General features: G+C 40.0%; 2 protein-coding genes across 2 annotated transcripts; one reads left to right on the top strand and one right to left on the bottom strand.

Moving 5' to 3' along the window:
• Positions 1-15,280: 15,280 nt before the first annotated feature.
• CYB5A (cytochrome b5 type A) lies at positions 15,281-29,534 on the bottom strand. Its single transcript, XM_082499361.1, has 5 exons — positions 29,253-29,534; positions 21,233-21,361; positions 19,612-19,641; positions 17,228-17,262; positions 15,281-16,427 (listed from the first exon to the last, which is right to left on the bottom strand). The coding sequence occupies exons 1-5, from the start codon at positions 29,394-29,396 to the stop codon at positions 16,349-16,351; spliced, it is 417 nt and encodes a 138-aa protein (XP_082355487.1). The 5' UTR covers positions 29,397-29,534; the 3' UTR covers positions 15,281-16,348.
• A 3,907-nt stretch (positions 29,535-33,441) lies between these two features.
• LOC309668687 (uncharacterized protein C18orf63) lies at positions 33,442-49,077 on the top strand (the record flags this gene model as incomplete). Its single annotated transcript, XM_082479162.1, has 13 exons — positions 33,442-33,575; positions 34,253-34,331; positions 36,167-36,223; positions 37,651-37,762; positions 38,961-39,002; positions 39,973-40,049; positions 41,398-41,507; positions 42,160-42,256; positions 42,350-42,435; positions 42,997-43,180; positions 44,305-45,381; positions 46,401-46,517; positions 49,021-49,077. The coding sequence occupies 13 exons, from the start codon at positions 33,442-33,444 to the stop codon at positions 49,075-49,077; spliced, it is 2,229 nt and encodes a 742-aa protein (XP_082335288.1).
• Between the last annotated feature and the right edge of the window lie 23,012 nt (positions 49,078-72,089).

Below are 72,089 nucleotides of genomic sequence, written 5' to 3'. Positions count from 1 at the left end.
AGCCCCGTACTCACATGGGTTTGTTGTCCTATAGCTGATTTTCTATACTGACATGCTTTAGAATAGCAAGATAAAAGACAATAATTTTCTTTACTCGCTGATTTAGCCAGAATGCCTTATGAGAAATTTCATATTGATGTTTTCAGAGAAAATTATGTCCTTAGGTTGGAGCCACGGAGTAAACTTCTTTCAGTACATGCTTGCGTACCCATATATACACACACCCAAAGAAACTTACAGAAAAACCCTGGGCAGAAGGATCCTCTTGATCTCATCAAGTCTGATCCCTGCTCAAAGTAGGCACCAACCTTGGAGTTAGATACAACGTTAAAATTAGATCGGATTGCTCAGGGTCACGTCTAGTCAAGTTCTGATCATCTCCAAGGATGGAGATATGTCCTCTTTCCATAATAAACAAGTGGCTTAGATCTAGAGCACAGGCAGCTCAAGGACTTAACCTTTTGGAGTTTATCTCCAAAATAAATTAACACTAACAGAAGGGATCATGTGAAAGCAAAGACACTTCATCCCCCTCACTAGGCTCAGATCTGGGTTTGGATTATAATCTACTGTTCTGTGATTAATTTTGCTTTTCCAATTTCAGTGTTTTACTCTCACCCTAATATCACAGAAATTGTGGGTATTTTTTCCCCTAGTGGAAAAAATTAATTACATTATATACAGGTCTGCAAATTGAGGGCTAAAGTTAAAATTGCATCAAGACGTTTCCTTTTAGGTTCTCTCTCACACACAGGCTCTGAAAAACTTCCTTTACTGATTAATAGACTTCTGGCAATCAAACAGTCCAAAGTTTTACTGGCAGGACTGAACTCTCTTGCTCTTTATCGATGATGAACCTTTTCAAAGAGCTGTAAAAGTAATTAGTTAGGCTTTTTAATAAATTACCTGGGTAAAAGAAATTCCTTTTCACCAGCTCAGAGTTGTCAGTAAGCAAAATAATAAATCAATTGGCAAAAACATAGGTTCATTTCAAGATAAGTTTCAAAATATTGTGGCATTTGATGTGTTTCACATTACTTTGAAAGGCTATGCAAAACGGTGATATTTTGCATTATAAGATATAATTACTTAAAAATATGAATTGTTTTGGAAAAAGCTAGCATAATGTTTTAAATACACAAAATATTGAATAGCTATATGAAATTTTTCAGCTAGGTAAGACCCAGGTGAAATACAGGACCAGACTAGAAATTGAGGGCTGCTGTAGCTTAAGCCGAAGTCATTTCAGATGTTCTTGACCTTGCTGAAGGTCTCTCTTCACCACTGACAGTTGCTGAGTCTGTCCCTGTCTCCATTCTTCATCAGTCACAGTCACGGCCACTGCAAACTTCTCACTTATGAAGATGGGCTTGTACTAATATGCTGATTTGTGGACTGGGTTATACACCAGCTGCCACTGGCACAGAGCTGACACCTCCAGCAGAACGGGGCTATATCCACCAGTACGTGTTTGTCAGAGCTATTAGGCTCAGCAGCACAAAACATCGGAGCATTTGCCCTCAAATGAGGAAGAAACTCCAGATTCCTTCTCCCTTTACCTGCCCCTTATCTCTTAGAAGAAAAGTTTAGCCCAACCTGTATAACATGCTAAGTCTCAGCCTGTCCATGTTCTCAGAGGATATCAAAGCCATTCCTCCCAGACCAAGCCCTTAGGGACTTTAAGCAGAAGGACATCTATTTTATGGTTCACATGATCGAGCTATCAATTTGCTTAGCTTGGTTAATACTGGGACATCTCTGAATACATATAGAGATGCTACTGTAGTCACCGAGGAAACTTAAAAGTCAGACAGAAAGATCTACCTTTTGATACTAAGAGACTCCATGGTTTAAGCAACACCCAGGCATGGTTTTCAGGACCTTTAGTTTTGGACATTGGGTGATACATTCATCTGGCTACTGACGCCATCAGCAAGAGTACATCAGCAGTAGGAAAAACAACAGGATCACCGCACAGGCCCCCACTGCACAGACCTAGCCCAGGCAGCCCTAGACAGCTGAGGGGTTGTGGATGACACAACATGCACAGCAGCAGGCAGACTATCTGCAGAGGGTGAGCATGTCCAAGGAGGTTGATTGCTGCTTGCTGACGTAGCACCACTGCTCCATGGAGCAGTAGGCAAGTGAACTTGCATCATGCAGAGATGACCACAAACCAGGAAAGTCACCTGTTGTAAGCCTTGTTGACTTCTCTCCGCTAGCCTGGGCCTTTTGTAAATTGGTATTGCCATCGGCTCCTCTTGTTTTTACTTCCAGCCAGAGTATCCAGCACATCAACCTATCATAGGTTGAGACGCACGATCCTAAATCTATCCTTTAACAAGGCCTTATTTGTCATTGCCTGAGAAAAGGCAGCCCTTATTGTGAGCTTAACCCAAGCCTTTGCATAGCCTGTGCCATACTATCCCCAAGTTGTTTGCATGCCATTTCTCTGTTTGGACATCAGAAGGCTGCCACGACCATTGGCTGTAGGACAGAACATGGCAAGAAGCCGTAAAATTGATCCCTTAGGGCTTCTTCTAACTGAAGTTTTATTCTTGTTCAGCGAAATCAAGTATACGCCTCACACTCTGCCCCCCTTTCAAATTGACTTATGCTGATTTCCAAATCAGTGCCCTGTCTGTACCAGCCCTTATTCCCATCAAATGTCCCATCATTGCAGCCCAAAAGCAAAATGCTACAGTGCCCTCCAAAACGAAACACTACCTGTTCATATCAATGTCCAACCAACCAAATGCATCTAAACCATAGCCCTAATCCTTTACACATGCTTAAAAAGGCAAACCTGATCTAGCTGTCTTCCTCAACACATTTCATTCAAGATATTCTGAGACTCCAGACTTACAACTTGAAAATAAATAACCAATAGCTCAATACAGAAATTAGAAAAATATGTCTTAAATATTTATTTCCCTAACCCCTCATTTCTTTAACTGAAACCTGTAAATAACTCTAACTGCTAGTTATCCAAGGGAACTCCTATCAGCTCAAGAAGAAAGTCAAGCTAAGACATGTTCAACAAAACTGGGCATTTTTTCTGAATGCAAGACTTACCTCTATATGTAGACCACTGAAAAAACATACTCCTGCAAAGCCCAATCAGTCTGTACCTGTTACTAGGAACAAAGGTGCTTTGCAAGCCCAAAATGCACAAATGTTAACCTGAGACTTGGGCGAAGGGACTTTTGAAGGCAGAGACTTAAAAAAATGCCCTCAGACGGTGCCAGTGTAAACCCACAGCTTAATATATATCTTCCCTTTACACCAACGGGCTCCACTAGAGAGAAGGGCAATCCTTCTAGAAGAGACTCAGAGGAGCAGCTCCGCGAGTTAGCTTCAACTCACAGTAGCCCAAGATAGCCATTTTTTGAAAAGCAACCAACATGTGTAAGAAGCAATCTATCAAACCTAATTTCGGAAAACCTGGAGTCCGAAACATACAGCAATAAATTCAAAACTTCCTCAGACCTCAACCCAGAGCCCTAACAGAAAAACTATTTCTACCTGCATCACCCCTCCCCCCCCCCCCCGCAAATTGTCAAATCACAAACCAAACCCCCAGATAAGTCTTATTTATTCTAAATGGTTCCAAAACATAAACACCCTCCAAAGTATCCCAAGCTTAGAAATCAGGCTGATCAAGGAATGAGCCCGGGGATAAGCTTATGAATACAAGTTACCAAAACAGTAGCTAAGGTTGTTATATATGTTCATTACAAAACAAATGAATCTTCCCCTGCTGTCCAGCAGGATTAAAAATTAGCATCTGCAAAAGCTGGGCCACCAAACCCATAAAAGATCCCACGCTTCTTTGTAAAGTTGACACGGCAAGGGGATCCCAGCACATGGCCCATATTGAACTTAGGTCAAAACAGAGAGAAAAGAGCCTCCCCTGGCATTGCCAAACCAAAAGTCACCTTGCTACCTCTGGTAGAGACCAGCATTTTTCCAAACATTTCCAACCCTCTCTGCCTCTCTTTGAGGCCACCGTGAGTTGGTGGCTCCTGGCGCAGGAGAGCCAAAGGCACTGGGACTTCAGACATGGACCTCAAGCAAAAGTGAAGGTCTGGCTTCAGGCAGGGTCCCCAACACCATGGGAGGCCACTGCCCCAGAGACAAGGACAGGGCAAGGGATGAGGGTATGGTGTCATAACCCAAGGGGGTTGAGAAGGAACCAGGGGTTGAGCAGCAGGCTGATGCCTACACAGGTCTCTCGACAAGCCAGAACTTGCTTTGTTGCGAGGACTCCCGCACCAGCACCCTGTCCCATGGGGGACAGTCATGCTGGGTCACAGGCTCATCCTGAGAATAAGGTGGAGGCCTGGGACAAATTTCAAGGCCACATGCATGTGGGGTCATGGGCTCAAGGTGGGGTTTCAGATCCTGAGAAGCCCAATGCAGGAAGGTGCCTGAGCTGGCAAGGGCTCACTGGGCTGAACTGAGGGCTATTCTCCATGTTCAGCACCACGATGTTTCGGCACTTGAGGCTACACAGAATGCGTACACCAGGATTAGGTTTGGGATAAGTTTTCAGGACAGCATGAGTACCCAGGTTTAAAAAATGCGTTGTCGAGGTCACACTGTGGGCTGCAGCCTCGTAAAGCCAGCACAGCTGTTGCAGGTAGCAGGGCACAGGCTTTGCTTTGGCTTTGCAGATCCTCAGGATGGGGATTTATCAGGTTAGCTTTGCCTGACTTCGTCTAGACCTGCCCAGAGCGTTCCTTTTATTTGGTTTGATTTGTTGCTGTAACAGCCATTTTTCTAATGATCAGAGTTGCCTAACTTGCTTTGCTTATCTTCATGCAGCATAACCATAGCTTTTATACAGGTGGTAGTAACGTGCAGCTGTTCTGTGTAGCATGAAATATTTATGACCTTAGCAGAATGATGCAATGCAGGCCTGGTATGCGAGAGGAGGCCCTGAAGATGGGCTTGCAAGAGGTGGTGTAGAGGAGTACATGCACAGGGTGACAGAGATGGAGCATGGGATAATGCTGAGGGCTACAGGGCTATAACCCACACACCCGTGGTCAGCTAGAGAAGTACAAACCTGGGAGCCGAACAAAACCCATCTTAGGAGTAAGAAAAGGTAACAAAAAAAGAACAAGGTCCTAACACAGGTAAAATGCACCATATATAGTAAATTCACATGTAATGTAGAATTGCAGACTGAGGAAGAAAGAACAAAGCACAAAAGGTGTTGGGAAACATCAATATCAACTTAAGTGGATCTAAGAGGAGGAGGAAGAAACCACCACCACACTCCTCCCAGAAAAAGACTCGAGATGCTGTTGCTTTGCCATATGCACTCTACCCGGGCTGAAGCCATTGACCCAGAGAAGCAGTGGAAGGGTGAGCAGGACACCAGGGGAAAGGCTGCCTAGCAGTTTTGACTGTATTATTATCATTATTATTACTGCAGCTTTCCATAAATAATAATATTGCTAATTAAAAAAAATCTACCTGCATAATAATTTTTTTATTAGACTGTTAAGACTAACATTAAATTCTTGGCCTCCCCTCTCCGCATAAGAAGATTTTGAATGTCACAAGGCTTGTACAAGCACCAATGTATTTAGGCGAATCATGGCAAGGGTGGCCAGACTCTGGCTAAGGCTGGATTCAGAGTTGGGTTTAAGGTTGGGTTCATAGCTCAGGTTTGAAAGGCTCTTCCAGAAAGCACAGAGCTTGGGCTCCAAAAGGTCTGTCAAGTGTGGCTGAGCTAAACCAGGGTCATTCACTGTGATCCCTTCACATCTGCAGCTACATTTTTGCAGGCGTCCCTAACTCTAACAAAAGCGTCAATCCTTGATGAGTGACCCCGAGCAGAGGCAGAGCTCAGTGACCCATGCAGGCATCAGCTGGCAGCTTAACCTGCTGCCAACTTTTTTAACCTATCAGTTGCCTTTTTATATCCCAAACCTCAGCTGTGGCCAGGTTTGCAGGCAAGGATGGTGGCTCGGGCTTGCAAACATCCATGAGCAGCAGCAGGCTGGAGGTGAGCCCGGCTGGTACCGCCAGCACTCCTGCAGCCTCCTGCCTCCTCTGGTGCTGCCCAAATTCAAGAGGCCTGAAGCTCGGCAAAGGGTCATGCTGTACCAACAGGACAGGGAAAGGAGAGAGGCTGCCTTGGGAGATCCCAAATCAGTTCACTGTCCCCAAGACAGTCTCACCTTTCCCTTGGGCTTACTGCTGTCTGGTGTCTCTGGACTTGGCTTAGGTCTTGGGGAATGCATTACTCTGAATGTTTTTCCTCACAGTTTGGATACTGGACCATGACAATGGCTCTTAGGCAACAGAAATAGTTAATTAAGCAGAGAACCTCTGAATGGAGTTGTCATGCAACAGGGTCAATTTAACTCTTTTGCCTTGGACTCTGGCCCGGGACTGTTGCCTCCACAGAGTCCAGAAGGACACAGTCAAAGTTCAAGTAAACAAAAGATTATTGGTCTAGAGGAAAGATAAATTAAACTGCCTGGATAATCATAAAAAGATCGATTGTTGTTACTAGTGTGGGGCAACGATAGAGAGAGGATGAGGTTTATCCAAGTTTTGCAGTGCCACAAGACAGAAAAAAATATCAAGTACAAAGCCTCTCCCACACATATTTATCTGAAAATTATTCTACACATAGAAACTGAGTTAAAAAATTTACTGAATGAGTAGGAAGGAAAAGCTTTTTTTCATTTCTCCTCTTTTTTAAAAGGAATCAAACCAAATGTTAAAACCTTGCTTACTTTAAAAAGAAATTAATCACCTTATATTCTTTTCTGTTGATACACTTCATATTTACAAATAATTTACTAAGACTAAAAAATATTTTGACCTATCATTACACTGAAAAAAAAAAAGATTTTAGTTTTTTTTTTTCCATCTTCTTTCATCCTTTGAATGTTTTAGTAAATGGTAATTTTTACAGAAGAAAAGACAACACTATTCTCACTCAAGACGTGAGCTTCAATACGTGTCTCCAGTTAAGCCCACAGCCTGACATAACCATATTCCTCATCACCACAGAAAACCTGTTTGACAGTTAATCAACTTAACGAGATCCCTGCAAGGAGCCCAGCATATGCTGTTCCCTTAGTGCAACTTTATGATGCCTCGCTTCTAAGGTCACTGAATTTCTTTTCATTAGCATGCACTTGCGTGACACAGCTGATCCTGGCACACCTTCAAAAGAAACTCAACAGCCTCCCACAGCCACCCCGAGAAATGTTTGCTCTGAGAGCTTAGCAGTCCTCAGAGGTGCCTGTGAAAGGAGCCTCGCAAATAAAGCCATACTAAGAGAAAAAGAAGGAATTATGGAAGCACAATAAGCAGCCCTAAAACATCACCTTTATGACCCAATTCTCCACAGCCGGACATTTGTTTAGAAACCCTCAGCTGTAGCTAATTAAACCCTTGGCCACGGAGGGAGTCAGCAAGCGCCTTCAGCCAACGAGCCAGCACTGGCAAGCATTGAGAAAACACACATGAATACAAAATCTCCTCTTCTGTGGTGGGCGTGCAGCAGTTCTTCCTCCTCTGAACCCTGAGGACTTAAAAAAACATAATCCACTAAGAGTGAGGAAATCATCCAAAAACTCCCCTGGGCACAGACCAAGCCCCATCACAACTCACAGCCCTGTTATTTCAGCACGGTCAGCGGGAGTTAGCCTGCATTTACGGTCAAGCAGCATTTGGCCCAACATTTTTTTAAAGGCACTGAGTTTTCTTCTGCCTCTGCCTAACTTTCAATTAAAGGCATAGTAAAACCGGGAGAGTGGGACTGAGCGGGGTATTTATGTGGCACACTCTGCATCGCTCGTGCTGGGGAGGGAAAAGCTTTGAAGGAAGAAAACACGGCCACAGCGCTTACAAAAGCCAGATAACCCCATATGGTACATATTTCTGTAATTTTATCTTGACAAGGAAAAAAAAAATAATAGATCACCTCAACCTCGTAGAAAACCTTTTCTTCCTCACTGGTCACGTTGTCTGGCAACAGAGCAGCTCTGTGTTTGGGTTGAGACTTGTGTCTCAGCTGTATTTTGGCACAGTTACAAAATCCAGACACAGGTTTTGCCCCATAGAAGAGGGCATTAAGGACTCCAGGGAGAAGGTGAAAGAGAGGTATTCATTCTTTGATAAAAATTTGAACAGCGGTTTTCAAAAAGAAAAGGAATTTTCAGTGCCCAGTTCTCATGGATGAGCAGATAAGCCTGGGAATTGACTTTTTTTTTTGAGAGCTTTCCCTTTTTCAGTTGTTAACATATGTCTACATGTATGCAGCTAGATAAACAATTAGGAAGGTATCTAGGTCCTTTCAGCAGCACAGAACAACAATCCAACTAGTTCTTGGCATTAAGCAACCTTAAGATTTACCTTAGCTCAGTAAATCTGTTTGCTTTGCTCGAGTTTTTCTAATAAATTCTGTCACAGTTGCGCCCCTGAGAAGAGCAGCTACCTTGGCACTAGGTTGCAAGAGGCTCCGAGTACAGACGGAACAAGTGGGTGAAGGTGGCCTTGTTTTACCAGCACAAGGCGACCTGTGAATGCAGCTTCACTGGTCCAAAACATCTTTAAACTGAGGTAACGGTGCCCATCTTAGCTGGATCAGCCTGGTCAATGCAACAAAGCACCACCGAAATGCCCTGAAGCAAGGATACCCTCTGACACCTCAGGAAGCTTCGGCAGCCGAGGTGCAGTGGAGTACAGGAGCTGCAACGAGTGAGAATTGGGGCTGGAAGACTGTCACTACCCAAAGATAACTCTAGAAATCCTTTGGTTTTGAAATATAGCACCAGTAAAGTGTTGCAGGACACTCAGAAGGTGGCATAAGAAAGCAACTCTTACATATTGAGAAGAGTTTCTTGGAGTTTTCAAATCCATGTGCTCTTTGATGCTCACTGCCTGGAGCAAACCATACTTTTACTTTACCAATTCAAACTTGTTAAACTTGCACTTACCTTCCTTACTCTTTTCTATTGCCAACAATTTAAAGACCTCTGAGGAGCCCCGTACACTATTTCTGTTTTACTATCATACTTCTAATCTCTGAACTGCTTGGTAACTCACAATATAATCAGAAACTGGAGGACCTTTTGGATGCAAACTTCAGTATTTGGAGTACTACAGTTTAAAAAAAAAGTAATGTAATATGTTGGTGAACATCTCATTTGTCTTTTGGAGTGGAAATCAAATCAAGTTCTGACCTCGTGAAGTCATTGAATGTACCCTATGAAATGTTTATTACTAGGGCAGAGATAGGAAGTGCCTGCACTCTGGCCTGCGCACATTAAATTGTAATAATAAGACTCACACTATTTCATGCAATGGAGAAGTTGGGAGGAGGATGATAACTGGGGTATACAGCACATTTTTTGCTAATATCTTAGCCACTTAAACAAAAGCGATGAAAACTTTTGATACTACTTTCTATTTATATCGTTTATAATGCAACACATTGATAAAGTTAATGCCTATTTTGTTATACTCGCAGGAGACAAAATTTGTCTTATGCTGAGCAGCTGCTTGAATGGATTTGTGGTCTGCACATAGCTGATTTATGCAACAAGATGCTGCAAAATAGATAACGCCTAAGCGAACATGTTTCTGGAAGAAGGCTATCCTTATCCCAGAGCATTCTGACAGCATTTTGTTGCATAGACTGGGTTGATCCCTCTAAAATGGACACTGTTGCCTCAGTTTAAATTTTACTTAAAGTTTTAACTCAAAAAAGAGAGAGGATTTTTTATGGTATAGCAATCTAATTTCTTTGGAAATCTTGTTTTCTTCCTGACATTTCTGGTCACTGATTTCCAAAGGTAACATCACAGCCAGGATATGATCAATGAATCCTAGAACTCATAACACTTATATGAGGCTTTAAAAACCTAGAAGTCCTTTTTTTATTGTGTCAATAAAACAAGTATTAATGTAAGTCTACTCTTCTTCTGGCAGCATTGTATGAGTGGATTCAAAATGAGATTATTAAGGGGATGTTTACCCAGAAGACAGAATGACAGGAGTGCAGTACACCAGGAGAATAGCATGCTGAGTGACATGTGTACTCACTTTGCCTACTTTTAAATCACACTCCATAGCACGGCACCCAACTGCAGTTCACCACAACGTTCACACGCAGTGTCTCATTTTGTGCTCAGTTTCAAGACAAAGTTTGTCATCTTAATCATTCCTTACTTCCTATTTTTAATTGTTCTGGCAGTTTACATAGTAAACAAAAAAATGCAACACTGACGTACAATTTGTATTTATAAGGGAATTTTGACTCATCCGCTTGGCTGCAACCCCCGTTACTGATACCCTTTTCAACAGTGTTGTGAGAACTACTGAGCACTCCAAACAAGATTAGAGTCTATTTGTACTGTGTATTTTAGATACAAGAGTGAAGTCCCTGCACTGATGGGTTTAAAATATGTGGATTTTTAAAGTACAAAAAGAATGTAGCTTGATGATTTGTGATTAATGTTAACCTTATGCTTTAAAAAAAAAAATAATTCAAATTAGCAGTTGGAAATAAGAAGGCCATCTATTTTTAAGGGATTCATAATGAGCTCATGCCAACTTCAAGAACAAACCGAACGGTTCCCACGTGGAAGTTTGCGACAAGTCTGGAGCTGTATTCTTTTGCTTCCTACAAACCAGAAGTGAGGCCCAGCAGAAACCGGTAAAGTCACGCCTATGGGAATGACGCAGATGCATCCAAACTTGCTCTAAACTAGGCCAGAGTTCGCCCAGGCTGTAAAAGTTTGTCCAAGAACCAGGGTAAACATTCAAGCAGTCCATCTGTTCCAGTAGAAAAAACAATGCCAGATTCACAGTGGAGAGAAGAGTGGGACTCTCCGTAGTTTAGCAGTGAGGGCACAGAGCTCAGAAAGAAAATCCCAGATGACAGTCCTCGCTTCACAGGCTATTTCTCTTTTCTCCAGCGACTCTTCTTGCTCTTTCTCACCTGCTGACACTTATTTGTGAACACCAACTTACTGTATAAAAAAGGATAATGTGTTATGAAGAGTCTGATCCTGTTGATGGGTGTTGTATGTGATCTGAGACTCCATCCCGTATCAAGACCCTCATGGGATCTTGAGGGAGGAAGGTCTTGATATGTGCAATTCTGACCAAACAAGCATGTGGTCATATATCCTTCAGCAAAAGTGCAATAAATTATCTTGCATGCAACTAAGACTAAGAGCAGCCCACCACCAGGAGCTGCCTGGGGATCACTAGTTAGCTTTACATCTACACACCCTAGCTTGTTCACCCATATCCTTAGGTTTGAAGATGTCCACATTGTGACAACAAAGTATGTAATAACCTGTATTACTCCAATAGGGTCAAAAAGTAGTTCTACAGAATCACCTAAAAAGGTTTTCTCATTCTACTGTCAGAAGCTGTGACTGGTCAAATACCAGCTTCCCTTTATTATTCATAAATTGCTTATCTGCCTCAGACTGATGCAGAGAATGTTATCTACTGCAACACCACTCTGAAAATGGATCCAAATAAATACAAGTTGGGAATCCATCCAGTTTACAAATGAAAGGACAGATTTGCTTGTTTCCAGTTACCAGCCCACCATCCTGTGGGCTTCTAAGCAGCAGGCTAAGCTTTTCTTTCACCTCGACACCAATGTAGACAACATACCTATCACGCTTATGGACATGCTTGCAAGCCATTTGAAGACCAGATGAGTGACACTAAAAGCATCAACTGGCTTCAGAAATCTGTGACAACTGAACGTGACAGGAGAATGATCTCTCCTTATTCCTAAGAAGTCATTTAGGAAAGCACTTCCCTTGCTTGGCTTACCTTTTTCTCTCTAACCAGCCCCTCCTAGACCTTAAGGCTGTTTCCAGAAGACATTCTATTTAAAGAGACATTTTCCCACAGCTGACAGGTAAAAACCTTGTCATTTCAAACCATACAAGGCCACATTTATCCAGGATCTAAGTAGGTGGAACTCGAGAAACACCGTGGAGTCTTCTCACCCTGCAACAGGATCAATCAGCTTTATTCATAGACGAGGGTCTATGGAAAAAAGCCAAGATTTATATGGTAATTGTGTTCCTGGGCTCTGCATGAGTTCTGCGGTGTTCTGTCCAGAGATACCAAAACCCCTTCCTTAAGGTTTTCCTGTGTGTAACTCCTTGCCTGACAGCGCTGCTTTTCTCTTGGTGAACAGAGCTGACAGCTCTTGGCAGTACGCTGTCTACCTAAGTGCAGTAAACCGTAAGACACAGACACAGAAATTATACTACACAGGTAGTAAAAATCTATTCCTTAAACATGAGACTCTGCAATGCAATTGAGTCCATTCTGAGCTCTCTTTTAGCAGCTATCAAGACAGACCAATAGTTGCTTTGTATGTCCCCGGTTTTAGAAAAGCTGGCAAAGAAAATGTCAAGGATTGTTTTATGCACATTCTTACATGTAAGAAGATTAAGAACAAGTCTAACTAGTTTTCAGAAGGAACAGAAAATCCAGCATTAATCATCTACTGAGATCCAATGTTCCAACACTTCTCATGAATTCATGTGCTTGTCTGCCCACCTACTTATAAGCCAGGTCCCTCAAAACTCAAAATATTTCAACACATAATGAATTAATCATGAGAAGGAATGTGATGTAGTATGAAAGGAAAAGCAAAATGAGGAAAGTAAAATTCAAAAATGTAATCCATCAGTTAGTAGCTTCACCTCAGATCTGGACAAGCATTAGAGCTAAGCATACAGGAGTACGAGCTTCCTTCCCCTCCTTGTTCCTTCTATACTGTTTCTGAAATCCTTTTCTATATTCAGGAGAAAACACTGTAATACTATTAATGTTCTACATGTTTTATATCGTACTTCAATACAGTTCATTCATTATCCCTGTGTTTTGGTTAATAATCTTCACTGCCAGCCTTGCAGAAACACAGCAAGTTTTGCTCAAAATGGCCAAGAATTTAGAAGCATTCATTTACCCTCAGTAGTCAAACATTCAGAAAATAAAACCAACAGTGCCTTCCCATTTTTTTTGCCTCTGAAGAAAGAGATGACTTAAAATTTGAGATCAGCTTCCATTTGCCTAGCTCGTACCCCCTTGCCACTTCCTCTCTAGCATTTTGCTAAATCCTGACTGCAGCACCAGCATTCAGCACTACAGAAAGGCATTGGACCACTGTGCCGAAGCAAGCCAGCCAGAGAAAGGGACAGCGTACTATTTTTTTCTCTTGTCATAGCAGAGGGAGCAAGTGAACAAGTTGTGCTGGCTTTACTCCACAGGCACCAAGAGGAAGCCAAGGCTGTCTCCATTTAAAGGGAGCTCTCTGCCACTATGCATTCTTGTGAAAAACAGAGGGGAGGCAAATGAAGGCCAAAAATGCAATGCCCAAATAATTTATTTCAGGATACAAGGGCAGCATCAGCATTGTGAAGTTGTACAAGTAAACAACTTGAGACAACATCTGATTTAAAGCACAGACCACCAAAACCAGCCTCTCCAAACATAGTGAGTATTAAAGCTAATTGCCAGACAACTAGACCAAGTACCTTCAGATCAGACCCAGGGACACAGAATTTTGTTCCAAGAAGAAAGCAGACTCTGCCCATTATTTTCTTCTTGCTGTCAGACCATAAAAGCATTGACTATCCTTAATTCATTTGTTTAGCTTTTCAATAGCATAGTCATTCATACCTCACCACACCTACCTATCTTTTCTCTTCCTCTCATTCATAATCAAAAGCTATAGTCACATAAAAACTCCTGTACGATACCCTATGGAAAACAGCTCTATCCTTAGGATATTAAAGAAGAAAATAAGCCTGAATATTTTTTGAGTTTACAAATATTTCAGTTTACATTCAAAAACCTGAAAGTCAAGTCCACCTCTGAGGAAAAACTTACACCAGCACTGGTGGAAGGAAACATTGAACAGAGACTACAACGAACAAGCTGTGTGCATCTATGTTAACACTTTAACTTGAATCAGTTTTTGAAGCACTCGTCTCCACTCACTGTGCTTTTTTCCCCCACATTGTAGAAATTCCCTATGCATACCAGCTGGATTGCTTTTAGATGGAACTGAGCTTGTATAGGTACTCCAGGGGATTGCATAAATAAGCATCCAGTATCTGAGACCCAAACAGAGCTGTATTATACTAGAACTCCCAAAACATACACAGCATGGAAAAAGGGCCTTTTGCAAGAAATGTTTGGCCTTACGGACCCACTTTGATTGCACTACCCTGTCTGCTGATGTGGACATATTATCCCAGTCTGAAATTCTTCCAAAAAAAAAAAAAAATGATATGAAAGGTTACACTTTCTAAAGTTGTGTTAGTGTTGGGCTTTTTTGCCCCACCTAGACAAGCAAACTTAAGTGTTATTTTAAAAACAAACAGAAAACTCAATACTTCAATCTTGATTTAAGAGTCAAAATACCAACTTGGAGACAATATACTCTTTTTAAAGGTTATCTGTAAAAAGTCAAGAAAGCCTGAGTTTTTAAACTTGGCTTCACCACATTCAGAGGAAAAGCTAGGGCAAGAACTGGAAAAAAGTTAGTGTTAGACACAATCCCACACAATGCCATTCATACTGCACATTAAAATTTCCAATGTAAAGTTCACAGGATCTACTGTGAGTGCATGTGTCTATCTGTAAACCAAGTCTGAGAGAAGACATGAGTACAAATGTAAGATCATAAACACTTTCACAGTTGAAGCTGTACAAGATATCCTTATTTGCTACAAATAAGGAAGTAAAGGCATTATCCCAACAGGAATCCACAATAAAGAATTCTTTTAAGATTCCTGTATGTCATATTCCTATATATGCACAAGACAGTCTCCTGAAGGCACAGCACCTCCCCTCCCCATTTTATTTTTTTAAAAGCTGGTGTTTACAGTGCATTATGTTCCAATTTGACTTGACACAGGGCCTAAACAGCACGCATCTTCCCTGGTGCTGCCACGAGGCAACCCTTGGAACAGTGTTTCAAGTCCTGATGAGTGTCAAGTGTGGCAGAGCTTGCAGGGCCAAACCATTAAGTCATTAGTTGGTGCTGAGGTTATGCTGATGAAAACATTTATACCTGGTAACTGCTCCATAGCACACTCTTCTCACTTTTTATATGTGGCTTTCCTGCATAAGGGAAGTATCTTGACTTAAGATGCACCAAACATATTTCTCAGAAGTGCCCCAATATGCAACAGCATACCTTCCAAAGCTTTCAAAAACATCTGAAATTAACAGATTTGAGCCAGCAAGAGTAAGCAATTGAACTTTTATTCATGATCATTTACATGTGACTAAAAACATTCACCACAAGATGCAAACTTTCAGTTGTCTTGTATTTAGCAGTGAAAATAGTCATCTCTTCATAGTAAAGCACCAAGGAGCACATCACAGAGCAGTCAGAAACAGATTTCATGTGTGGGAGGGGAACTGATACACAACATACATGACAGAGTCAAAGGTTTTATAAAAATCTAAAAGTTCCGGAACAAATTTGAGAGTCACCTGAGTGCTTGGCAGGAACAGTATTATTTAGGAGCAGTTACATTACCTGTAGTGGTATTTACATAACACCTTTTTTCTGCCTTTTTTGAAAAAAAAAAAAAAAAGAAAAAAGCTACTTTTCACAAAACCCGCTAATTGGGCCAAACATTGGGTTTTTCCATTTCACCTGGTTTTTTCAATGGGAGCCAAACAGAACAGTTTGCTAGTAGGAATATCTACAACAACTATAAGAGCAGATATCAAGAGGAAAGGAAAAAAAAAAATCAGCTCATTATAGCCTGATTGGTAGGGGCCCAACTGCTGACAGGCACCCATACATATACTCCAGTCAGCTTTTTCCTTTACATTTAATTAGCATTTCATTCAAACATACTACATTTAAGAAGACAACGTGATTTTTTTTTTAAGTTAAGTTGTGTACATGGACAAATACATGTACACAGTTTTGGTAGTCATTTAAAGCTGTAAAATTTATAAGTAGAGATCCCTATGGACCCCATTACAGACTAAAGAGAAATAACCAGAATCAGTGTTACATACAAAACAATATTCTAACACAGAAACCAATACAGTTATCAAGTAATTCATTAGAGAATAAAATTGTTATACAAAAAGAGAAATCCTGCCTTTTTATCACTTCAGAACAGCAGATAAGAAGGCAACATTAGGAAAAGTGCACAGCAGAGAAGAACTGTTCAGTTTTCTGAAAAAGTTGAATTTTTCTCCACACACCAGGCTTTTGTCCAGAAACATGTAGGGTTAGGATTGTTTATATTCTCTCCAGATCAGTCTCTTCTTGCATTAGTTCTGAGTAAGGCGCTTACTCTGACATGTAGGAACGATACATCAGGGCCACGATAATTGCTGCTATTGCTGGGATCACCCAGTTGGACCATGAACTAGAAGGAAGTTTTTGAAACAGCAGTTTAGATAGTGACAATCAGCAAGTTTTTTTAAAAAAGTCATTGCTTAAAGAAGTCCTTTCTCTCCACTCCAACAAATACTTCAAAGTTAGGGCAACAGAACACCTGGGCTAGCCAGTAATACTGTAGCCAATAAAAAAAAAAGCTTCGACTTTTAAGGCTTTGTAACTAGAGCTTACAAGAAGTTTGCTTACTAGAGATGAGTAAGACTCTAGACACATTTAAAGTCATGGCATATTGCCCAGAATATCATACATTCAAAAGCCATGTAAGTAGCAGAAACACATGACACTTCCAAGCACCCAGACTCCCCACTCAGGAACAGTCCTTTGAGGTTTCAGCAGTAACCAACTGTCAGCAGGCTCTAACTTTAGCAAGTTTGATTCAGTGGTGTTCCAAAGTGGTCCCCCCCCCCCCCCCCCCCCTTCCAATCCTGACAGATTTTCCTCTTTAGAGACATAATCCTCTCTATTTCCATAATCCTCTCTATTTCCCTTAGACAAAACAGTTGTAGGAAATTTTACAAAGTGAGGCATCCACATCAGTAAAAAAAGTCAGCAATGGCAACAAGTGTTTTCTATTCAACTGATAGAGACAGTAAGCTAACATGCTTGTGAAGTGGTAAATAGATACCAACTTGGACTTTACATAGAACAGAAATTTTCATGCACCATCCTGACATCTAAGCTTCCAGCTGATAGAAGCTATTCAACTTTCTAAGCTTCAGAAACATAATCATAAGGAATTTAAAGTTGCCATTAGGTGTCATACTATACCTGGAATTAGACTGAACAGTGGTAATAAGAGTTTCCTGGAAAGCAAAACAAACAGATATTTACCTCAGGCAGACACCCCTCTCCACCTTAACCAGCCCCTCAATTTCTCAAAACTCATTAAGTGGGACTAATTTAAAAACAACTCAGTGCATTGCATTTGGAAAGCATTTTCTCTGAATTCCTATAACCGACTTGTGTTAGAAGCTAGCAGCAGTTATTAAAAAAATATCAAAGAATTTTGCTACAAGTTTTCCATGAAGCTACTTCAACCTTAGGTTACATTTGAAGAGTTTTAGTCACCTAAAAGACAAAGATCCATTATTTGCCTAAAATCTAATTGAAAATACTCTGAATTAATACACAAGTATTTCTTATATGGAACCTACATGAAGAAGGCTACTAATTTACATCCACAAGGCTTATTAAACTTAGGGTTTTAGAATGGTGTTTCAGATTACAAAAGAATCAGTCAAATTATAGTTGTTTCCAACATTGATTTGGATTTCTTGTTCAGTTTCCTTAGAAAACACACAAGATCAAATCCCAGTTGGGTACATGTGCTTAATTTATATGAAGACTTATTAATTTGAATACTACTAATTGCACATGCCCCTAAGTGCATTTGAAAGATCCAAGCATTAAAACTGTACTTAAATTTTGTGGTACAAAATCCATCACTGAAAAATGAATTGCTTCAGTATCAGAATATTTGCAATTCATTTTAAGAGCAAAAGATTCCCAACATCCTCTCACGGGTTCAAACAGGCTACTTTTTCAAGCATCCAAATCATCACAGTTTATCAAAAGACAAATACCATATTTGAAAGAATAAGGCACTGATTACATCTATATTGGTTTTGTGAACGCCTCCATGAAAAACTAATCCCAAAGACACACTGCATGGGACAGCTTGTGTTTGCGCTACCAAGGCTAACACCTTCTACAACAGACTTGCTGCTTCCAGGGCTGGGGTATAGTTCTCACATCAAGACAGTAAGAGGAACATGGCCCAGCTCATCAAAAACCTGTTTTTAAACAGTATGACACTGGACATGTACACTGAGGGTACTTTAAATACAGTCCAAGGATGAGAAGGACATTTGAAAGCACAAGGCCTTCTGACGGCTTCTAGAGAGCCAGGGCACACAAGGCCTATCACACACTCAGAGCACAGTGCAAAGTGAAACCGTCTTATCAGCTACACCCACACGTCCTGCTGGAGGAAAGTGCTCCAGCTTCCTTCTGGAATGTCAGAAAACACACACGTAGCATAGTTATCTATGACCAGCACTAAACCAAGTGAATAAGCCAAATAGGAATGTAGTAAAAAGTAATTTGGATACATCTTAACTCCCAACTGGCCATGCTTTGACAAAACTAATATTCTAAGTACTTCAGTTTAGCAAGTTCCTGTAAGTTTAATCAAAGGATTGTAGAACTTGCTCTAGGCAGTCTGTTTCTCAGTTGCATTCATGATTGCTACTCCTACAGCTGAAGTGTATATTGCCCTGAATTTCAAAAGAAACCTGAATAGCAGATGTTATTCTTGGTGGGAAGAAGCTCTGAATTCCAGTCGCTGCTCCAATTTCTTGTTTTTATTAGTATACTAGTTCCGGTCCTTAATTAATAAGAAAATTAATAATTGCTATAGCAAGTATTTCAGTGTAAACATTTTTTAACTTCCTTTAGCTTATTCATATTATTGGAAGATCTTACAAAAGTCATTGTTTCTTAAAAGTAATCTCAAAAAGCAAGAGTAACATCCTATTCCTACTACATTTCATTAAAAAATATTCTTCTATTTCCTAAGTGCATTGCTGTACTGTTAAGCCAGCCCTACGCAAACATCCTCTACACACATAGCAGCACCAACTGTACAAGTAATCCCTGATGCACTTGCTCCTTTAAGGGACATCTGAATTTTATGAGTTACATAGAATAAAGTTGTCTTGGCACTTAACTGTTAAAGATAGAAAAAAAAAACCTAGAAAATAAGTGCAATAGTACATTGACAGGACACTCAGCAAAATCTACTGGAACAGTTAGGAAGCAAGCAGTATTTTCACCTTGAAAAGGATTCACAATTGCAAATTTTCCCCTCAAACCGAATACTAGAAAATCATTGACTGATTCTAGATTCACCTTTTTGCTATAGCATAAGGCCATCACACTTAGTAACCTTTTGGTTCAAAACCACACAAGTTAAAAGAATAGCTAACAGGAAGAATAAGTTAAAGCCAGATCAACATAAGAAATTTATGACCTGAAACACTACGCTTAAATTAAGCCAAATTATTTTTGCCTCTGGGGGTATACCATTTACAGAGAGATACTGATTGTCATGGCCAAAAGAAACAATGTGGCATTTCAAGAAACACACTTACTGTTGGCTTCTGAAGCTTTCCTCTATCATCCTGCAAGAAAATAAGAAAAAAAAAAAAAAAAACACATTTAGACAAAAACCCCAAAGCATTCAAATAACATTTAATGACTACATTCAGTTTGCAAATCTATTTTTTCTGGTTTTACCTAGGAAACAGACTTGCAAAAGAACAGATGTCAGTGTATGCTTTTGAGGTACCATAAAGAAGAACGCTTCCTTAAATAACACTTCCCAGTATACAATAAAGTGAAACATGAGTCTCCAACAGAATTTCATTATTTCTTGTGCCCATGTTTTTGCATTTCATTTGTCTTAAAGAGTACACATAACCTTAGCTTATACAATCTTGTTAGTTTACCTAGTCTACTCATGTTACCAGGCAAAGTCATCTAACTAGTTTTGATCCAACATCCTGTACAAAGGTCCAGAACTATGGATCTTTCATAAACTTGTGAAGTTTTACTTGAAAAAAGTCACATTTGTTACAAAAAAGCCCAACAGTATAACCTTGAAAGAGCTGTATTTGTACATTAAACTGTCAAGCTGTTCCTTGTTTGACAAGTGCCTGTTTTGATTTGACAAGAAAGAACTGAACTGGTAGCCAGGTTAAGAACAACTTCACTGATATCAACTCTACCTGAAATAGGTGACAAGCCTGCGAGGTTACAAATGTGCATCAGAGCTCAATTAGTTTGTATTAGGAGAAGCTACACTATTAATATTGTCAAGAGAGGATTTAAGACAGATACAAGATCAAGAATCTTACTGTGAAATCCACTACTCAAGACAGTGATATTTACCCCTAATGCACGACACAAGAGGCAGGGATGGGCAGCAGAGCAGACCTTATAGGCACATGAGCAGCCTAGGTCTCTAACAAGTGGTTTTCAACTGTTAAGATGCAGGAGAGCTTAAAAAAAGGCCTATTGGAAGGAAGCCAGGGCAGCAGCTCTGTAGCTAGAAATAAGGCCTTCAAAGCTTGAGGCAGTAGCAAGTTGCTTGTTAAAAGTACAGAAAATAGTAAGGACAGTATTGAAAAGAAGTGACTGCTAATCCAGTGGGAACTGATCATAAACAACCCTGACAACTGCAAGTAGGGAACACACAGCACAAGACAGGAGAAGATAGAGCATCAAACCAGAAGTAAGATGCTTACAGTAGCCATTTTTCTAAACACATATGAAGAGCCATAATCATACTTTTAGATCCAGATGGAAGCCTGGCATATATATTTACAATGATTAAAAATGAAAGCAGCTTTTGAATAACAACTCCGCATATTGACATAAGAAAAGGCCTAGACGTTCTGATATACCACCTTCAGGGGTTATAGAGTGTCATTATAGAGCTCTCAGGATACACCAGAAATGGCATGATCCCATATTCAGTTTATTCAAGAATTAGGTCGTAAAATATTTCAAAGCAGCAAAATTTTAGATGTGACCATCTTTACGCTACACTAATCAAATGCCTTCACACTGGAGAAACCTACCTCCAGTCCAGGTCCATCCAAAAACAGCTGCAGGACTGGCATCCAACCAAACTAGCAGCTCTCCTTTATTTTGAACTAAATTACCAGAGAAGTAACTGAACAGCAAGTACTGGTATTCTCACATACTCACCGGATGAAGTTCCCCAATAATAAAGGTTTCTGACAGTGTCCTTGCATCTGTGGAATGGCCAACATCTTCAAAGTTCTCAGTAGCATCTCCTCCAGCTTGTTCCCTGAGGACCTCTTCACCACCTGGGTGCTGCAATTTTTAATGAATTTGAATTTGTTACCGAAAACCATTCCACATTCTAAAAAAGGAAATTCTTCATTTTTAAAAATAAAAGAAAATTGTCCTTGCAAAATCAGCTGCTAGACTTTAGAGCAAACAAACCTCTCTGAATAACTAGAGCTTTACATGCTCTCTGAAGCCAAAACCAAGGAAGCCAAGTTTCTACTCCATCAGCAATAGAGCAGTAAGAGGCACCACCCCTAGCAACTAAAGTATTTAGAACATTATAGGAATCGTTCAGTCTTTTAATAGCCCAACTATTACTTAAAGTTACATTTCATGTTCTCAATTCTGCAGGAAATGTATATTTTTATCCAAACAATGATTTATACAGCAAAAGGATAAAAGCCAAAATGCATAGGTTGCAGCAAGAATGTTCCAAGTAGTTATAATGAAAAGACTATTCAGAAGAGCAATCAAATACTGAAACAAGTTGGCAAGGGAGCACACAGAATCTACATCCTTTGAGGTTGCCTAGGCAAGGCACTAAGGTACCAGACCTTCAAGTTAATCCTAGTTTCAACTAGGGTTTGAACCAGATAACTTATTTTGGAAAAGACCCTTGAAGGTTATTGTATGATTATCTATTAAGCCAGCTACTTTGGAACTGATTAACCACAACAGAAAGCTCATACAACACTAAAATACCAATTCCGTTTTAGCAGACTACGGAATCCCAAAACCACATTGCTGATAAAACCCTTGAGACATTAGAGAAGTCATCTTCCAGCATCTCCTAATACCTCAACCCATCACCATTCCCTTAACCTAAATCCCTGATCTCCATTGACTTTCATTCCTCCCCAGCACACACTTTTGGGATTGCATGCAGTTCTACATTTCCATCCATCAATAACTCCGTCTGTACATACTGCAAGATATGACATCTAGTTCAGTGAAATTTCCCAGTGAAGTTACTCATTCATATAGCAGATAAGTAACACGCCATAAAAATTCACCCCTCAACTTTAAAGTAGAAAACTACTACAAAAACACCAGGAGTGATTAGGTAAGCAAGTTGAAAACACTTTATTACTAATGCCTTGGATTAAGGCAACCATAAAATAAATTCTAACGCTTTACCAGTGACAGAGGAAATAAGGATTTGGAGACTCAACACCATTTTAAATGCCTCTGACTACAGAATTTAAAGTTATGAAAATAGGCAAAATTTCCACTATTTAGGGTCATCTTGCCTGGAGTATAGCTGAAGAGAAAGGCTATGCTTAGACAGTAGATTACAGAAATGGCATCAACATTTCTGCTAGTCTAGGCAATCTGGTTTGGCATTTACTTTAAATCTACCATATTAACCTCTTATCAATCATCCTCTTCCAACAAAAACAGACTTGGTCATACAGATCAGGAAGGCACTATTACTACCAGTTTCCAGCAGTACCAGATCTTGAATCTTTGCATTAAAGGCAGACACTTGTTTTAATAGATTAAGTTCCTTTTTTTGTTTGGTTGGTTTTTAGGAAAAAACCTCAATCCAACACTTTTTTTAAAGAGCCAAGATACAACAGCTAGAAGGGTAAGGGATCCCTACCATGACTAAGCAAAGCAAGATTAAGCAATTGATAGAGAGATCAGGCACAGCAGCCGAGCCAAAAAAGGTTAAAAGAGTGCATGCAGAGTAAAGATTACACAAGCAGACATGCAAATATGGCACGTTCACTAAAATCCTGACCTTGAATCCATTCTGATTCAGGGAAAGGACTGGACAAAAGTTGATGGATCACTCAAGTTCAGTGCTTTGAAACTTATAGTACATTGAAGAAGCTGAACTTGAGTCTACAAGGCTCTCCCAGACATTGCCACAAACAAGTCTTCAAATAATTCCTTCAGCAACATGGCATTTGGGGTTTTGGGGGTCTAGAACAGTATTAAAAGAACAGATCAAAAAACTGCACTCCAAAATTGAAAAAAAAAAAAAAAACAACAAACAATGTAGCATCTTCAGCAGAAAACAAGGCAAAACTCCTTGGAAAAAACATGCTTGGAAAACATGCTTAACAAACAAGACATCAACAAATAGCAAAAGGCACCAGAGTTAAACTACCCATAAAGCACCAGTAGCATGAGTAGCATGTACACTCACTCCATGCATTGCAATGAGCCCAAATCCTACTTGTGCACATAGATAAAAATATAGTTACTCCAGAACATTGTCAAGATCACATGATTTACACTAGTTCTCCCAAAAAATTCACCACCCAGTCAAACAAGTGAAGACCTACCAGTATAACCGCATCTACATTAAAACTATTTTGCAGACTACTTTAACACCTGCAGGTTGCTGATTACAGAATGATCATATACTAATTTGTTCCCAAATCCCTCCCTTGCACCACTACAAAGCAGTCACGTAGCTATATTGGCAACTTCACTGAGGCACTCCAGCTTTTCTCTGTAGGATGAGTTTTTGGTCTAATTAGTAACTGACCCCTTTGTCTACAAAACCACAACATTAGTGTCACCAGTGACCATGACCAACCCTCTCAGTGGCTATCACACATCAGCTGAAGGGGACAAACTCACCCTGACCTCTGCTACCATAGCTGAACAACTGACAGTACTTTCTCCCCTCACATCGGCAAGACTGAAGTAGAGAGAATCACATACAGAATTTCAAACTTAAGCCATCCAGCAGATGTTACTAGTAACCTACTATACATACATAAAATTACTTCAAAGCTAAACACTTTTTTTTATATGGCACATCTGTTTAAAGACAAACATGCAAGCCCTCAGCAAATAACTACCACATAATACAGGCAATTAATGAAAACACTTTGCTCTAATGAAAGGGAGCAACTATAATGTCTCAAACAGCAAGAAGTGACTTTTCTATCAAAATATGAGCATTTTGCATGGTTTGATGAGTTTCTCAAAGTTTGTTTATACAGGGCCTTCATTCACACTTCAGCATGGTAAACAAACTTTGCTACCAGAATTTCTACTTTAATGAAGAGCCTCTGGATAGGCCCTGGAACTGGAAGCCCACAAGACTACACAGATAACTCCTAAACTGAAATCCTCCTGATGCAAATCAGTAAATGGTTTTTGCAGATAAAACTGTGGTTCAAGGGAAATTAAAAAGCTTTTGCTGGTAAGTTTAGCAAGCCTAGCTCATTCCTAGGACATCCCCAATATAATAACATAAATATTTAAGTAACAGGCATAACAGAAGTCTGTACAAAGCCATCACTAGCACACAGCATAGACTAATTCCTAACAGCAGCATGTTAGAAAGTTTTAGATAAAGCAAATGAGCAGTTAAACTCACTGCTCTCATCTGGGTCAGAAGTCTGTGATTACTTCATCCTGAACACCTATCACCTTTTCTCCCCCTCACTACAGTCATGCAACTTTCTCAGTATCATAGTTCAAAACTCTATTAAAGTATAACTATCCTAATTCACGATTCCTGCCTCCTGCCCCTTCCCATACTGGGAGAATCAAATCCAGGGTCCAATTTAACATTTGGAGAGATTCACAAAGGTTTCCATGAGCAGCAGTCTTATAAATTCAAGTTTTGCTTTCTGCATTACAGAGAATGAGAAGCAGAAAAGGGCAGCAACAGAGCCAGAAAGACCTGGAAAACCTTAGCTTTATCATGCAAGAGAGACAGACTAACACCTGCTTGGTTTAAGGGTACTTTCATGTAGTCTGAAGAGTCCTCCAAATAATTTCCACCACCTATTTAAGTCACAGGACAGAAATTCTGTACTTATGTAAAATTTTAGAAGCCTGAGAGAGTAGATCTCTTCATGAGAGTGTATTTTTGAAAACAATCATTAGGGTTTTGGATGAACTGCAAAAGAAATGCCTGGTATCTGGGTACCCATTTCCCCACTTACAAAACTACAGCTTGCAGCGTCTTGCACAAAAGAGTATTAAGAAGTGCTATTTCTCAAAGCATTTTCAAATCTTCCTGCAAGCTTCATCAGAGCTTAAGGAAATAACACTGGTTTTAATCCTTAGACTGCAAGGTTCTGCAATAAAAATTCACATTCAAAACAAGCTAGCACCAGCACCTTTGATGTAAACTATTCATTACCTTAAACGTGGAAGGTATTATGCTACTCCTCCACAATATCATAATACTGGATGAATATAACTTATCACCATACAGCGGAGAGAACATTTTTCATTCTGACAGAGTAAAACAATATGTGCTTTTCTGCACTTTATTTGACCAGCAATCCAAAACATATTTTGTGGGAGCTGTCCATTCTGTTTAGAAATAGTGCTATAAAAGCACAAGTTTACACCTTATAAAAAAACATTTTCATTGGCCATTAATATTGTCGCTAAATTTTGATACCACTACCAATTGAAACAACCTAAACAGAGTCTGTATTAGATTGATATTAAATACTTATCATAGATAGCTTCTGGAACAAGGAATTTCTCTCAGGTGGAGAGGTTTCTGTTAGCTTCTCTGCCTAGCTTAAGGAATCCAACCAAGTTCCCACAAAAGCCATAGGGAGGATTCTCACCATGGTGGGAAGTAGATCAGGACACTGAATTTCATTCCTATTTTATAGGCCCAGGTACTCGTTTAGCTCAGATTGATGTCAAAGCTGATTAGTGGGATTGTTTTATTAAACTATGGAGAAATACTATCAAGCATTACCAACATACTTAATCCACTAATTGACAGTTAATAGTATTCATATATGTAATTATCTGTAAAGATAGCCATAAGATCCTGCTGTGACTACACATGCATTTCAAGTAGCTGTTTTCCCCTTAAATGATGTAGGACCTGAAACTATGAAAAGGTTTCCTAAGTTCTCTGTAATACAGGTCCAAAAGCCTATGAATGTAAAAGATGATACCCAAGTTTCTGGTCACAAGAATAGTCTTTCCTGTCAAAAGCTTTCAGATACTGTACTCCAAGAGCTGTTGTCTCTCGGTTTCATCTCCTAGAGGATATACTTTGATAATCAAAGAAAATTCAGAGATATATATTCAAGTTAAAGTTTTCCTGAGAACTGCCATTTAAAAAAATTAAAAATCAGTTGCTGGAATTTTCATCTTCAGTAACCCCTAGGATAAGGTGTCAAACTGCACAATCCTTCTCTCCTCCAGCACTTCATCTGTATTTCAAAGCATCTTTTTAAGCCTTGTCCTTAGGAAACCAATCTAATATGGTCACACTATGTGTGATCTCCACTCCTATTGAGCCTCACCACTCCCAACGCATATATATCACCACCTCCAGTCCACTTACTATCTAACCTCAGTCAAGTGTTCAGAGGCTGATGGTTCCAAAAACCAAACAAGTTTCACTAGACTTTTACAAGCTTTATGAAGAGACAACAACTGGACAGAGGAAATAAACTCTAAGTACTGTAATGGAGTGAAAGCCAGCAGCATGCTTTCACTTACTAGGCGTGAGAGCATCCAGGGTATCTTTAATACAGAAGCTATAAAGTTTTCAACTTTATAACCAATAAAAAAATATTCCCATATGTTAATGAGTGGTTGGAGTGACAGCTTGTTGTACTAAGAAATTGGACTGGTGAGGTCAGCTTCTGTTCCCAGTTCTTTGCTCCTTAGTAAATTGATACTCTTACCTATTTACTACTTGGGAAGACCAGGAGTGAGATGATGCTATAGCAGTGGTCTCTCTGAAGTACTACTAAACTTAATTAAGTAGCCTATATTTAATTCTCAAAATATTTCAAGCTTTTCTACTCCTGCAGAGAACTGCAAAAAGTAAAACAGAGTTTGACCAATAATACTATGGAAACAGCTAACATAACCCCCACTTCGCTGAGAAGCGTTTACCATAGTCTGGAATGCAGCAGCAATAGACCAGCTCCAATTTCTCCTCATTTGTCACATGTAAATGCCTCAGGGTGTCTGACAGTGTCAAAAGAATTAGTACATCACTTGATAAATTAACCAGATATCAAAAGCATTCAAAAAGGTAAAAAATGTGTCATAAGAAATATTTTAATCCAAGGGTTCCACCCCAAAAATCAACACCACAATGAACACGACAATATCCAAGAGCTTTCCTCAGGAGTATAGTTTCATTTAGATACTCTGTTGGAAATAGTTATCCAGTCTCATTCATTTATTATCTCAGATTATGAGCCAGAAATTTCAGCTTCAGAACCAGCCATAATACATTGAAAGCATAATACAGTGCAAGGTTAAATTCTGTGGGTGCAGAGAACCCACAAATCTAGAATTAGAACCCACAAGAAAGAACTATTTAACTGCCTATAGACAAACTGAGTTCTTTTGATATGCTGCTGAATTATCAACGTTCTTCTGAAGGCTGAAATGAAGACTCTCTTGGAGAAATTTGCACACGGTCATGCCTCCTAATATTTAGAATTTTTATCACATATACCAAAGGAAGAGACTGTCAGCTTATTTGTACAACTCTTTAAATCCAAAAGCTCATTACATCCTGTGTTAGGTTTGTGGGGTTTTGGTTTTGTTTTGGGGTTTGTTTTTTGGTTGGGTTTTTTTTTTTTGCGGAGGGGTGGGGTGGGAGGGATGGATGGTGATGGGGGGTGGTTGGTGTGGGGTTCCTCCCCCATCCCCAGTCTGGAAGCACTTACACAATTATGCATCAACCCAAACTGATCAAGTTTCCAAGAACAGCTACTTCAATTTTTCAGGCTATATGAAAAACTATTCTCCTCCAGGGCTTCTATAATTAAATTGGCCTTGCCTGCATAACCAAAAAAAACATTTCCATAACTGAAGGATGAACCAGAGCAGGGACAGAGCTAGATGAAAAGTAATTAAAAGAGTCAGTAGATCAGTTTCACAATCTGCCTTGCTGAAAAGCCAAACAATTTGTGCTGGCACACAGCTTAAGAACCAAATATTACTTGTGTGAAAGCTGTCTTTGAAAAATTGGTTGTTGACCTCTTATTTGCAAAATGCTCAATTTATACCCTGAATTTCAAACGTTTACAACCACAAAAATCGAGATGGGCCACAGAACTAGCGAGGCTTGAATTCTGCCATGTCAGTACTGATCTGAACTGCATCCTCAAAGAAATTAATTTACAACTGTAATAACACTTTTTAATTGGATGCTAGGTTTTTGCAGATTGGGAATAGCAGGAGTGAGGGAGAAGACTCAAAACATCATTAATAAATCCTAGCAAACTATTTCAGCATTAAATGTAGCTTACTATTTGCATTTCTACGCCTCCACAAAAGAATATTTTCGTTGGTTCGGTCTGTTAACTAAACCACTTCTTTCTTAACCATGTTTATCAATGATTACATCAATTGCTCACCATCAACAAATGATCAAGAACATCAATCGTTAACTGAGGCGGGGGGAGCGGGTACGACGGTGACGGGACACGAAGCCAAAGTTGTTCAATTTGACCGCTGGACTCTTACTAGAGTTTGAACTTTTGCAGCTTCGTTGCATGCCCACGCCGAGCGCACCAGGACAGCAGCAAGGGCGCAGAGCCTGCGGGGAACCGGCGCTTCCACAACGGCGGAGAGAGAGTTTAGAGGCGGGAGAACGGGGAGGAAAGCAGCTCCTAGCACAGGATCACACCCGCCGTGCCCGACACGCTTGTGTTTTTCCCGGCCCGAGGAGCGGCCGCTGCCCCACCCGGGGCTTCCCGCGGTCCGCTCCCCCTCCCACCCGGCCGTTAGAGCAGCCCTCGCGCGCCCCCACCCCAACGGCCGCCAGCCCCACCGCCCTCCACCCCATGGGCGCCACAAGCAAAGCCCCGGGGCCGCCACACGGCTGTTTCCTCCAGAACGCTACGGCAGCAGGCTGAGGACGGCACCCGTCACCGCTCCGGGGGAAGCCGAAGAAAGCCTAACCTTTCCCCCTTCACCTCCCCCGGGCACCCACCTCGTCCAGAAACTTGGTGACATCGTAGATACGGTTGTGCAGGATGATCCAGGTGCTCTGGCTGTTGTTGTGCTGCTGCACCTCCTCCAGCCGGTAGTACCGGCCCCGCCACGACTCACCCCCGGCCTCGCTGGAGCCCACCATCGCCCCTCACAGCACAGCGAACAACCACTACCGCGTCGCTGCCTCCCCAACCGACTATAGCCGCGCGCACGCCGACCGGAGCCCAGCCGCCAGCCTATCACCACCCGCCACCGCCCCCTCCCCGCCGCCCGCCCCCTCTCTACCGGCTTCTCATTGGCGGGGCCAAATGCCTTTCAAAGAAGGTGTCAGGCCGGCGACGGAGGTAGCTGCGGAGGTGGGGCTTACGGGGGTGGGGTCGGCGACCTCGTGTCCCGCCCTCTCCCCCCCTCCACCGCCGCGGGCGTGAGCGGCGTCCTCCACGTGACCGGGGCCGCTGGTCACGTGCGGCGCGTGGTCCCGGACTGGCGGCGCGGTCCCCCTTCCCTTCTCTTCCCTTCCTTCCTCACCCTGCGCGCGGAGGTTGCTCGCGACGGCGGCGGGAAGCGCGCGGCTGCCTGGGCGCCCCGCGTAGGCCGTGAGGGAGCCCGGCAGAGGCGGCCTGAGGAGCGTCCCTGCCTAGAGGTGCTTCCCGACAGCTCCCCGAAACCCCTGGCGGCCGTGGCAGGAGCCCCTCGCCCCGTGCCGTGGGAGAACTCTGCCGGCGGCCGTAAGCCCGGGCTGCCCTGTGAGACATTCTGCCCTCCCCCCCCCGTCTTGCTGCCGGGTGGGCTGAGGGCACAGGCAGCAGCGCCATCCCCTTCTCTTGGCGACGCCCTTTCACCCACCCGCCGCCCTGTTTTCCTTCAGTTTTAAGACAAAAGCCGGTTCCTTCGCTCTGGCCTCTGATGTGCTTGATGGCTTCTTGTTTGCTTGGGCCAGAACGGGTCCCCTCAGTCCCCCTCAGGGCAGCACCCTGTGCTGTGCCACCGGCACTTGGTCACACACCTGTACTACTTGGGTGCTTCAATAGCAACAGCCCCATGTACACAGGCATGATTACAGGCCGTTTTTTGTTTGTTTTGTTTGTTTGTTTGTTTTTGTGGGGTTTATTTACAGCATAACTTCAGTGACATAAAATTCACCCAGCGTGACCTGTCAAGACACCTTTCCTCAAAGCTCGTGTCCTCAAACCGGGACACTTCGGTAGGTGTTTTGTACACTGTATGTGTGCTGTTGGTTATCTGTATGCAGGACAGCTTCATACTTCCTCGCTGAATGCCACCACAATCTCCAGATCCTGTCTGTAGTTCATTACAGTCAGCCTAATGGGAAAAGTAGCTACTGTCCCTCATGGCTTGGTGTTGTTCTCAGCTTTAGTTGGGAGGCTCTTCATTCCATTTTCCTGATCATTACTGAAAATAACAAATATCAACACCAAGCTCTGTGATTTATCTGACTGATCTCACAGAAAACCAGTGATAGCCATTATCCCACTCATGTCCTGTTTAGCTTACAAGGAGCTCTATGGTGGTTTCAAGTTCACATATTGTGATTATTGACACGTAAAGATGCAATTTCTCCCACACACGTTAAGTTCTACTTGTACAGAAGGCAGTTGGCTTTATTTCCTGTGATTTATAACTAGTAGTTCTATGTTAACTAGTAATTCTGTCTTTATCCTCTCCCCTGAAGGGAGAAGCCATTTGCAAGCACTCTGTCCCATTAGCTTTTAAGATGACTGGGAAGGCTTAACCTACCCTGAATACAGCAAGTAGTTCCCACAGGCGAGTTGGCCTCAAACAGCAAGTGGATGACTGGAACGTCGCAGCATGGGTTTTACAACATCTTTGCCACAAAAATCCCCAGTTGGCCATTTAGGATTCTTTTAAACGTTATGAAAACTGAGGACTCCGCCCTTCTTTTCTGTGTTTGCAAATGGACAAGATTTTTTTCTCATTTGTTTAAAATGGTCTTTTCCCTTAAGCTGTAGCTTTTGGAATTCTCTGATGAACTGATAGTCTTGGCTGGCATTTTAAAAAAATCTGCTTTTCATGATTGCTAGAAGAAACTTGAAATGTGTTTTCCTTTAAGGCTAAGAAACAAGGAAACATAATTTTCTTTAAAATTACAGTTATAAAGCATTTCTTTTGTGATTTTTGTAGGATATGACTGAGGTTAATCTTTTTAATGTGTTACACTGTAGGTAAGGCAAAGCAAAACCAGAACAGCAAAGTTATCTTTGACATTGTTCTTCAAAAAATGTTTCCAGTTCATAATTTTTTTGATCATCATTTACAAAATTGCTTTTCAGGTGAATTCCTGGTGACTTCATAAAATTTGGAAACAAAATATTTATTGCCATCTTCACTGTGCTGGTAAGACCATTTTTCCCAAGAGGGTTTTAAGGAACTATTAAACCAGCTTTTTCTGTTGTGTAGTGTTTGTTCCTGGCTTTTCATAACAAGCAGACTTTCTGCCTGCCTGTTTTTCTTTGAAACACTTTGATTGAGAAAGGTGATATAGTTAAAAGGTGTATTTTCTTTAAATAATGAAATGTTAGATGTTTGTTTTTGTCATAAGTACTCTAGTTCCTTTACACTGAGCCTGGCCTGTGCTGCAATACATAGGAGCATACAACAGACATCCAACAGGCAAAGTAACAGCAGTAACTTCATATTTCTCCCACTCACATGAAATTTCTTAGTACTGCATCAAAAAGTCACATTCTCAGTCTGAAATTCTGGTTCTTTCAGTTCTGCTTTCCGTGCTTTTTAGAAGTTGCAAAAATGATGCAGTTGCAGCACATCAGCTCAGTTGTAGGGCATTAAACATACATGTACTCTGTATTCTAACTTCATGTGAAATATCGAGATAACGATTGTGGCCTGAGCCCAAAACTGCCTCATACTGTAGAAAACAGAGTCAGTAATTTCTATTATAAGGCAAAGCTTAGGATGCGAGAGACAACTTTGGTAGAACCACTATATGTCTAATCATATTCCACTCCAAATACCAGCTGTTTTTTTCATCTTTTGATAAATATGTAGGAGTGTACCTATTAAAAATTCCCACCAAGACAAAATGCTGTTCCTCATACATTTCTCCTTTGAGAGCAAAAATGGGAGAACAAATTGTCTATGTTTATTATTGTCGTGGTTTGGCCTCAGCCAGCAACAGAGAACCACACAGCCGCTTGCTCGACTCCCACAGCCGTGGGAAAAATCGGCAGAAAAAGGCAAAACTCGTGGGTTATAGCGTAATTTAACACAAAAGACAAAGGGAAGAAGAAAGAAAAAGAATAACACCGATAAAGGAGTACAAGAACGCGATTCCAGTACCGCCGCACAGCGCGCCGACCGGACCAGCAGCCCGCCCCCGAGTGACAACTGCCCCCTTCTCCCCGGCTAGCGCCTCATATAGCTGGGCATGGGTCACGTGGGATGAAATACCTGCCTCCCCTGCCGGCTCCTTGGGGAAATTAACTCCATCCTTGCTGGAACCAGGACAATTATTAATCATATCGCTGAATGCGATCCTTGATTAGTACAGCTTTCAGTCCAGTGTGAGGCTGTACTCAGTTCTGCATAGGATAGAATACGGTATTCACGTGCCACTTGAGAAGAGAGATGGATTTAAGCAGGGAGCACAAAAGTTCCCTTTACCACTAGGAAGGGAGCCTGATGTGGGGAAAAAGGAAGAGGTTTCCAGTGTGCCTCCCTGCGCCTGCAGTTTTCTCCAACAGTCTGGCCATGGTCCTTGTACGACTTAGTGAGAAGATCTCTGTTGAGCTCCTTGGGAATTAAGCTTTCTTGCTAGACAGGAGGGGACCAACATCTCAGAGGAATTCCTCAGCTCTTGGGTTCCAGATTGATTCCAGCCCCAACACAGACTGAGAAGGTGGAAAGGATGCTTTTGTCATTGTCTTCACTCTGAATATTTTGACTCTTGTAAATAATTATTTTCTCAAGTATTGCACTATTTATAGCAAAAGTATATTGAGCTGTCTGCTTTAATTGACCGAATTATGTTATATTGCCCACCTAATCTTAATCAGAAGATAATTGATTATTCATTTACCTGATACCATATACTTATAAAGTTCTGTAAACAAATATCTGCCTTATAAAAATAAATTAATTTTTTTCTTTTAAGACCCGGGTGCTGCTTTGGGCCAATCAACAATAACATGAATGACACCAGGCACCAGTCTCTGTTCTTTGTCAGTCTGCCAGAGCTACAAAAACTCTGTGCCACTACAGTAACACTGAGTTCTCAGATACCAGAAACTGACATAAGAAATACACAGATAAAGACTTGCAGGTAAAGAATTCTGAGAGTTATTATTTTAAGAAGCTGTTGGTTGTTGTTATTCAAGGATTTTATTAGCAGTGCTAGAATTACCTGTAATAAAATCAGCAACATTCTTATCAGCAGCAAACAGTACAAAATTGTTCAAAATAGTTGTGGGGTTTTTTTGATAGGGGACTTGCTGGGTATCAGGGATAAAAATGCACTTCTGTTATGTTTTAAATGTCATCAGCTAAAACTCACAAGGCCACCTACTTGGAATTAATTGTTAAAATTAATCTATATTCACATGCAAAGTTGGAATGCTTTAGGTACATATTTTGAATTATTGTATTGCTTTATGTAGGTTGAGACTGAGTGAACAGAACACTCGGAAAGCGTATGTATGCTCCTTTGTGTTCACCAAGAATTATGTCATACCCTTTAATAGGAAAGGGAAGAAATGAGAAATTCTGCCAAAAGGAACACTTTTGGAGAGTTCTGTTCATGTGCCAAAGGCCTGTAGTCTTTGTCTTAGACCACTGTGCGTGGGTTGAGAGCAAGTACTCTTGGACTAGTCTAATATATTATACTGAACCACTGGAAACCAATTAAAAGTGGAATGTATTATGTTTGCAGAAGTTGGGGAAAATAAATATAAGCTGAGAAAATCAAGTACTGAATTTATTTTTTAAAACTTTTTCTTATAGACAGTTATTATTCCTGCATCAAGACGTCCTTTCTGCACCTGTTATTGGAACACTAAATCAAATTTCAGTTGTAATGGCGGTCAGTATCACTGTGTAAATAAGTATATGTAGTTACATACTGTTGCAGATGAGCGGAATGCACCTCACTCAGAGAGAATCAGCAAAATGTTTTGTTGAGGTAAAATCACAGAATCACAGAATTTTCAGAGTTGGAAGGGACCTCTAGAGATCATCTAGTCCAACTCCCCTGCTAAAGCAGGATTGCCCAGAGCACATTACTCAGGACTGCATCCAGGCGGGTCTTGAAAATCTCCAGGGAAGGGGACTCCACAACCTCCCTGGGCAGCCTGTGCCAGTGCTCTGTCACCCTCACCGTAAAGAAGTGTTTCCGTGTATTTGAACGGAACTTCCTGTGTTCCAACTTGTGCCCATTGCCCCTCGTCCTGTCACTGGGAACCATTGAAAAGAGCCTGGCTCCATCCTCCTTCAACCCACCCTTTAGATACTTGTGCACCATAATAAGGTCTCCCCTCAGCCTTCTCTTCTCCAGGCTAAAGAGTCCCAGCTCTCTCAGCCTTTCCTCATATGGGAGATGCTCCAAGCCCTTAATCATCTTAATCATCTTAGTTGCCCTAAGAAAATCATTTGATGGAGTTCAGTAAGTTTGATGAAATTTAACAAAATTTTAACAGTGGTGTGACGAGGTTCAAGAAGTTTGATAGCAAGGTTCACCTTATTAATTACTGCATGGGGGAAACATACAAAGGAGCCATGAAGAGTAAAGAGGAGCCTCCTGCTGAGTCACGAGGTTCAGAGTGAACTCCCTTGCTTTCTAAACTCTTTTTTGGAGCCTAGGTGTGGCTGGATCCAATCTCAGTCTCAGATTTGGTCAACAGTTCATCTTTAATGGAATTATCCATACTATGTGTATAATATCTGATTAGCGCTACACGGATTAGTAATGTTTGATAGCATTAATTCAGTGTGCTGTCAGTCACTTACTGAGGATCTGTCGCGGGTAAGGGATCTCTCCACCTTGGGCAAGGAAGGATCTCTTAGTCCCAGGTAAGGAATCTCTCACCTTGAGAGGCGTCCCTGCTCAAGGGGAGAGTCACTTGGCATGCAGGTCAGCTGCCATTCAGGGAGAGCTCCAGCTGGACCCATCCCGATTTTAATATTTATAGGGTGAAGTAGTTGGTTGCTAGTCAATAGTATAGACAAGTTTAGCTCTGATATCTTGTTCTGTACTTTGGTTATCTTGTATTTTGGGGTTTCAAAACCACCTTTTGAAATATTTTTCAAGACCCCTTCATGCCCTTGTACATGAACCAATGGCTTTCCAGCTCGCAACTTCACCCCAAGGATGTGAGGCCTATTGCTCTTGGTCAGCCTGAACCAAAGTATGGCTAGTAATCAAGTGTATGTGTCACACATACGTGCATGTTTCTCTATGAATTGTTTTGTTTGAGGATCAAGGATAAGTAAAATTATAACATTCAAAGCAAACTTTTATTTTTGTGCATTAGTAATGTATATGACAACCTATGTCTTCTGCTCTTTTGATGAAATGGCCTTTTAAAATGGTGAACCTTTTGTGGAATGGAACCGACTCAATGGGTAAGATGCCACCCAATTCACAATGAGAGCAGCAGGGGCAGAGTTCTGCGATTTTCTTTTGGGCAGTCTTTTGCTTGCTTGTTAATGTATCTTTAGATGGAAATGAGCTTACACTATGACAAATGCCTGAACTAATTTTAGTTATCATTCTCCTTCAAAATATGAGATATGGTGTTTGCTATAACTATTCCTTAGCATGTTTTTCTTTGGCAAAGTCACCAATGGACCAGAATTTAATTTATGATTTGCTAAAACACCCCTTAATTTCAGACACTTGATTTTTTTTTTTATTTTTAGATATCATTTTACAAATCAGGAATATGTCAAGCTTACATAGAGAAACAAGGAGCTACTGTAAGTGCTGAAAGATGTGACAGTTCTTAAGATTGTTACGTTTGTCTGCAATTGCTGTTGCCAGAGATGAGTATTTTTCGTAGGACACGCAATTTGCACTACAGAAGCCAAGTTTCAGGGTAAAAAAGTCTGTCCCATTGACAAAATCTCTTATGAATCTGGGTATAGTAAGTATACTTTGTCAGGGTCAAAAGTTTTAAGAAGTTCCTAAGCAATTTCACTAGATTTCTCTGCTGCAGTTGGATCCCGCTCAGGGGTGTTGAGGTTTGACCTCGAGGCAATAACAGACCTGCCCTTCAGGCCGAAGACCTGCAGCTCCCCTACTGGTGTCACCCCCTCTGCATATGCCCTTGTAGGTTCCACAGGCAGGGGTGTTCAGACAGCTGAACTGTCTCCCCGTTCACATTTTGGGTTTATCCAGACTGTATAGGACAGTCTCAGAGAAATAAAAGAAAAACATAGAGAAGAAATGGAACCCAAGAGCTTAACAGCTGATATATTTTTAGACCATTATGCATATGCTTTACTATTTTCTAGTATGTGACGTTTGTGGGCTTTATGAATACGTGTGGATACACTAAAATTGCTGAGTCAAAAGACTGATTGTAATCAAAGCCAGTAGCTCTTGTGATTCATTTAGACAGCCAGTTGGGTGTATTTGTCTTTGTTCCAAGAAGTGTAAATGTATATCTGGATTAGTAGGACATGTACTGTTCAAATCAGCTTACCTTACAAAACTGCTTTATGTTGATATGTGTAACCGACCTGTCATCATTAGATTTTCCAACACCAGCAGGTTATTAGTGTGAAGCACATTTAATAATCATGAGCTGCAAACAGATCCTTGCAGGATCTCATTAGAAACATCCTCTTGGAGGTGTATTAGTTAACTCTTTTTAACCCATTGTAATCACTTTATTTTTCTTGACTAATGCTGTCAATAGGAAGCTATGCAGGACAGGCAAGCGGTCAGGCAGGTAGTACTGCTGGGTGAACAAAGCTGCATTTGTCTGTTGTTCTTGTGATTGCAAGAAACTGTCTCTGGTCTTGAGTTTGACAGCAGAGTTGTTATATGTAAATTTTGGATGTTGTGCCTATTGTGTAGAAAGAGATGCCTGTCTAGTAAAGTACTCCATATAGTTCAATTAATCTTTTCCCCAAGTCTGTTACCAGCTTCATGAAAACATTAAATGAATTATAGTGCAACTTACTTTGATGACACATGAAATCTAAATGTCTACATCAAATATTGTTAACTTCCTCATGTAGCTAAGTAGATGAAATGTAAAGATGTGTAACACATACTAAGATTTGGTTCCAAGGTGCAGTAGCAGTATCTTTGATAAAATTTTGACAGAAGCATTTTAAAAAAAATATGTTAAATTATTAATAATATATTTCTTTTCTTTTCTCACTGATGTTATTAGCTGGAAGCACCACAAACAGTTAGTCCAGACATTCTCCAAACCTGTCTCTCCTACACACTTACAGCCAGACTTGCACCCAGATGGAACAAAGCTGGTCATCTCTTGGTGCAAGGTATTTGACTTACCTGGGTCAGAGATCAAACATTTAGTTTTCAGTTCTTTATTGTTGCATTTATTTTCCATAATTTAATTTCTATGATTATTTTATTTCCATCATTATTTCATTCATTATACTCAATTATTTCATTAATTTATCGTTTTTTTTTTTTATTTGATTGCATTTTTATTGTTCCTTTATCCAAGTTACCAATCTGAATGGACATATCATTCACTTTTTCATCTTCCTCCACAGCTTTGTAATAGATCAAATAATTATTTCACCTGAATGCAACATGCCAGATTAATAATTTCCAAACCAGATATTGTTGGTCAGCAAATGTCTTCTAAAAATTTGGCTTGTTTTTCAGATTCGTACTTTCATTAGTGGCACTTCTGCACATGGGTTGCATGCTTTTCTAATACAGAAGTGTTTTTCTGTCAAGCTTCCTTCTACCAAGCTCTGTCTTTTTAGATGGTAGTTCCTTTGCCTGACATCTCTCTACTAACTCCTGTGTAGGATAAATGTGAATTACCAAACTATAGAAAACCAGATGTGTTTCAGATACTGTGGTGTGCTCTTATTAAGTATAGATCACTCCAAATATACATTGAGAAAAGTGTATATGTTATTGTCTTATTTCCAGCCACAATATTAACAGTATCTTGTTTTCAATATCTTCAAAATATATAGCTCTCTGAATGAAATCAGCTTATTCAGGAATAACAGCTAGAAGTAGAGGGCTAGATGGTAGCTAATATAAAACTGATTTCAATGGAAGCCATTGACTAACAGCAATGTGACCCTGGTACCTGCAGATTGTCTAATCATATATGTTGCTTAAGCTGGGCAAAACTGATGATATATGGTAAAATATGTAGTAATACTATGCAGATTTGCTTTTTAACTTGAGAAATATATTAATTCTTAGTCAACTAAAAATAACTCTGTATAATTTCCTTACTGGGAGGAAAAAATAATGTATAAATTGCTGCCCACTAGTATACTTTCATATATCTTTCTTTTTTTATACAATGTTAATGACTCAGTAAAAGTTAATTTATAGAGGGTTTTTTTCTCTCCTTAAAATGAGCAAACCTTTCCACATTCATGATGCACACAAATGAAGCTGTGTGATTTCTTCTCTTTTTTTTTTGCATAGACATTAGGCATATGATTTAGATAATAATGTATATCTATTTTGTTTATTAAGGAAAAGATTTTTTGTCTTGTTCAGGAAGGCAAAATGCTGTTGGTAAGTACAATATTCTGTTAAGGGTAAACGTGAAAGCAAGGAATAGCTATGTGCTTTCATACTGCCATGATCTTGGTATTGCCAACACAAAGTCTTTTTTTTTTTTCATGCTGAAATAACCTCTGTCAAAATACACTTGATGGCACATGATGCTCTGTATGTAACAGTTGTCAGCTCAACTGCACCTTTGAAAAATTACCCACAAAAAAGGCATTTTTTCTACAGCCATAGATTGAGATTTACCATTTTAAAGTTATGATTATTACAATTAAATGTACTTGCCTCAATTTATGAGTCTTGCAAGTGATGTGAAAGTTCCATAGTAATAGACAGAAAAATAAGCTAAAGTGACTGTCCTGTATGTACTATGTTTGCTGTTCACAAAAGTTAAGTCACAAAGCATGCTGCTTAGCTGTTGCGGAAATTACAAAGTAAAGTTTTTATCCCAGTATAAAAGTTAAAGATTAAATTTGGGGATATTGAAGCCTAAATTTGTAACAGGGATATATGTCGAGGAACATAATACATTTAGTCCCTAGGCTAGAGTTTGCTCAGACCTGGGTGGATGTTCTGGAGATGTGTCAGCAAATGCTTGCCTTGCTCATAGAGTCTTTCTGGTTGACCACTTCTGGATGTAGAACTGGGCTAGATGACTCAGAACAGCCAATGGTTACAAAAACTACTTTTGCTTTGAAAATGTGTGCTTGTGTATCAAGGATATCAAGCATCTATTTGCATGACAGCCATGAGTTCCTAGGGAGGTGTACTGTATGGATAGTAATTCATTATTACTTCTGTTTTTCACAGTTAAAATGCAATTAACTTTAATTTTCATGCTGAGGAAGTCTAGCCTTTTGATTTTCAAATGCAGTCTTTTGACTAACAATTACTTTAAATAAACACTTGGTTTAGCTTTCTAACAGATGAACTGTAGTTCAAAACAGAGCTTTGTGCTTTGCTTTTATTTTAGTTATAGACCTCAATGTATCAGAGAGACAGCTTTGCATCAGTGTGGAGGCTTGCTCAATTCGGTTGCCACTGCCTGAGGTATAAAATAGTGATATTTTCTATGCTTGTATTTGTCTTAATAATCTTTATCTTCTTTTCTGTTAGGTGACTTGCAATTATTATGATGGGGATAAAACTCCTTATTTCTGATTGCCTTTAGACAGTAATCATATTAATTGATTATCTGCATCTGTTGTAAGTGCATAACGTCCATATTATATCTATATTGCTGCATTCTAGCAAGCATTGTAAAATTGAGGTTCTAGACTAATTAAAAGACCTTTCAAAAACTGCTCACAGAATATAGTAGTGAAGTGTCTTTATGATTCTAGATTTCCTACTATCAGTGTTTTCTAGAAGGCATTCACTGTCTCACTGTAATACATAGGCAGTTTTGAGTAACATCTTAAAAGTAAAGCTACAGGTAGGTTGTCAGCACTATGTTTAAAATCCCTGTATATAATTATTCTGGAATCTGCTTCATTTTCTGTGCAGCTTAATACATTGTTTAAGAAATTATGGTTGAGGTTGAAAAGCTGCCATCCTTTCTGACAGCCGTGTCACCTTTGTTGAATACGTCCATACATACAGGGACTTATTTGCCAGGCTTGCTGGTTTCTTCCAAAATAAGTAATTCTAATCCAAACTTGTTTTCCTTAGAAGAGAACAGGATTTCTTCTGTGACCTAGTTGGATAGCCTAAACATTAAAGCTATCTAAAGGAATCCAATTCCAAAATGATGCAGAGCAATGATGGAAGCAATCATGATGTGGCTTCATCATCAGTTTGATCATATTAATACTTTTCTAAACCAGAAATGGCCAGATTTTCTTGTCAGTGAATAAATGTGAACCCTGGTAGACCAGAGAGAGAGAAAATGTTTCTCAATTCTCAGTGTTTGATTGGCCCCTACGGTCAAATAGTTTCACATTGTGAAAATGCGTGCTCTTTTTTGACTTCTCACAGAGTGAAACTATATGTCCTGTTTATTCTGTTGGTTGGATCTTTGCACTTGATTAGGCAAGGTAGCATACACAATTACTAGACTGTAAAATATATGTCTCTGATTTGGACTTTAGCTCTTAGTTTGAGAAATTCCTTCTGTACTCTTATTTATTAAAACATTTCAGATAAAGTTTACATCTCAATGATTTAAATAACCTTTAAACCTTGTACTTGCATAACTTTTGGAAGTGTAGGCTCTAACGTAAGATAGTGTGCAGTTTGATAATGGGAGTATCTTCTGAAATAATCAGTCTGTGAGAGCTGATAAAAGAATAATAATGTATAAACTTCAGTGTATTGTGCTACACAATTATTTTTGTAATTAATTTTGTTCTGCTGTAGAAATATTTGCAAATAACTTCATTTTTTTTTCACTTTTAAGCTAGGAGATTTTGATATTTCAGTGAACACCTTAAAGCTGTTTGACAGTAATGAAAATACAGTTATTCACCAACATTCCATATTAAGTAACTGGTGCTATGTTTTGCCAAGGTAGGAGTCTGTTTACATTTCAACAGAAACAAACATTTCCTGGAATGTTTGCCATACAAATTGTGAATTTGATGCTAGTGATAAGAACACTTCTGTTTTGCCATCTGTTTTACATTCAGGAATCTTTCTTTTTTACTTTTATGGTCTCAATGTTATGGAAAATAAGAAAAATTAATCAGTGAATCAAAAATTACACATTTAAATATTATTTCAGTTTTAGCAATCTCTCTGCTCTTCTGTGATATGCAAGAGCATTAATTTTTCTCAAATACAATTTTAGCAGAAAGAATCAATGTAAAAAAAAAATTTCTACCTTTGCCACAAACTGTCTTGATTTTTCACCTATGATTTTCATCATAAAAATATGAGAAGTAATGCTATATATGCTTTTGTTCTACATTCACTGGTAATGAGTATTCCAGACATGAGAAAATACTTGTAGGTGCCAAGTTCTTTTCCATATTTCAGGAAATATTGCTATTGTTCTGTTGTAAACTTATGAGTTAAAGTTATTAGTCCTCAAAACATAAAAATAATCCATAAATACTTTCAATTTGAAAAATAAGATTTACCTTTTTTCCCTAAGTCCAGTATATTTTCAGCTGAGTTTTACAACACCATTTCTAAGCATCCCTTCTTTACCTATGCACAGCATGAAAATGGGTCAAATCATAAACATCAGCCACATAATTCCTCCAGAATCTCCTTTCCATTCATATAAAGAATTTCAGATGCACTGGAAGAATCTGGTAAGAAACAATATACACTGCTTTCATTTTTCCCTACCTTTTTTGTACCCATTGAATTTGTATTTGTAATACACTTTTGCATTTTTTTTAAAGTATGGATATATTCTTCCAGAGGATCTTGAAGAGAGAAAAATATACTTAAGTGTTTACTTCAGACCAATAGGGGAAAGGTTCTTTACGTATCCTTTCAGAATATTTTTGTTACATTTCCTATACTACACTTCTAGTGAAGTTCTAAATTTTCATTTTTGAATGTGCTACATATTCATCTTCCATAATTTCATAGAAGTTAGTTGATAATTGCTTGACTAGACAAATTGGAATAAAATATTTAGTGAAGACTTTGTCCTACTATTGAATAATAGTAAGTCAAAGAGATCAGTTTGCTTCACAGCTTCTGTAAACATGATAATGCCTCTCTAAATGGTGATGTAAAAGGAAGAGTTAAATTACTGTAAAAATATGGCCAACAAAGATTTTTTTTAAAGAGAATTTTCCTGCTATGAAAGACTAGACTAAGGATTACTTATACTGAGTAATCTTTATTATGGTAGATTAGTATGGTATAATCATGTTGGAGTCCTGTAACTTTATAAGCTTCAGGCCCTTAAGAAAGTAAGTGCTTTCGTGCACCTTTTTAAAAAAGCTTTAGACATGTTCACGCTTTCTTCTCAAAAAAGATGATTCATAATTATAGAAATGTAAAGAAACTTGTTGTGTATCCCTGAACACTTACTCAGGTACCCTTTAAGTTGCATTCGAAGTCAGCCAGTGCAGTATTTCCCTAGAACAGATTCAGAAAGTGTGTTGAACTCTTTTCTTTCTGACATGAAGCGCAATTTTTCACATCTATGTGGATTTCCAGTAAAGATGACAAGTAAAGCATTTTATGCTACACGGGAACTCTCCAGGGCTCCGGTGCGTGTAAGTTTTTTTTATAAACATAGTAATGGCATGTACTTTGTTCATGGTATGAAGTGGTCTTCATCGTATTCAGAACACAGTAAGAGCATAAAACCATGCTTTTCACAACAAACAACTATCAATCATGTAACTTAAAATTAAATGTGTAATTAAACGTGTAATTAAACATGTTGCTATTTGCCATTGTTATGTTGTTGTTCTCAAATACATTAAAAAATTTGACTTAGTGTTAATTAGTTGCTGTCAATATTTGCAATTCTATAGACTTTATTTTACAGTTGGATATTCAGAACTTTCTCACCCCTCTTCCATAATAACAATAACAACGACGATGATAACTATTATTGTTATCATTACTATTATTGTTATTATTACAATTTATTTTTTAAAAAACAAATCGAGAAAAATATAAAGTTCTGTGGACTTACACATTTTTAAACGCTCAAGCTGTGAGATTTACTCCATGGCTGGTAATGGAAAAGAGGCAAGCAAGCAAAACTCCTTTAATTTGAGGTTGTGACAAAGGCTGAGACTCAAATTTCTTTGGTAGTAGTGTGTGAAAGAAAAAATGAAGTAATTAATTCTGAACAAAGAATAGTGACAGAAATTGCAGAGATTCTAAAATACTATAATCCTCTTTCAGAAAGCAGTTCTTGTTTATGTCTCTTCAGTGATCAAAGCTAATGGTTCCTCTTTTTCATCTGCAGTTTTTATAGACATCCAAACTGTCTTTTGCTCAGAATACAGATGCTCTTAGAAGTCTTAAGAGACAGGAGCCCTGTCAGTCAAAGTCTCTGCAGAGCCCCTCAAAAGGGGCAGGCATTAGCCAGTTGGAAAGCACTAAATCAAGATAATGACTGTAATTTAAGTCTTTCCTTCCAAGAAATACAATATTCCAGCATAGTTTATAAACAAAGAACTGGGGGGAGGAGAAAACAAACCTTCATTTATCGTGACAACAAAATATTCTTTAAAAATATAATTCATTCTAATTCAAAACAAGAAACTGTATGGTTGTATATTGTGATGTATATTAGGTAGATATTATATAGCAATGCATTAGGTGGCACTATCAGATTTATAAATCTAATTCATTCAGTTTAGCAACTCTTTTTCTATTGCAGGAAATAAAATCTAAGCATATGAAATTGGATGGTGAGATGGTTTGTGTAGTATCTCTAACGCAGGCTCCTTCAAGAAAACAGACTTCGCCTAGAATTTCTTCACCATGCAGTATGGCAAACAGCCACTGGATGGAGCGTTTGATCAAAGAGCCAGAAACACACACTTTTTCGAGTAGCCGTAAGGGTACAGAAAAGGTTAGCATTGAAGCAACAGAGAAATCAATGAATAATAGGCAAATACGACAAGTACCAGAGTTACCAGTTGTGAAGGCTTTGGGAATGTCTGTAAATTCAGCCTTTGAACTCTCCCCCAAAAAAGTCAGCAAAATTATACCAATTTTCAAAGGAAAGTTGATGCAAATGAATGGAAAGACCACAAATCAAATGGATGGGAAGAAAAGAGAAAATGCTGAAAGACATTCAGCAATAAAAATTATGGGTGTTTCATCTTCTATGCCAACTGTGTGCAAATCCAGCATAACTCAGGTTTACAAACCGGTTCAAAATATGTTAGTCAAAAATCCTAGTCATAGCAGCATACTTCAGGTAATTAACACAAAAACAAATGCAAAACATGGTATACCTGTATTTCGATGGAAAAGAGAGTCTAGTGGACGAATGACTAATTCTGATTTTTCTGGTAGCTCAGCTTTAGGTGGGAATTCAAGTGAAGTCAATCACAAAAAGGTAAATTCTCCTTCCTTTCTTAAGAATGTTGGGTCAGTGCTTCAGAAATCAACCATCAATCTGAGTTTGAATACATGTACGTCTCCTACTTCCAGTGCAAGAAGGGGGAAAAAACTTGCAAGTCAAAATATCACAGAAGTTCTTGAGAAACACCACCAGTCAAAGAAAGTACCTTTGCAGATTTGTAAATTAGACAATGAAATGACAAACTTTGGTTTATCACAGCAACAAACAAAGAGATCAAATGAAGGAGCAGGGTTAAATATTCATGAATCTGTCTTAAATGAGATGATGTACATCGCCAAAAATGAAGAAAATAAAGCAGCATTCCATTCTAAGGACTATATTGCTAACACAACCGGTCGTCATTCAAAATCTAACTTTCAACAGGTACAGTAAATAACAGGGCTCATTCTCACTGGTTCTCTCAAATTCAGTATATTCTAAAACAATGTTAAGCAATAAAGAGTATGGCTTTCATATTTTTCTACCATCATTCTCAATATAGTTTTCTAAACTTTCTACCATATAAGTTAATGTTTTCAGCCACTGCTGCTTTTTTTTTGTGAAAGGGAAGATGATTTAGTGTCTTGTCAGAGATACACACTTTTTTACTTTTAAGGTGGGGTAATTAGTTTTCCTTCCTTTAAGACAGTTTATCAGTTTATAAAGAATTGTGTGAGGTTAACATGCTGAATTTTTCAGTGTTCAGTCCGTCTGCACGAGAAACCATATTAATGAACAGCTTCTGGAAGGAGTCTCAAACCTCATCAGTTGTGTAGTGGTGGCTGCAGTGTGTGTGAGGCATTGTGCTGTTAGACAAACATGGAAGTTTGCAAATACAAGTTTCATGGTTTGGGCTGGACTGTCCTCAAACCAGGACAAGTTCATTTGCAGTTTCACTAAAAACACAAGTTGCAACAGGAAAAATTCCTAATGGGCATAAGGAAGAAAAATCTTCAGAGTGAGAGGGGTTAAGTACTGGAACAAATTGCACAGAGAGGTTGTAGAGTTGTTATCCTTTCAGATTCTCAAGACTTGATCTGATAGGACCCAAAGCAATGTGATCTAACTTTGAAGTTAGCTCTGTTTTGAGTAAAAGTTATGATTAGAGGACCGCTAGAGGTACTTTACAAGCTAAATTTTCTATGATTCTTATGTAGTACCCACAGTCATAGAATAAATAAATAGCTGAGCTGATTTCAGTGCAATTTTTATGAGGATGATATCTCACAGATTGGGCACATGAATGAAATGTGTTGTACTTTTTTCACTTATAAAATGTAATTTGGTAGGTTATTTCAACTTTGTGTTATGTGGACACCTTTTGAAAAAGTAGGTAATTTTAAAAAGTAGAAAAATACTGGATTTTTTTTTGCTAATGAAGGTATAAACTTCTATATTTTAAGATGATTACAGGGAACGAGTATCTGACATGTGAAACACTGACCTCAAAGCTGACTTCCTCAGTCAAGGAGAGCAACACGGAAGCATCTGTAAAGAAAGGTTGTTGCAGAAGACGACAGGTAATAAACCTTACACATACAGCCCTTAATGCAGTCTACAGGGTCCTAAATTAAAAGATAAAAAAGAATTATTTTTTTTCATTTAGCATATTACAGTTAAAATGGGGAAACAAAGAAACATTGAGCCTGCTCTGGGTAAAATTGACCTTAACCATTGATTATGTTACTGGTACTTCAAGCGTACATTTGTCGCCTGCAAAAGATCCTACTAAAATGAAAACGTTTAGTGATGTTACTTAATGTAAATATGTTTCTGAAGCAAAATTTCTGATTCTACAAAAAACAGTTTTATCCTGCCCAATATAATTGTGGGCATTCTTATTGGCTCTGTAAATGTCTCATCTTAAGTGCTTAAAAAATTAAGCAGATGCTTAAATTCAGCATCTGCAGAGATGAGTTCTAAAAAGCTATTTGTAATTTGTTCTGGGTTTTTTAAAAGTTATATTCTCTTAATTATTTAATGTATTTAAGTTGTTATTGTATTACTAGATGGGATCAGCAGCAGCAATTAGATAGATTCCTAATATGATTTTTTTTTTTTTTAATACTTTTTCCTCTGGATGCTGCTGTAATGATAATAGTGTGTACTTTTAAATTCCTTTTCAAAATATTTTTTCATTATTCTTAAATATTGCTTTTACCTACCACTGGGCAACACTTGTGTTTCTAAATATCAATTCTTTAAAACTCAGTTGTATCTTCCACCTCCTTCTTACAACCACATTCTCTATGTTTTTACGCCCTAGAAATTAGGCCCATTAGAAGGAACAGGTCTCAAGTCTCCAATGCTCAGTACAATTTTATTTTCTTATGTAGATATGAATGTATTATTTCTGCTAGTTGCCAACTGAAAATACTGTGCAATAACTCTACAAAATAAGTCAGGAGGAAAAGTTGCATGCACTTAACTCCCTTTTCACCCAGGTTCCCTTGCCTTTTGTATTTCATTTCAAGTGTGACCATTTGATGTCTCATTACCCATGCTTGATCTGTAGTGCCTTTGCCTAGTCACTTGTTGCACTATATAAACTTACCTTGTCAACATATTCATTAACTGTGGATTAAGAACTTAAGAGTATGTATCTATAATTCACATTCTTCCACTTAATTTGCATTTGTTAACATTAAATTTTATCTGTCATCTTTTTGTTTTGTTATTCCTTTAAAGCCAAATACAAGACAATTCTTTAACTTTAAATGGTAATTAAAAGAGCATAGTCTGTGCTATCTGTGCAGTTCTGAAAGGGCCAGTAGAGCAGCCTCAGGGGTCGGCTGCAGGAACACGCTCATACCCTAGAGCTCAGGCTGCAGCAGGGAAGAGAGGAGTTGGTGTGGGAAACGCCAGCCCAGCTGCTCTGAACTGGCCCCATCCAACTGCAGCTGGGAAAGGACCTTCCACAGGGCCACAACTGAGTGACTAGTTACAGAGCCAGCTCTGCGAAGCTATAGCAGTAAAGTCAGGAGTCAGTCTCATAAAGGAGGAAAGAAAAACAGCAATGAGAAATAACTGTGTTTGTATGAATAACAACCCCAGGGGTCTGACTACTGAAGGGAGACTTCCACCATAAAACGAATCAAGTGCTGAAGTCCTTTGCCTGCCACTGGGAATGGCTCAGTCACACTAGGGCTTGTGAGCATGGAGCTAGCTCTGCAGCTTGGGCAGACTGGGCAAGCAGAGAGCTTGTAGCTGGTCTAGCAGCACTGCTGGGATGGGGAAGGGGCACTGTCCTGACCTAGTCATGAGTCACAAGTGCCCCCTGCCATTGCTCTCTCTCCAGGCAGGCTGTGAGTAGCATGGGTGCCAGCCTGAGCCCTGCAGGCTACTTTTGGGAAGCAGTAGGAGACAGCAAATTCTCACTGTCTGCCTACAACACTGCCAGTGCAGCACTACCACTGCTGGAGCCAAGTGAGGTGGATGCACAGCTCTAGGGAAGCTTCAGTTGGAGTCTCAGGAATAGGAGAGGGACTTGTCTAATAACTGGGGTAGGGATGGACTCTTCAGTGATCCTTAGTCTGATTCCTCCTCTCTCCGGATTAAAATACAATGGTACTGACTGGGGATACTGCTAAATACTTCTCGAAAGAGTAAGCCTTTGTCATTATCTCAAGTTTGGATACCAAAAATGATCGGTTGGGTTTGACAGTCTTGGTTGCCAGCATGTGAAAGGGTATTTTCAAAATAGCTCTGGTTTTAATTATATATCCACTGTACATATAAATGTACTTTAAATTATATTTACATTGGAAAATAAAAACTTTTATTAATTACTTCTCATATCGTTCAACTAAGCATTTCACTCAGGAACAACTTTTTAGTTGTTCTACTAAATATATATACTAATATATATACTATATACTAATATACTATATACTATAGTATATATATACTATATACTAATATATACTGTTCTACTAAATATATATACTAATACTGCTAGCTTAGTATTACTGCTTTGTTTGCTTTATTGTTTTTTGCCTGTTTGTTTGGTTTTTTTGTTAACAGAAAGAAGAAGGTTGCTCAAAGTTAAAGAAAGCCAAAAGAAGTAAGCCTTCTATTTAGGATGTTCTAGAGTACTGAAGAAAATTCTGGGTATGCTCATTACAAATTTTAAATATTTTTCTTTATTAAAATAGTATCACATATCTGTAATAGTTCCTACTCTTTTGAATTATGATAATGATATCAGCTGTCTCCAAAGGAACCACTTTACTAAATAAATGGCTTCTAGAGCAAAATAATGAGGTAACAGAAGCTAAGAATCTTGGGTTTATTGGATACTAGCAAATAAAGCTTTACTCTTTTTCATTGTTGTTGTGAAACAAGCAATGTTAAATACAAAGGCATCTTGTACTTAGTAGAACTTAGAATTTCGCTTAAATTTGTATTTTGATTGGCTCATTTAGACTTTTTTTTTTTGTGCTGCTGAGTTTCATTTGAATCTTAGCTGAAGTTAAAACCATAAATCATTAACATGAAGCTATGTATATTATTTAATACTATTCCATGAAATAGGGTGGCTAAATGCTTTCATGGCACTAAGATCTAATCCAAGGACAAAATGGTCTGTCATACAAAATGAGTAAATTTAGTTTTGTGACCTGATATTTCAACCCACGTCGTGGGTGGTTGTTGATAATAGTCTTGCAGGATAAAACAGGGTTTTCCTTTGAATAGTAAGGATACATATAGCATATGAAACCCACCAGTTTTATTGACCTAATGCCTATCACAAGTTACCAGTAGTAAAACATGCAGGAAGGAGTAGCCCATACAGTTCACTGTTTCAGAGATAAATAGAAGTGTATTTATTCAAAAGAAGGTACTGATGTAAGCAAGATGGTCACAACAGACATAACAGCATAAGAATGTATGTTATACAAGACAGAGAAATATACCTATATATCTGACTTTTGGCTTCAACATAATTGGTAACAAGTAGCCAAATGTGCATTTTATCTAAGAGGTGCACTTTATGTCCTTCCTTTCTTTGCGTGGATAGATTTCCTCCAGTGATCATATATACCAGTTGTCTGCTTTCCCTAAGCCCATTGTCTGGATGGAAGCTTTCCATATAGGACCTTGAATACTTCAGTATTCAGCATATCCTGCTCCTGGGTCTAGCATTTAATCTTTCTTGCTTCAAGCCAGGCAGGTCAGGCATGGTCCTTCTTCAGAGGTGATCTGTTTTAGCAATTCAGCATGGATATCCGTAGGTCCAAAGTCTGTGACTTTCACTGAGCACTTATAAACAGAAATGATGTCTCTGAGAATGGTTAGAACTTTACTTTTTTTACTTAAATAAAAAAATCTAACTTTTTTCTTATTTGTGAGTTAGATGCCACAGGGTCAGGTTGGTCATAACAGGTGATGCTTAAGCCCTGGGCAGGAAACATGTCTTTCATAAAGTGTTTAAAATATGATTTCTAAGAATCCCATTGGTATGGCTTCTTCGTTGATGTTGATGACTTAAAAAGAATACCAGAGCTAAAATAACTTCTGCTATTGGATCAGTGCCTACAATTTTGATTCTGAAAAGCTTTGCTCTGAATTTCTTCATTCTGTATTATTACACGTATTCAGAATGGATGTTTTCATTTGAACACTTGAGAATTACTTGTAAATTTTCAAATTTACTGTGTGGCAAGATTTATGGGTGAGAAGGTTGTAGAATGGAATTCAGTGATGTAGTCAATGGGAAGGAATTGAATCTATAATTCATGACAATAAAAACATTTTTTTTACAATTACCTTGCAAAAAGGATCAGGTTTTATGACTAACACATGCCAAGTTGCATAGCCTCTTAACTTGCCCGGGAAATAACAGCATAATCCTAATTTTCTTCTTTGTTTTGCTGGTGCAAATAGTGGGTGTGTTAATAAAATCAAGGGCATGAAGCAGCTTGAGAGAAGTATTTAAGTATTTGAGGAAGTTGTACATTTGATTCTGATACTAAATCATTCTCATTAATTCTGTTTTTCCCCATACGTGGACAATCCCCCACTCTCTGGAGAAGGACTCAGGTTTTACTTTGGCATAAAAGGAGTAGCTAGGTATTAAGCATGAGTTTGAGATACGCCTCTCCTGCACCCATATTAGGAAGTCAGAGCTATGCTGGGTACATAGTTCTTTTTCAAGGCCATGCAGATTGCGTCGGTGGAACCTCCAAGGATGCTGGGGTCCCCAGCCCATGGGGTTCGGGTAGGATATCTGCTGCTGAATGAGCTCTGTAGAGTCTGTTGGATATATCTAGTAGATTTCCATTGAATTTAATAGGAGTTTTGACATCTAACACATATATAGGCAGCTAAACATAGGGAATCTAAAGCTGGAGTTCAAAACCATCCCAAGAGTCAGACTTGAATAGTTATTCGGGTAGCCTTCTTATAGTTTAAATAAAGACCTGCATGATTAGATTTTTCAGAAGAGGTTTATAGGTTCTTTTTAAGCTATTTTATATTTGCTATCAAGTGAAAAAAAAGAGTCTGGTTTACTGTTTTGCTTTGTCTTTTATTAATGATAGTCCTCCTATCATTTTTCAAGGTAAAAAACTACTGTGAAAGGGAAGTTTGGCTTTGAAGACCAATCAGAAGAGCAGAGCTTCCAAAGGAGAGTAAATACCAGTACAGAAAAATTATTTAAAAGAACAAACATCCGTGCTAGAACAGACATATTCAAAATAGCAGTGCTGAAGTTCCCAAACCTTTTCCACTGTTGTGCAGAACTCTTCCAGTTGCTCTGCTCCTGTGTGGTTATATGATACTGACCTTTGGTTTTAGTTGCCAAATTTCATTTAGCAAATGAGAAGCTACAAATTCATCACATATAGTAATAATAGTATTATTTTACATGAAAGTAATTGCTGCCATTACTGTAAGGATATTGTATGAACACAAGATGAAGGCAGGGGATCCATGCAACTGGAATTAAGTAAAAATTCTCAGCAGTTTTGTATGTAAGGGCTAGAGATCTATTGGACTGTTTCTTCTTAAAAATTGATTGCCCCAAGCCAATGTGTCGGAATTTCTCTTCTAATCAGAAGGCTATGGTACAGAAATTTCAACAAAGCCATCTTTCAAATGCTTTCTTGGTGTGAAATATTAGCCTAACATAATACCTCTTAAGATATCATATAAATATAATAGTTTGAGCTGATTTTATGAAGAAGCACTTTTTATTTAAATTTGAAATATTTGCATGGACATTGTACGTGGTGAAAATGTTTGGGATGTCATAGAAAAAAGATTCTGAAAATCTTTCAGTGAAAAAGCGATTCCTTTTATAATGGGGGAAAACTATTTTCCTAATAAAATCTAGTAGCAGAAATAAACTTTGGACTCTGTACATTAGTAGGTTGCTGGTACCTAAATATTGAACATACTCCAAAAAATAGATGCTGTCATAACGTTATTGCTATTATCCTGTCCATTTTTCATTGCTTCAGAATTGTTCCAGGTTAGAGATAATCTAGTCTACTGCATGGCTGACCATTTTAAAATGCTAAAGAATAGTTTCTGAAGATTCCGTTTCTTACTTGCTTGTAGAGTTGAGAATGTGGTTTGGCCACCTGATCTCAGCTCATTAAGAAGGTGTGAGTAGACTTCTGCAATCAAAGTTCCTTCTTCCAACACCACAACTGATTGTAATGTTTTGAGGGCTTTAAATTTAAAAAGCCAGACCTAAGAGGAAGGATAATGCTGTGCATAGTACTGTAGATTTATCAAGGAGAGAATTCTTTCTTGTTCTTTATAAAAATGAAAACATTTAACTTGAAAGCCCTAAATCCAAATTTTGTAAACAAAATGCAAATACAAAAGTGGAAATACAGCAACTTTTGTTTGCATATTAACCATACAGTTCTGAGTTGTCTTTTGGTTTCTTTTGTGAGCTAAACTTTTTCTGTGTTTTCCTACATTCAGATTCCCAGGAGGGCATTACCATACTTGAGGATCTCTGAGCTTTATCAATTTTGCTCTGTTTATTTCACATCATCAGTACCTGGTTTTGGATGAAAAACTGAGGGCTGAATCCATACAGTCAAGTAAATCCATGAATCAACAACTTCTCCAGACACTTTAGGTTAATAAGCCTCAAATGAATTAAAAAGTTTAGCTAATTGCTTAGAGTTTTTGAGTCGCATTATGTCTGTCCTAGTGCTTGCTTACACGCTTAATCAGTCTTCCAAGTTATTTTGAAGTTCCAAGTCTGTCCTTTTATGATATAATTATATTTAATTCTTTGCTACAATGTCTGGGTCTCTTGTTTCATCAACAAAACATTCCTAAATAAATTCTTGTCAGGTCAAATTGTTAGCAAATAAGTAGTACAATTTTTCTTAAGGGAATAATCTGAAGGCTGGATTTGATTCCAGCTTCTTTAATTTTTGTTATAATTTTTAATGAATTTCCATTTTCAGAAATGAAACCGTTGTGTAAAAGATTTTTAAGCCTAATTGATAACGCTATTCTTCAGCAATGCATGCAAAATATGTATAGTTGCCCTTTGAGTAATTTTATCAGAATAAATGTATCTTAAATGACTTACTTGAAGGTACAGATACAAATATATACATATATATGTTTGTTGCCCCATAGTTGCTGGTTTTAAGTGAATATTATTGTGTTACCTGGAAAATAAGAATCAAATGTCACAACACTCAAACAATACAGAACTGTAATTTAACACTTGCTTTGGATGTACATTTGCAAAACCTTTTTCCTAAAGGAATTGATACAATGGAACTTTATGAAAATCTTTTTAGGTTTATATTGCCATAGTTGTATTTTTATTGACCTCATTTTTCAAAATAGGGTTTTGCCCTACTACAATGACAACTTTGGGGGTTTTTCTTCTTGAATGGTGACTGTTAACAAAGTTCTAATTTAATGGTGCCACTGTTTAAAAGGAAGTGGGCACTTCAACAACATGTAACTTTGTCATACATAATACATAAAATACAAACCAACACAAGTATTACAAAAACTAGAGCAATATGCTCAGCAAGAAATCAAGTCATATTTACATTTTGTCTGGAATTTTGTATACAAAGCTGCTTTTCAAATGCTGTGGATTAGTTGTTCTTTCATAGGTTTGATTATATGTAAGTAATCTTTTTCTTGTCTTACAATATGAAAAAGCCCATAGAGCAGTTGCATTTCTGCGATGTTATATAAATTCATCTGGTCTATTTCCCCTTATTGCTTTTTAAATGCTGCTGGTTGCCAACATTTGCTTTGTATTATAACAGAATTAATTTTGCATTATTCTTGCATTTTAAAACATTTACATCATTTTGTGTTATCTATTATAATACTCGAAATACAGAAAATGCAATTACTGCAGATCCAATTTCTTCCATTTAAAATAAACTATTTATTTATTCTTTCATGCTAAATTGCCCAATGCTTCCTAATCTATGCTGTGGGGGAGGACCCAGTTATTCTACCCCACTCACCCACTCCTTGTAAGGTGTTGATACGGAGTGGAAACATGCTGGGTACGGGAGCAGTGGTGGAAATGCCACTAACGGGGAGGAAGGATTAGTGCTGTGGCTGCCTTTGGACGATTTGGCGATGCTGAAGGGACTTTCGCTGCTGCCTTACCCTTCACTCTTTATATGGAAGGGCTTGTGAAAGTCCACCTCCATTTCTCCTTTTAATTGGTTCTTACTAACTGGGCAAAATACCCTCGCTTCTGGCAGGTACACAAAGCTGTCCAAGCACAGGAGCCCTCGGTCTCTAGGATCACCCGGAGCCTCCACATGTGATGTCTGCAGGCTTGATTTCTCAAGATTAAAGGAACAGACCCACCTGCCTTCCCCAAAAGATATAAATGCACATCAGGAACAAGTGGAAATGTAAAAGGTTAAAACAATCCCCAGATGTGAGAAGTTGGTAAGAGGTCAACTGGCAGAAGATCACCTGCCCTTTGAACCCTGCTGGGTTTTATAGTGTTTTATAGCTTTTTCATCAGTTTTCAAATCATCTGATTCTGTGTCTAAATTGATTCAGATTTACATTTGCCAGATTTACTTTGTCCACTGTATTAGAGAATTCAGAAAGTATTCATTGAGTTGAAGTCCTCGTAATGACTTCACATTATTTAGGACATATGCACTTCCAGAGAGTGATCTTTTCTCAAATATTTTCATAAGTTGACAGTGGTGTTCTCCTCCCTCATCTTCACAGATGTATGCCAGAGGGACTACTTATATGCTGTAAATTGGCATATGCTCAAGCGCTCTGTCAAATCTGAACGTAGAAGTTTACAAATTATTTTATAGGTACTTATAACTGCAGGGAAGATTGCTGTTTAGTTCTTTTGGTGCCGGTGTCACACCAGCGTGTGGTTTAAAAATAGGCAGATTAAGATCTCTGAAAATACTATGTCACTATATCACAAAGTAATTTAGTAAATAGAGCAATTGAAGGACTTTGGGCTACATGCTGATTTGCATCAATATGCTCATCCTAGCTTCATGGAGAATCGTTAGCTGAAGAATTCTGTGGCATCTCTTGTACCAGTTCAGGAAAATTATTCGTCTCAGCCCAGAAGACAATGCAGTGTTCTGTCTCTGCAAAGCTGTGTAGTTCTGCTGGCCCAAGGGCAGCACAGAGCAGTGGCTCAACCTCTCACCTAAACATTTGCAGCCGGGATGAGCAAGTATGTTTTTCCTGGGATCTGTGAAGAACTTGATGCAACCTCTAAACAGCTTAATCCCCCCAGGGTAGCATTAGAATCTGGGACAAAGCCGTCTAACTTTGCTGGAAAATATGTGAAAATTGTTCCCAACGAGCTTACAATTCCACCAGGAACTCACATAGCTTCTTGCAGTGATTTTTTTGTTGTTCGAAACAGTAAAAACAACTTTTTTATTAAGCCCAATATGTAAAAGTGATTTAAGTTTGCTCCAGTGAGAGAAGTTCAAACGGATTGGAAGTTAATATGTCTGATCTTCCTGCAGGATGAAGCTGGGGTCAAATAATCACTTTCAGGAACAGATACAGTTTTCTTCCACTGAGAGAGCACCCCAATACATATGTAAATAAATATATGTAAATAAATATATATAAATATATATACACACACATACATATATGTGTTAGAACATGTGTGTGTATACACACATGCATACATGTTTCATTACAGGTGTGTAAAAAATATGCAGAGTGTATGTAATGTGAAAATGTTCTAGTACAGACAGTTCAGGTTGGGCAGGAACGTTGGTGGTTCCCTGTTGCCAGGTACCAGGAGGTGACACGCGAGGGATAATTTTCATTTTGTCATCCTGGTTTCCTTGTCAGAATCTGTGACACAAAACTCCGTTTACATTGAAGGGAACGGGCTGCCAAAGCTTAGCTGGTTTAGTACGGTGCTGTGTCTAACAGTGTATGAGTTTAATTAAATACTATTAAACCATTAACTACTATTTAAATAAATCATCAGCACTGGTAGTTGCAGCTTGCAGTGTGGCTGTGGTATGAAATCTTGTGTGATGCCAACTTAGGAGTGAAAGTAAAAGTTTCACTCTTAGAATCATAGATAGAATTGTCTAGGTTGGAAGAGACCTTTAAGATCACTGAGTCCAGCCCTTAAACTAACACTGCCAAGTCCACCACTAAACTATGTCCCTCAGCACCACATCTACATGTCTTTTAAATACCTCCAGGGATGGTGATTCAGCCACTTCCCGGGGCAGCATGTGCCAATGCTTCACAACCCTTTCGGTGAAGAAATTTTTCCTCGTATCCAATCTAAACCTCCCCTGGCGCAACTTGAGGCTGTTTCCTCTTGTCCTATCACTTGTTACTTGGGAGAAGAGACTGACCCCACCTCACTACAACCTCCTTTCGGGTAGTTGTAGAGAGTGATAAGGTGCCCTCAGCCTCCTGTTCTCCAGGCTAAACAACCCCAGTTCCCTCAGCCACCCCTCATAAGACCTGTGCTCTAGACCCCTCACCAGCTTTGTTGCTCTTCTCTGGACACTCTCCAGCACCTCAATGTCCTTTGTAGTGAGGGGCCCAAAACTAAACACAGTATTCATGGTGGGGCCTCACAAGTGCTGAGTACAGGGAGACAATCACTTCTGTAGTCCTGCTGGACACACTATTCCTGATATAAGACAGGATGCTGTTGGCCTTCTTGGCCATCTGGGCACACCGCTGGCTCATGTTCAGCCGGCTGTCAACCAACACCCCCAGGTCCTTTTCCACTGGGCAGCTTTCCAGCCACTCTTCCCCAAGCCTGTACTGCTGTATGGTGTTGTTGTGACCCAGGTCACTTGGCCTTGTTGATCCTCATATCATTGGCCTCGGCCCATCAATCCAGCCTGTCCAGATCCTTCTGTAGAAATATCTTACCCTCAAGCAGATCTTCTATGTGCCAGGACCTACCTGTGCCAATGCATCCATCTGCACACTGTAGGCTTACCTGGGAGGCAAAGGGGTCACCTGGGTAGATAATCCAAAGTTGAACCTTAGCATAAATAAACATAAAGCAACTGACTATATGTGCTGACTTTTCAGCTTCCATGGTCCTGTAAAATGCATCTCCCTTAATTATGCATGCTATCGCAGCACAGATTTTAGCAAGAATAAACATTTGTCTTACAGAGCAGCTGGGCACCCATCTCGGTTCAGCCAGAGAAGAGTACCGGGAAAGCTGCTAAGACTGCTCAGTGCTGAAGAGCTTTCCGGAATAAAAATTAAAACCTTATTCCACTGGGAGGTGCTAGAAAAAGATATCTGTGCCTACACATCTAAAACAGATGCAGATACCTATTTAACTTTTTCTGCTATTTTTTTTTATACTATGCAGCAGAATTCTGTTTATTGCAACTGGAACTACATGGCTCTGTGATAGGTCAAAGCAGATGAGGTGGATGAAACAAAATTCAACCTCTGCTGGAAAGGGGGAAAAAGGATGATAAGTCATAATTCAAAATGATATTGTGTAGTTTTCATTCCTCAGAAGAAAAAAATTATCAGAAATTTAAATTCATTTCTTTTTCTGCCATTCACACAATGGAAAATAATAGGGAAAAAAGAAAAACCCCGTGTAAAGCAAATATAATCTGCAGTTTACCATGCATCTTTTAACATATGTGACCAGCATTGTAAGGAACTGAAGTTTGCATAAATTCAAACATTTTTTAACCAGGAAATTTCCATAGTGCCCTTTCTATTGAAAGACAGACTTGAGTAAGGCTCAGTTCCATAAGTTTTTATTTCCTGGCAGATCAGATGCTTTGAAGGCTGATGAAAGCATTTCATTTCATTCCAAATCGCACAGCTCCTTTAGGAATGCCCTCACTAAAATGCCACCCAAAGTGACCACTTTGTCCTACTGACGAAACTTGGCCAATTATTTTGCAGTCTTATAGTACTAATTAGATATTCTGCCTCTGCGGGGTTTTTTGATTTAGAAGGAATAACAATGAAATCCGAATTCTGTGTTTCAGTGAGAGTAAATGCATTCCAGTAATGGAAAATGCTCAGCTCCTGGTACCTGGGCGCCCGGCCAGCCCAGCTTGGTGTTAAGCATACGTCTTCATTAACTCTCATTTAGAGATTCATCGATGGATGTTAGCTGCATAAGCTCAAGTAGCGTAAACCACCATTCAGATGTAAAGGGAAAAACATCAGCTCCGGGATATCGCCCATACTGGGAATACTGGATGTGCGTGTATCCATGGGCTGTGCTCCCTCACGTCCTGTGCACCCCCGGCAGAGCCAAATCTGCCGGCCTTTGGGTCAGAATGCTGATTTTACCTCCTTTCCCAGGCTTTTTCTGGACCGGAGGGAGCCAACTGGGTGGGAGTGGGCAAGAAGTTGTGTTAAATCACAGCGATGCTCCTTTAGGAAGCTGGTTTGCATGTTTGACATATGACTACAGAGATTAATTAATTTTAAATGAGTCCAAATTAAAAGGCGAAAAGCTACTTACTTTTTGCATTGTTAGTCAGCGATAATAATCCAGCGGGAATTTATCATAACAATTATGCTGGGAGTTTCAATACTCTGAACTCTGTATACATCTTTATAGAGGAAAGTTCTCATCTGCTTGGATCTTTTCAAATATCACTGGAAAGCTTAAAAGGTGCTATAGAAGGACGTTTTTTCCTGCTTTGCAGCTTAAAATATTTGGGTTTTTTTTCCAAACTTCAGTTGAAAACCCCCTATTTTTATGCTGTCATATGGAACTTGTAACCCAAGACGGAGATCTAAAGCAGTCATGTTGGTGATTGGGAAGGACAACACAGAGCGAAAGATCTCACAGAAAGTTTCTGTAGATTAAATAGAAAAATAAAGATGCACAGAAGGAAAGCTTTCTGGTGAACTGAGCCCGTTCCCCGATACATGGAGGACATACCCGTCTAGCTGGAATCTCATCTGAACATCCTCAGTTGTGCATCAGTGATGAGATAACATTGCAAGTATGCATCATTAATTTTTAAGACAGCTACTGTTACAAGAAAACTATCAGACTTTGTGAAGAGTGTAATAGACCTGTCAGGGCTACATTTTAGCACCAAAACATTTTTATTTTCATGTCTCTGAAGAGTCAGTATCTGTTTAAGTTACAGCAACACTCATTTATTGTGCAGTTTCACACAGCACCCAGGGGAAATTTGATGCAAAGTTTAGCTCCTTCAAATCAACTGCACATGCCTATTGCTGCATAATCATGGTGAGTATTTTCAGAATAATTTAGAATAATAACAGCAGCCTTTTAACATGTTCATTACAAAAAAAAAAAGTTTAGCATAGAATGCACCAAGTGGGGTTTTTTATATTTTTGTGAACATAGGATAAAATATTTATGCAGTAACTCACTATTTCATTAAGACATAATATGTTTTATTATTATTTTTAAATATAACAGTCATGTAAGGTCAGGAGGTCTGTAAAAATTTGGAAATTGCATAACATCGATGCTATGACAGTTGGTGTTCAGATGAGGTTGTACTCAACCAGACAGGAGAGACACCCAGTTGGAGGCACAGGCTGTGGGTAGGAACAGAGAGCTGGTAAGTATCAACATCTATAACTGATTATGGGTCACCTGATTCCCATAGAGTTCTTTATACATTTAATTGTGTCTCCCTTTATGATTATGGCAGCAATTCTATTAAAGCGAGTTAATGAATCATATTGAATTCTGTGTCACTTTTGTCACTCCCCTCTCCCACAAGTGCATGGATCCGCAGTCCGAAGGTGTAGCATCTCTCTGCCTGCATCCGAACAAGGGTCTTCCCACCTCTGCCTCGTGAACTACAACGTGCTTACAACTTCAGTGTGAATAATGCACTTTTGGGAATCCTCTACAGAAAGTAATTAATGGGGCTGGCTTTCATTCCTAGTGAGTCATGTTTGGGCCAGCAATAATTGTGATACAGTTTAGGTCATTCGCTCTTGCTTAATAGGACAGCTGTGATTAAATGCATTCAGAGTGTCAGAGTTAGGTGTCTTTTGAAATAAGCTTAATTTTTCCCATTTTGGTGTTTTGAGATTGAGGTATTTCATTCATAGCCATACGCACTAGGCTTCTTTTACCTTTTCCTTCTAACTTTTGTTCTTGGGGGGAAAAAATATTTTGACTTAAAATAAGATTGTGAGCGTAGGTATTTTGCTCAAATACTCGCTCATGTCTTTTTTACCTTTGTCCTTTCCGTATCAACTTCCATTGCTTCTTGCTTGTGCTTACGATGTGTTGGCTCACAAAGCTACACTCGTGATAATGTTGCCCCTTGCTGCTTTTCCTCCTGCTCTGTTCCCAAGTGAGTCACCCACGGACACAGTCCCTCAGGCTGTCCGTGCCCCAAGGGTGTCTCTCTCGCTCTCTGCACCTCCCTGGCCAGCAGTGCCAGCCCAGCCCTGCGGTGGCAGGACCAGCTTTGCCTGCGGACAGGCGTCCCCGTGCTGGATAATATGGCTGCAGCCCTGGTCGGGGTGCTGCGCTCGGGCAGCAGGACCCTGTCTCCCATCCCTCAGCCTCCCCCCTCGCACCTGAACACGGTTTCCTGTTCCTGCACCAGTGGTCAGACGGCCACTGAACCTGGATGTGCCCCATCAGCAGCAGCAGGAGAAGGGGGTGGCAGGGCAATGGGGCTTGTCTGCACCTCGTGCTCCTGCGCCTGTAGCTGCAGAAGGCGCCTGCCGTGCTCCTGTCCTCAGACTCAGCCCCCGTGTCATTTCTGAGCAAGCCAGTGCTTCCCACAGCCGCTTCATGCAATGTCAGAAAAGATCTTAACAGGGATCATCTTTGTTTGAATGCAAACTATTTGCTCTACGGTGCTGACCCTGCTCGGTACCCAGGCCCTGGCCAGCCAGCTGCCTCCCCTGATGCTCTGACACCCACCCCTCCATTTCTCTTGCAGTGTTTATCCAGGTTGGTTGATGGCACTAAGTGAGCCGCATGGAGCTGATTCCCTCCTGGGCCAGGCGCCAGCTAATTCTATCTGTGAGCCCACGCCAGAAATCTATTTCCAAGCATCCTGGCATGCCCCACAAAGTCAGGCAGTGCCAGACCCTCCCACAGGGCTCGCTCTCTCCCACAGTCTTACTCCAGTACCATGTTGTCTTAGTTTCCCAGCCAGAAACGTCCATTGCTAGTCAGTGTTTTCTTACCCCTGCCTTGGCTTCCACACATATATCAGCCCAAGGAAAGGTCCAGGGAGGATCAAGAAGTTTGCCAATTGTCTACTCTTCCAAGACGTGCTTTGAAGGGACCTTTGAAAGAGGGACCTTGAGACCTGTCCTTTAGAGCAGTGGCTTTTCCAGGGTGCAAGGGTGAGGGGACATGCCACTGTTTTCAGATGGACGATGCTTTTTCCCTGACTGCACCACTGTCTTGCTTCTACCTCCTACATCTTTTTATGCCCAATGATCAGTGATCACTGCCAAAAAGTATATTCCTCCAGTTGTGTATATGGATATCTGGAAAGTGATCCTGTGGCATCCGAAGACAGGGTGATGGATATACCAGCAAAACCACCCCATCCCTGCCAGAGCTCGTGTTGACACAGAAGCCATTTAACAAGAAAGTTCGTGATGGCTGTGCCTGCTGCCATGGGAAGCTGGGTTCCCATTAGGCACTACCAGACCTACCCAATGAGTAGGTGTATGGAGGACATGAAGGCTGAGAAAACACGGAGAAGGTGGATCTGTGACTGACACTAATCAGTCGCCCTGCACAGTTCTACGAGCACTTAGTTTCTATGTTTTCAAGCTTTTACTCCTTCCCTCCTTGCCTTCTTAAAGGGGCCGGCTTCAGACTTAGCCTTAATGACACCCCCAATCAGAAAATGCCCTGCAATGGTTTCCTCGGCCTCAGCATGGTCTCTTCTGCTTCTTTAGAAAAGCAGAGAGCCTTGTTTGTGCTTCTCCTGCCATGGCAAGTCTTGCCACAGCCTTCAGGGCTGGCCTGGGTCCACAGTGGCTTCCAGGACATCCCACACTGGACTAAGATTTCACAGGGCATCGAGGCTGTGAGAGTGCACTCCTTTGTAGCCCAGTTGCGTAGGTCTGAGCAAAGCATGGGAATGAGGAAAGCAAAGGTGTTTTTAACTGGGGTAATACCAATGGACTTTGACCTTTGCAATGGGATAAAGGTGCTCAGGGAAACCTGAGGGTGAATTGCTCCATTCAACACCAGCTTCTGGCTGCTGCTGGCTAGTGCAGGGACCTCAGCACTGGGTTTCCCCTTTTTGTGTTAAGTGGCAGTGGGAAGCAGTAATGTCAGCCAAGCAGAGCCATTTATGTGGCGCTGGATGGTTAAGGCCCTGGATGTGTGCAACTCAAACAAGCTGGGAGAGAGAGAGCTGCAAGGGCCTGGGGGCAGACCCCATGCTCAGGGTCTTCCAGGGTGCCCTAAAGGGCTGCGATGTGGATGCGGGAGTGCTTCAGCCTCAGCTACCCTCGAGACTGACATAATAAAGGGGTATAGAGATGAATCTCTGCTAATTAAAAGTCATGAGAGTTTCCCATATGTAAGATTTGGCCCCAAACTATTCTTAGTACTTAGGGAGTACATTTTATTGCTCAGAGTTTGTGATTAAATGGGGAAGTAAGTTCTCATGCCCTTTCGTCTCCCATTTATCAGCATGGCTGCATTGAAACTAAAATAAATGACCTTACAAAGGTGAACTTTATGTTACAAAAATACTTGTACAGTATGTATGGGAAGCATGTGAATATTCCTGAAATATGATCAAAAAAACCCAGATGACTTGAAGAGATTGAAGTAACATTATCTTCCTTTTATTCAACCCAAGCAGAATTTAAATCTGCTGCAGGCAGTCTCTAGAAATAGCACTTAATGCGATGCCAGAATATCCTGCAGAAAAGGTGCAGCACATTAATGTGCGTGGATTGTCTTTGATTTCCTTTAGCTGTGTGAAAGGGCATAATCAGATAACTGCACTAATGGTAATTGTGTAATCGATTCATTCACAACGATTAGTTAAGTGCAGTGTCATTCTTCCATGGTGGAGAGCAACAAAGAGAAGTTGCGCCATTATCTCAATTACTAAAATAAATCTTGGCTGGCTTATTTTGTAGGGCTTTTTTAAGCTTGTATTTGAAAGATGACAGTAACTTTCTAGAGTAGTATTTTTCAGGTTGTTTGGGGTTTTTTTTGTTGGTTTTGGTTTTGTTTTTTTTTTACAATTTTTACATTTCCTGCCCTTGCCCCTGGGCTCTCTGCCTGTTTTTACATCTCTGTGGGCTTTGAGGTTGGTGGATTTCCAAAGCATTCTTGCGCTTATCTCAGGTTTTCGGTACAATCTTATGGTGTTGTCCTTCCGAACCCAACCTGTAAACAGACAGCAGATGGACCCACCCCAGCGCAGTGACATTAACATGGGGGGATGACACAAACAGTTCTTGAATCTGAGGGGACTGTGTAGAAGAAACATTTCAGTCAAAGCAGTAAATCATGCATTAGCATTGAGAGCAAAACTTCCATAGGTTTCGATGGATGCAGACCCAGCTTTTTTTCTTCTTTTCTCCGCTGTGTTTTCTGCATTTTTGAGTAATTCCTATTTTTTCTGGGCATCTGAGGCCTCATTTTCTCTGTCCATCCTGACTTGCAGGTAGCGGTGGCAGAAGAGAAACAGCTTTCTTATGAAAATACAGCTATTGAATGCCATAGTTGGGTCTTTAAGGTTTTTCCCTTTGAGTTTCATTAGAGACAGGTGAAGCTCTGAGTTTTATTTCTTTCTCTTTAGTCAGCCAGACCGTCAGCTGGTATTCCTTTTCAGTTTCCAGTGCTGTTCTGGCCTACTCCTTAGACAGTGGATTTCTCTAACTTCATAAACAGACACTTGGGGTAGACAAGAATGCAGATGTTCGTTATACAAAGCAGAAGAACAAATACGTAGGTTTTTTTTTTTTATTTTGCCAATTCTCAATAATACCTGCCTAGAGAAATATTAAAATAAAACCATATGCTCATATAGCGCTCAGTGACTTTGAAAAGGCTATATAAAAGACTAATTCACTGTCAGTTTTTTATCTCAATTCATTTAAATAAATGTATAAGGTGTTTATAATTAAAAATGCTTGCAGAGCATTTTGCTGGAGCGGATGTAGCTTGCCAGTGCCGGACCCTGAGTTACCCAAAGCTGCCTTACTTCATGAGAAAGACATTGTAAGAGTGGATGGCTAGAAGCCAGCTTCAGGCAGATTTAATTGAGAAACAAGTGAGAGCGATTAGCCATTGGAACAAACCCGGGAGAGAAGTGGAGGGCTTTCTATGTCTGGATGTCTTCAAATCAACAATCAAAGCTCACATGGAAGAAATGAGTAATCAAACAAACATTTTGGGGGCCTCAACAAAGCGTAACTGTATGAAAGCCTGTGATCTACAGAAGATTACAATATTTAATGATTCCTTCTGGGCTTAACTCTGAGTTCAGGGCAAATTAAAATACTGATAACGTGAATGTGACTTTCTGAACTCTGAATTCCCTTGCAGATCTTTTTCTTCAAGTCTGCCAAACTCCAAACGTCCAACTATCGAGTGAGTATGGAAATAATTTTGAAAAAGCCCAGTTTTGAAAAGTTGCCAAGATAATCATGGGCCCACATAATACAGTAGACATCTGTAGGTGAAAACTCACAGCAGAGACAAGCTGCTTTGATCCTGATGGGACATCAAGGAGCCCGACCCAGAGACGGTCTGCCCATCACTGGCACTCTTTGGCCCAGAAAAACCCTTGGTGACCTCAAGCGCCAGCTTGAGGTAATACTTTGACCTGGAAAATTATTCTAGATGGACATCAAATGTAAATGCTGCCAGGATTTGATTGTCTTCATGCTTGACAAGCCCAAGGACAGAAAAACAGATTGAGCAAACTGACTTGTAAGTTATCACCAGTTCTCCCAAGACACATTTTCCATCTAAGCATTGATTTACGTGATAAAACATTTTATCGTGTGATAAAACATTTTATCGTTTGACAAAACTGAGCTGTCAGGGGTTAGGGTACAAGAACAGGCTATTACATGGGAAACAAATCGTTGCCTCAGATGTTTGTGGAGATAGAGTCTCCACTCCGAGACCAGCTGACAGACACCTCTCGGGACCGCACAAGGAGCCCTGGGAGTGTGTGTAGCCCACTGCCATCACCCCTCCGTGACATTAACTTCAAGAGCAAGCACAGAGTTCATAACCAGTCAGTATTTACAATACCCATATGAACAGTGACACATCTTCTGCCCGTACATAACAAATGAATAGTAATTAGAGGGGGAAGAATTCAGTAGCTTTTCTTTCTTCAGTAAATTATTGTTTGTGAGATATTAGAAGAGCTGCAGCTCTTTCAACCCATTTTTATAATGTTTCTCTTGCAAAATAAGCAGATGCGTGTTTTAATTTCAGACTCGCACTCTAACCAGTGGGTTGGGTTTTTTTTTTTCAAAATTAGGAAGAAAAATTGGTTCCTTTGCTGAGTGGATTCCTGTGATCTAAAGCCACAGTGAGATATTTCCCCTGTTATCAGTATGCAGCTGCTTGCTTTAAATCGCTAGCTTCTGAAACACTTTTTCAAACGTGCCTGAAATAGAATATTTCATGTGGAAATAAATGAGCTTGTGAAACCCTTTTAATTATTTTACTTCAGTGGAAAGATTAAAATCTAAGTCTCTTTCGCTCCACATCCATGTTGTACCTTAGAAGAATATAAAAGAGATTAATCATTTTCATGCCAAATACAGAACAAAGTCTATTTTTTCTTTCCCCCCACACAATCTGAAAGCCATCAAATTCCCCCGCCCACCTACTGTGCGTACGAGGTGAACATTGTCAAGTACAAATTAAGCATCTGATCTAGCAATTGCCTTTGAACATAGTCTTACAGAGCTGTGCCGGCTGTGGTGGGGAATCGCAAGCTTGATTCGAAGCCTGCAGAGCGCTTCCCTAGCACGCTGGGGATCAGGAGTCTCAGAAATAAAAAGGCTCTGAATCTGCAAATATGACCCATATCTATTTGTAACTTCCAAAAAAAAAAAAAAAATAATGTTACTACCTCAATTTCAGAAAAAATTAACATCACTTAACAATAAAATGGCCTGATGAGGTTTTGGAGGGAGGATGTACTTGTCTCGAGGGGCTGTTTGGGAATTAGGCTGGTGAGAAACTAGACCTGAAGATTTGGGTCTTTTTGAGTTCATACGGTCTTGTAGCACTCTTTGTTCCCAGTGAACATACTAAGCCTTCTGCCCCGCTCCCAGGAAAGCCGGTCACTGGGAATAAATTAAGGCACGAGGGCTTAAATGTAGCCTACTGGTCCCTGGGCTACAGCTGGTGAATACCACAGCACACACTGCAGAGCTATGAAAAGCTTGATTGCGGTTTGGTTCGCTGTAATTTGCACTTTGTATTTGTACTATGCATTTTAAATCAGGTGTGCATTAATGCATCAATTAACAAGAATGAGCAGCACAGAGCGTCGAGCTTTTTATAAAGACTTACTCAAGGCTAGCTGATTTTTAATGTCTGTGTTTAGTTGCAACCGAAATTACAGTAATTGAAATAAAATTATATACAAAACAGAATAGGAAGCTTTTACATAAGAATGGGCCAAATGATAACAACAAATGCCAAATTGATTTCTAATGTTGGTTCAAATAAAATGTTTATAAGAATTACTTATGCTATGATCTCAGTGCTGAAAAATGTGAAGATTTTGTTTATTAAAAAATGCTTCAAAGCTATTAAGCTCTCTGTTAATGGAGGGCATGCCCATATTTATAAATATTACAAAAAGCGACACTAAAATTGGGAGTTTGTTTTATGCAGCATAGTGAGCATCATTGATAGCAATAGAGCAATCACGACTGTTATGGGGAGTTCTGGACGCTCAAAGTCTCTAGTTCCCAAGTGGTGAGTGTTCTCCGAAAATCATCATTTGCATTGGGGCTTCTACAATGCTGCTTTTGCAAAAGGGTTCTGGAACCTGTGCGGTCATATGCTTCGAGGCAGGACAAAAATTAGGGCTACTCCTAGGTATGAAAATTTTGGCAACTGCAGGACCACCCCTTTTGCTGAGCAGCAACAACAGATCCCGGATCTTAAGCCTAGTAGATAACTTGGCAAAAAAAAAAAAACAAAAAAACAAACTAGTCCAGTATCATTTTTGTGTTACCATAGGTATTTCTCAAAGGAGATAGTTTTCTGGGTATTTTGGGTTTGGTTCTTTGTTTGGTTTTTTTTTTTTTTTTTTCCCCCCAAAAAAAAGATTTGGTTTGATTAATTGGTATTTCTCATTCTTTAAAAAGTTACTAAAAAAAAAAAATCAAAAGCAGCTGGCTGTGGAGGCTTTACACAAGAAATAATACTTAAGTACCCTTGAATCCAGTTCTAAGAAGCATTTTACTTCTCTAGAGCAATTTATCCCCAGAATCTCCTATAATTTGTGGTCAATTGTCTGTTTTCCCTGGCTGTGCTCCATGCCTTTGAGTAATTTATCTCCCCAGTTCACTCAGTGGCTTCAACCGTGAACAGATTTCCTGCAAAGTTTCAGCTTCTTCCTGTGCCCTTCAGGTATTCTGGGTTTCCTAACAGAATTAGTTTGGGCCTCTCGGCTGGGATTCGACTGACAGAAAAAAGGGTTTCTGTTCCCTGGGCTCTATATTTGACGTTTATTCACCTGATTCTCTGTTCGTGCCCGCTGCATATGTGTTTCAACACATTTCATCACCCGCTTTCCTCTGAAACACTGCCAAACGCCACCTCACCTTTGAGTGCAACGGAAAGTCAATGAACTTGCGCCAAACTTGCTCTTGACCCCAGGGATGCTGATTTCAGGGTCTGAGTTCACCTGTCTACCTTATCTCCAGCCTCCGCAGCTCTAGTGGAGGCACTGCTGCAACTCCCCTCCTTCCTCCTGAAAGGACTGAAGGAGAGATGCACAGAGATCTTCACCGAGATCCCACCACCTGATTGTTGTTTTTTTTTTTCCAGCGCTGTGGACCAGGGAGATGGTTGGTGCTTCAGAGCCACCAAACCCAGCACCAGCTTGGGCTTCAGGGTGCTTTGCCGGGCAGGCAGAATGATAGCCCGGGGTGGTAACGCCAGGCATGCAGAGGGGCTGGAGGCTCCGGGCTGAAAACGCTAGCCCAAAGGTCAGGGTTTTACCCTTCCCTTTCCTCCAAGCATCTTTTGTCCTTCGGCACATCAGTTCAGGCGAGGCTTAAAAGATGATCGTGCCAGGAGATGCACATCAGTACTGGGCTGGAGTATCCACCTGGAGCGTACCTAGCTCCCCATGACTGTTAATAATCCAAACAACAGTGTAACTAACTACTCCTTTTTATCTCTAAAAACCATTATAAGTGAGAGCTGTTTGAAATACCTGGAAAAAATAGTAGTAGCAAAGCTCTGCTTTGTAGAGGTATTGCTGGAGGACAAACACGTTAATATTTGTGGGGTTCTCAGCCTCTGTGTCCTGGAGGCTGTAACAGTGACAGAGGCAACTCAAGCACGGGAAATGTTGAAAATGTTGAAAAAAATCCAAATCAATAGGTTACCTTCATGTAATTTGGAGTTAGGATGTTCGTTGCACCTTTCAGAAGTTGACCATGAACTTGTTTATCAAGACAGCCCAACCTATAACGCAACTAACCCTTTGTACAGCTACAGACTCAGTTGTGCTGATAAAGGGGATCCACTGGGTTGGCCCCTGGGGTGTAGGTGGTACAGAAATGACCCTGTGCTTAGTAAGAACTGTGCCTGTAAAAACTCCCCTAGGACATAGGAATGAGGTTTTCATCCACTGAGGCCTGATTAAAGCCTGAAATGTGTATTTTTTGTAGGCTATTTTGTTTTTATTTTCTAAGGAAGGCCAAATGCTCAAGAAGTTTGCTGTTAGATGTCACCTGCTTATTTCTCATTATTAAAAAAAAATTTACTCCTTTGCCCTGAGGTAACAACTATGAGGTAGCGCGTAACAAATGCATATGTCAGAGTGCAACTTGACTGTGTAATTTCAGTTGCGACGCTAGACGAGATGTTAGTCTGTCACTAGAACGATGCCAGATTGCAGCCAGTGAGGATCTGACTGCTAATTTTCCTCTCCCAATGGTCTGTACTATTTTCAAAGGAAGTTTTCTTTAATGCAAATTCCATTAACATTATTTTCTTTCACTACCGTTAGCTGAGAAGGTTCCAGTTTCTTTATTAAAACATCATTTTTCAAATAAATTTATTCTGACATTTCCTTGTTCTGATTATGAGAAAATCTCTGAATAATGTGAGAGGAATAAAAATGTGCTGCTCTTTTTTTTTTTTTTTCCCATAAGAATATATTGTAAAAGATACTTACCAGCTCCACCAGAACTGTTTTTGTGAGAGCATTTGTGGCTTTCCTGATAGCGGGGCTGTTAGACAACTATTTTGTCTGACTCAGAGCAGCTCTCTGACATGTCCCATTTGATAACTGATGAGACTGCACAGCCAGCTTAAAATGTTCAGCGCCAGATCCTCAGACTGCATAAAAAGCTCTGGCCCCATTAACTTCACTGGAGATGTGCTTATTTACACCAGCTGGCATAGTGTGAAATGCAGCTATTGTCCGCGGAGGGAAGAGGATATGAAATGTCGGAGAGGCAGCCACTGGCAGATAGATTATATTTGACAACAAAAGAGGAGCAGAATGAAATCTCCATTACATTTTTTCAATGCTGCTATTAAATGCTCCTCCACTAACTAATGCCACAAATCTTCTTTTTCCTCCTACAAGCAGCAGGCTCGTGTTAGCACAGATCACAATTTATACCGTGCTAACAATTTCCGAGGACCCTTCTAAGGAAAGTCTTAAGGTAACTGGGGTTGTTCAGCCTGGAGAAGAGAAGGCTCCGGGGAGACCTTACTGCAGCCTTCCAGTACTTAAAGGCGACTTACAAGAAAGATGGGGACAGACTTTTTAGCAGGGTCTGTTGTGATAGGACAAGGGGTAATGGCTTTAAACTAAAAGAGGAGAGATTCAGACTAGATAGAAGGAAGAATTTTTTTATGCTGAGGGTGGTGAGACACTGGCCCAGGCTGCCCAGAGAGGTGATGGATGCCCCACCCCTGGGAACATTCAAGACCATGTTGGACGGGGCTTGGAGCAACCTGTTTTAGTTGAAGATGTCCCTGCCCATGGCAGGGGGGTTCGACTGGATGGCCTTTAAAGGTCCTTTCCAACCCAAACCATTCTATGATTCTATGATTCTAACTCTCAGATGTTTGCAGTTTGCAACAAATTCAGCCCAAAGATCCAAAAGTATTCATCCCAGATGTTATAAAGTCAAAATGCTGGTGTCGATGGTAACAAAACAGCTTGTAGCCAAATTCCCGGGAAGCCTGTGTGCCTGCTGAAGAGAGTTTGATAGGCTGTTTTGCTGTGGCCACACCATGTCCTGGTCCAAGACAACAAAGCCCCATAGAGGGCGCACCATAGAGGCGGCAATTCGCGTCGGTGATTTCCACCTGCTTACTCGGTGGATGACAACATCCCTAATCCTCAGCAACGAGCCTTTTCTCTCTCTCTCGAAGCTCACTGATTCAGACGAGACGGTTTTGTTTTCTTTTTAGCAGATGCCGTTCTCTGCTTCTGCCGTGCAGCAAAGAACACTGCTGATTAGAACGTAAAGGTTTTTATTGCCTCCTCTCTGCAAATGACAGAAAAATCATAGAATTGCTGAGGTTGGAAGGGACCTTTAAGATCATCAGGTCCAACCATTAACCTACCCTGACAAAAACCACTTCTAAACCATGTCCCTAAGTACCACATCTACCCTTTTTTTAAACACCTCCAGGGATGGCGAATCTACCACCTCCCTGGGCAGCCTATTCCAATGTTTAATAACCCTTTCAGTGAAAAAGTGTTTCCTAATATTCAATCTAACCGCCCCCGACATAACTTAAACCCATTTCCTCTCGTCCTATCACTTGTCACCAGGGAGAAGAGGTCAGCCCCCACCTCTCTACAACCTCCTTTCAGGTAGTTGTAAAGGGTGATAAGGTCTCCCTTCAGCCTCCTCTTCTCCAGGCTAAACAACCCCAGATCCCTCAGTCGTTCCTCATAAGATTTGTCCTCCAGACCCCTCACCAGCTTTGTAGCCCTTCTCTGGACACGCTCCAAAACCTCAATGTCCTTCTTGTAGTGAGAGGCCCAAAACTGAACACAGTACTTGAGGTGGGGCCTCACCAGTGCCGAATACAGGGGGATGACCACTTCCCTAGTCCTGCTCACCACACCATTCCTGATACAGGCCAGGATGCTGTTGGCCTTCTTGGCCACCTGGGCACACTGCTGGCTCATATTCAGCTGGCTCATATTCATATTCAAATGCGGCAAGGTATGACAAGGTATACGCTACCTTCATCCTTTCTGGCATTCTAATGAGCTGCCTCTATGGTTTTTGGCAGTCCAAGCTGCCCCCTCACTGCAGTAGAAGTGGAAGGTGAGGCAGGAGCACCCATGGCTGCAGTCAGCTGGATTCCATTGCAGCTTCAAGCGGAGGAGGAATCCCAACCTGCCCAAGCTTGTTCCTACCTACAGACCCATGAGGTGCCTTCAGTCCTC

The sequence above is a fragment of the Vanellus vanellus genome, assembly GCF_965231255.1.
Source record: "Vanellus vanellus genome assembly, chromosome: 2".
NCBI lineage: Eukaryota > Metazoa > Chordata > Aves > Charadriiformes > Charadriidae > Vanellus > Vanellus vanellus.
Note: the sequence above shows the minus strand (reverse complement) of the source record. Positions and strands in the feature narration are given on the sequence as shown.

Coding starts and splice junctions, on each gene's coding strand:
- CYB5A (XM_082499361.1), bottom strand. CDS start 29,396: ATGGTGGGCTCCAGCGAGGCCGGGGGTGAGTCGTGGCGGGGCCGGTAC. Junction 21,362..29,252: donor TCACCAAGTTTCTGGACGAG/GTGGGTGCCCGG, acceptor TAAAAATTGCAG/CACCCAGGTGGTGAAGAGGT. Junction 17,263..19,611: donor GAAAGCTTCAGAAGCCAACA/GTAAGTGTGTTT, acceptor TTTGCTTTCCAG/GAAACTCTTATTACCACTGT.